At 33.3% G+C, this 72,089-nt stretch overlaps 7 protein-coding genes and 1 long non-coding RNA gene across 8 annotated transcripts; 6 read left to right on the forward strand and 2 right to left on the reverse strand.

Annotated features, from left to right (window-relative positions):
• The first annotated feature begins 10,413 nt into the window (after positions 1-10,413).
• On the forward strand, positions 10,414-17,757 carry LOC139904504 (nucleotide pyrophosphatase/phosphodiesterase-like). The gene is made up of 12 exons (XM_071886422.1): positions 10,414-10,804; positions 12,048-12,139; positions 12,247-12,316; positions 13,072-13,194; positions 13,290-13,382; positions 13,514-13,643; positions 13,724-13,805; positions 13,910-14,045; positions 14,156-14,361; positions 14,944-15,069; positions 15,226-15,535; positions 17,322-17,757. The coding sequence occupies exons 1-12, from the start codon at positions 10,577-10,579 to the stop codon at positions 17,625-17,627; spliced, it is 1,902 nt and encodes a 633-aa protein (XP_071742523.1). The 5' UTR covers positions 10,414-10,576; the 3' UTR covers positions 17,628-17,757.
• A 707-nt stretch (positions 17,758-18,464) lies between these two features.
• On the forward strand, positions 18,465-23,001 carry LOC139843619 (protein LOWER TEMPERATURE 1-like). Its single transcript, XM_071833733.1, has 6 exons — positions 18,465-18,671; positions 20,686-20,731; positions 20,941-21,067; positions 21,424-21,497; positions 21,624-21,724; positions 22,701-23,001. Exons 1-6 carry the CDS (start codon positions 18,564-18,566, stop codon positions 22,764-22,766), a joined length of 522 nt encoding a protein of 173 aa, XP_071689834.1. The 5' UTR covers positions 18,465-18,563; the 3' UTR covers positions 22,767-23,001.
• Positions 23,002-34,271: 11,270 nt separating this feature from the next.
• On the reverse strand, positions 34,272-34,879 carry LOC139840430 (uncharacterized). The gene is made up of 2 exons (XM_071830697.1): positions 34,852-34,879; positions 34,272-34,738 (listed from the first exon to the last, which is right to left on the reverse strand). The coding sequence occupies exons 1-2, from the start codon at positions 34,877-34,879 to the stop codon at positions 34,272-34,274; spliced, it is 495 nt and encodes a 164-aa protein (XP_071686798.1).
• Positions 34,880-34,949: 70 nt separating this feature from the next.
• LOC139840431 (cytochrome P450 94B3-like) lies at positions 34,950-36,506 on the forward strand. The gene has a single exon (XM_071830698.1). The coding sequence runs from the start codon at positions 34,962-34,964 to the stop codon at positions 36,504-36,506; it is 1,545 nt and encodes a 514-aa protein (XP_071686799.1). The 5' UTR covers positions 34,950-34,961.
• Positions 36,507-44,748: 8,242 nt separating this feature from the next.
• LOC139845019 (uncharacterized) lies at positions 44,749-46,795 on the forward strand. The gene is made up of 2 exons (XR_011758167.1): positions 44,749-44,816; positions 46,360-46,795. It is a non-coding gene; the product is annotated as an uncharacterized lncRNA (long non-coding RNA).
• Positions 46,796-47,504: 709 nt separating this feature from the next.
• On the forward strand, positions 47,505-52,041 carry LOC139843616 (protein LOWER TEMPERATURE 1-like). The gene is made up of 6 exons (XM_071833728.1): positions 47,505-47,711; positions 49,726-49,771; positions 49,981-50,107; positions 50,464-50,537; positions 50,664-50,764; positions 51,741-52,041. Exons 1-6 carry the CDS (start codon positions 47,604-47,606, stop codon positions 51,804-51,806), a joined length of 522 nt encoding a protein of 173 aa, XP_071689829.1. The 5' UTR covers positions 47,505-47,603; the 3' UTR covers positions 51,807-52,041.
• An 11,271-nt stretch (positions 52,042-63,312) lies between these two features.
• On the reverse strand, positions 63,313-64,004 carry LOC139840432 (uncharacterized). The gene is made up of 2 exons (XM_071830699.1): positions 63,968-64,004; positions 63,313-63,779 (listed from the first exon to the last, which is right to left on the reverse strand). The coding sequence occupies exons 1-2, from the start codon at positions 64,002-64,004 to the stop codon at positions 63,313-63,315; spliced, it is 504 nt and encodes a 167-aa protein (XP_071686800.1).
• Positions 63,991-65,582, forward strand: LOC139843681 (cytochrome P450 94B3-like). The gene has a single exon (XM_071833808.1). The coding sequence runs from the start codon at positions 64,003-64,005 to the stop codon at positions 65,545-65,547; it is 1,545 nt and encodes a 514-aa protein (XP_071689909.1). The 5' UTR covers positions 63,991-64,002; the 3' UTR covers positions 65,548-65,582.
• Positions 65,583-72,089: the final 6,507 nt, after the last annotated feature.

Raw genomic sequence — 72,089 nt, forward strand, 5'->3', positions numbered from 1 at the left:
AAGATATAAGTTCACACGAGCCCGCCTCCATACAACAGGCATGTAGAATGGCTCACAAACTAGTGAACCAGATTGAAGAAAGAATTAAAGAACAGACTGCTGAAGAGGCCAATGTGAAGCAAGTCAAAAGAAAGTGGGAGGAAAACGGTGATAAGAATCACCAATACAACAACAACAGCAATTACAACAATAATCGCAACAATTATCCCAACAATCGCAACATCAATCGCAACTACAACAAACGGCCCAACAACAACAACAACAACAACAACAACAACAACTACAACAATCATCCCAACAACAATAATAACCGCAACAACAACAACAATCAGAAACAACTATGCCAAAGGTGTGAAAAGAATCACTCGGGGTTCTGCACCAAATTTTGCAACAAGTGTAAAAGAAATGGTCATAGCGCGGCGAAGTGTGAGGTCTACGGACCAGGGGTTAATAGAACGAAAGGAACAAATAGTGTCGGAACGAGTAATGGCGGAGCAAGTAGTGTCGGAGCAAGTTATGCCAATGTAGTTTGTTATAAATGTGGAAAACCAGGCCACATTATTAGAAATTGCCCGAACCAGGAGAACACGAATGGACAAGGCCGTGGAAGAGTTTTCAATATTAATGCGGTAGAGGCACAGGAAGACCCGGAGCTTGTTACGGGTACGTTTCTTATTGACAATAAATCTGCTTACATTTTATTTGATTCGGGTGCGGATAGAAGCTATATGAGTAGAGATTTTTGTGCTAAATTAAGTTGTCCATTGACGCCTTTGGATAGTAAATTTTTACTCGAATTAGCAAATGGTAAATTAATTTCAGCAGATAATATATGTCGGAATCGAGAAATTAAACTGGTTAGCAAAACATTTAAGATTGATTTGATACCAGTAGAGTTAGGGAGTTTTGATGTGATAATCGGTATGGACTGGTTGAAAGAAGTGAAAGCGGAGATCGTTTGTTACAAAAATGCAATTCGCATTATACGAGAAAAAGGAAAACCCTTAATGGTGTACGGAGAAAAGGGCAACACGAAGCTACATCTTATTAGTAATTTGAAGGCACAAAAACTAATAAGAAAAGGTTGCTATGCTGTTCTAGCACACGTCGAGAAAGTACAAACTGAAGAAAAGAGCATCAATGATGTTCCCATTGCAAAAGAATTTCCCGATGTATTTCCGAAAGAATTACCGGGATTACCCCCACATCGATCCGTTGAATTTCAAATAGATCTTGTACCAGGAGCTGCACCAATAGCTCGTGCTCCTTACAGACTCGCACCCAGCGAGATGAAAGAACTGCAAAGCCAATTACAAGAACTTTTAGAGCGTGGTTTCATTCGACCAAGCACATCACCGTGGGGAGCTCCTGTTTTGTTTGTCAAGAAGAAAGATGGTACATTCAGGTTGTGTATCGACTACCGAGAGTTGAACAAACTTACCATCAAGAACCGCTACCCACTACCGAGAATCGATGACTTATTTGATCAACTACAAGGCTCGTCTGTTTATTCAAAGATTGACTTACGTTCCGGGTATCATCAAATGCGGGTGAAAGAAGATGATATTCCAAAGACTGCTTTCAGAACACGTTACGGTCATTACGAGTTTATGGTCATGCCGTTTGGTTTAACTAATGCACCAGCTGTGTTCATGGACCTTATGAACCGAGTGTGTGGACCATACCTTGACAAGTTTGTCATTGTTTTCATTGATGACATACTTATTTACTCAAAGAATGACCAAGAACACGGTGAACATTTGAGAAAGGTGTTAGAAGTATTGAGGAAGGAAGAATTGTACGCTAAGTTTTCAAAGTGTGCATTTTGGTTGGAAGAAGTTCAATTCCTCGGTCACATAGTGAACAAAGAAGGTATTAAGGTGGATCCGGCAAAGATAGAAACTGTTGAAAAGTGGGAAACCCCGAAAACTCCGAAACACATACGCCAGTTTTTAGGACTAGCTGGTTACTACAGAAGGTTCATCCAAGACTTTTCCAGAATAGCAAAACCCTTGACTGCATTAACGCATAAAGGGAAGAAATTTGAATGGAATGATGAACAAGAGAAAGCGTTTCAGTTATTGAAGAAAAAGCTAACTACGGCACCTATATTGTCATTGCCTGAAGGGAATGATGATTTTGTGATTTATTGTGACGCATCAAAGCAAGGTCTCGGTTGTGTATTAATGCAACGAACGAAGGTGATTGCTTATGCGTCTAGACAATTGAAGATTCACGAACAAAATTATACGACGCATGATTTGGAATTAGGCGCGGTTGTTTTTGCATTAAAGACTTGGAGGCACTACTTATATGGGGTCAAAAGTATTATATATACCGACCACAAAAGTCTTCAACACATATTTAATCAGAAACAACTGAATATGAGGCAGCGTAGGTGGATTGAATTATTGAATGATTACGATTTTGAGATTCGTTACCACCCGGGGAAGGCAAATGTGGTAGCCGATGCCTTGAGCAGGAAGGATAGAGAACCCATTCGAGTAAAATCTATGAATATAAGGATTCATAATAACATTACTACTCGAATAAAGGAGGCGCAACAAGGAGTTTTAAAAGAGGGAAATTTAAAGGATGAAATACCTAAAGGATCGGAGAAGCATCTTAATATTCGGGAAGACGGAACCCGGTATAGGGCTGAAAGGATTTGGGTACCAAAATTTGGAGATATGAGAGAAATGGTACTTAGAGAAGCTCATAAAACCAGATACTCAATACATCCTGGAACGGGGAAGATGTACAAGGATCTCAAGAAACATTTTTGGTGGCCGGGTATGAAAGCCGATGTTGCTAAATACGTAGGAGAATGTTTGACGTGTTCTAAGGTCAAAGCTGAGCATCAGAAACCATCAGGTCTACTTCAACAACCCGAAATCCCGGAATGGAAATGGGAAAACATTACCATGGATTTCATCACTAAATTGCCAAGGACTGCAAGTGGTTTTGATACTATTTGGGTAATAGTTGATCGTCTCACCAAATCAGCACACTTCCTACCAATAAGAGAAGATGACAAGATGGAGAAGTTAGCACGACTGTATTTGAAGGAAGTCGTCTCCAGACATGGAATACCAATCTCTATTATCTCTGATAGGGATGGCAGATTTATTTCAAGATTCTGGCAGACATTACAGCAAGCATTAGGAACTCGTCTAGATATGAGTACTGCCTATCATCCACAAACTGATGGGCAGAGCGAAAGGACGATACAAACGCTTGAAGACATGCTACGAGCATGTGTTATTGATTTCGGAAACAGTTGGGATCGACATCTACCGTTAGCAGAATTTTCCTACAACAACAGCTACCATTCAAGCATTGAGATGGCGCCGTTTGAAGCACTTTATGGTAGAAAGTGCAGGTCTCCGATTTGTTGGAGTGAAGTGGGGGATAGACAGATTACGGGTCCGGAGATTATACAAGAAACTACCGAGAAGATCATCCAAATTCAACAACGGTTGAAAACCGCCCAAAGTCGACAAAAGAGCTACGCTGACATTAAAAGAAAAGATATAGAATTTGAAATTGGAGAGATGGTCATGCTTAAAGTTGCACCTTGGAAAGGCGTTGTTCGATTTGGTAAACGAGGGAAATTAAATCCAAGGTATATTGGACCATTCAAGATTATTGATCGTGTCGGACCAGTAGCTTACCGACTTGAGTTACCTCAACAACTCGCGGCTGTACATAACACTTTCCACGTCTCGAATTTGAAGAAATGTTTTGCTAAAGAAGATCTCACTATTCCGTTAGATGAAATCCAAATCAACGAAAAACTCCAATTCATCGAAGAACCCGTCGAAATAATGGATCGTGAGGTTAAAAGACTTAAGCAAAACAAGATACCAATTGTTAAGGTTCGATGGAATGCTCGTAGAGGACCCGAGTTCACCTGGGAGCGTGAAGATCAGATGAAGAAGAAATACCCGCATCTATTTCCAGAAGATTCGTCAACACCTTCAACAGCTTAAAATTTCGGGACGAAATTTATTTAACGGGTAGGTACTGTAGTGACCCGAACTTTTCCATGTTTATATATATTAATTGAGATTGATGTTTACATGATTAAATGTTTCCAACATGTTAAGCAATTAAACTTGTTAAGACTTGATTAATTGAAATAGGTTTCATATAGACAATTGACCACCCAAGTTGACCGGTGATTCACGAACGTTAAAACTTGTAAAAAAAACTATATGATGACATATATATGGTTATATATATAGTTAACATGATATTATGATAAGTAAACATATCATTAATTATATTAACAATGAACTACATATGTAAAAACAAGACTACTAACTTAATGATTTTGAAACGAGACATATATGTAATGTTTATCGTTGTAACGACATTTAATGTATATATATCATATTAAGAGATATTCGTACATCATAATATCATGATAATATAATAATTTAAAATCTCTTTTGTTATTATAAACATTGGGTTAACAACATTTAACAAGATCGTTAACCTAAAGGTTTCAAAACAACACTTACATGTAACGACTAACGATGACTTAACGACTCAGTTAAAATGTATATACATGTAGTGTTTTAATATGTATTTATACACTTTTGAAAGACTTCAATACAATTATCAAAATACTTCTACTTAACAAAAATGCTTACAATTACATTCTCGTTCAGTTTCATCAACAATTCTACTCGTATGCACCCGTATTCGTACTCGTACAATACACAGCTTTTAGATGTATGTACTATTGGTATATACACTCCAATGATCAGCTCTTAGCAGCCCATGTGAGTCACCTAACACATGTGGGAACCATCATTTGGCAACTAGCATGAAATATCTCATAAGATTACAAAAATATGAGTAATCATTCATGACTTATTTACATGAAAACAAAATTACATATCCTTTATATCTAATCCATACACCAACGACCAAAAACACCTACAAACACTTTCATTCTTCAATTTTCTTCATCTAATTGAACTCTCTCAAGTTCTATCTTCAAGTTCTAAGTGTTCTTCATAAATTCCAAAAGTTCTAGTTTCATAAAATCAAGAATACTTTCAAGTTTGCTAGCTCACTTCCAATCTTGTAAGGTGATCATCCAACCTCAAGAAATCTTTGTTTCTTACAGTAGGTTATCATTCTAATACAAGGTAATAATCATATTCAAACTTTGGTTCAATTTCTATAACTATAACAATCTTATTTCAAGTGATGATCTTACTTGAACTTGTTTTCGGGTCATGATTTTTGCTTCAAGAACTTTGAGCCATCCAAGGATCCATTGAAGCTAGATCCATTTTTCTCTTTTCCAGTAGGTTCATCCAAGGAACTTAAGGTAGTAATGATGTTCATAACATCATTCGATTCATACATATAAAGCTATCTTATTCGAAGGTTTAAACTTGTAATCACTAGAACATAGTTTAGTTAATTCTAAACTTGTTCGCAAACAAAAGTTAATCCTTCTAACTTGACTTTTAAAATCAACTAAACACATGTTCTATATCTATATGATATGCTAACTTAATGATTTAAAACCTGGAAACACGAAAAACACCGTAAAACCGGATTTACGCCGTCGTAGTAACACCGCGGGCTGTTTTGGGTTAGTTAATTAAAAACTATGATAAACTTTGATTTAAAAGTTGTTATTCTGAGAAAATGATTTTTATTATGAACATGAAACTATATCCAAAAATTATGGTTAAACTCAAAGTGGAAGTATGTTTTCTAAAATGGTCATCTAGACGTCGTTCTTTCGACTAAAATGACTACCTTTACAAAAACGACTTGTAACTTATTTTTCCGACTAGAAACCTATACTTTTTTTGTTTAGATTCATAAAATAGAGTTCAATATGAAACCATAGCAATTTGATTCACTCAAAACGGATTTAAAATGAAGAAGTTATGGGTAAAACAAGATTGGATAATTTTTCTCATTTTAGCTACGTGAAAATTGGTAACAAATCTATTCCAACCATAACTTAATCAACTTGTATTATATATTATGTAATCTTGAGATACCATAGACACGTATACAATGTTTCGACCTATCATGTCGACACATCTATATATATTTCGGAACAACCATAGACACTCTATATGTGAATGTTGGAGTTAGCTATACAGGGTTGAGGTTGATTCCAAAATATATATAGTTTGAGTTGTGATCAATACTGAGATACGTATACACTGGGTCGTGGATTGATTCAAGATAATATTTATCGATTTATTTCTGTACATCTAACTGTGGACAACTAGTTGTAGGTTACTAACGAGGACAGCTGACTTAATAAATTTAAAACATCAAAATATATTAAAAGTGTTGTAAATATATTTTGAACATACTTTGATATATATGTATATGTATATATTGTTATAGGTTCGTGAATCAACCAGTGGCCAAGTCTTACTTCCCGACGAAGTAAAAATCTGTGAAAGTGAGTTATAGTCCCACTTTTAAAATCTAATATTTTTGGGATGAGAATACATGCAGGTTTTATAAATGATTTACAAAATAGACACAAGTACGTGAAACTACATTCTATGGTTGAATTATCGAAATCGAATATGCCCCTTTTTATTAAGTCTGGTAATCTAAGAATTAGGGAACAGACACCCTAATTGACGCGAATCCTAAAGATAGATCTATTGGGCCTAACAAACCCCATCCAAAGTACCGGATGCTTTAGTACTTCGAAATTTATATCATATCCGAAGGGTGTCCCGGAATGATGGGGATATTCTTATATATGCATCTTGTTATTGTCGGTTACCAGGTGTTCACCATATGAATGATTTTTATCTCTATGTATGGGATGTGTATTGAAATATGAAATCTTGTGGTCTATTGTTACGATTTGATATATATAGGTTAAACCTATAACTCACCAGCATTTTTGTTGACGTTTTAAGCATGTTTATTCTCAGGTGATTATTAAGAGCTTCCGCTGTCGCATACTTAAATAAGGACAAGATTTGGAGTCCATGCTTGTATGATATTGTGTAAAAACTGCATTCAAGAAACTTATTTTGTTGTAACATATTTGTATTGTAAACCATTATGTAATGGTCGTGTGTAAACAGGATATTTTAGATTATCATTATTTGATAATCTACGTAAAGCTTTTTAAACCTTTATTGATGAAATAAAGGTTATGGTTTGTTTAAAAATGAATGCAGTCTTTGAAAAACGTCTCATATAGAGGTCAAAACCTCGCAACGAAATCAATTAATATGGAACGTTTTTAATCAATAAGAACGGGACATTTCAATTACTACCTTAAGTTCCTTGGATAAACCTACTGGAAAAGAGAAAAATGGATCTAGCTTCAATGGATCCTTGGATGGCTCGAAGTTCTTGAAGCAGAATCATGACACGAAAACAAGTTCAAGTAAGATCATCACTTGAAATAAGATTGTTATAGTTATAGAAATTGAACCAAAGTTTGAATATGATTATTACCTTGTATTAGAATGATAACCTACTGTAAGAAACAAAGATTTCTTGAGGTTGGATGATCACCTTACAAGATTGGAAGTGAGCTAGCAAACTTGAAAGTATTCTTGATTTTATGAAACTAGAACTTTTGGAATTTATGAAGAACACTTAGAACTTGAAGATAGAACTTGAGAGAGATCAATTAGATGAAGAAAATTGAAGAATGAAAGTGTTTGTAGGTGTTTTTGGTCGTTGGTGTATGGATTAGATATAAAGGATATGTAATTTTGTTTTCATGTAAATAAGTCATGAATGATTACTCATATTTTTGTAATTTTATGAGATATTTCATGCTAGTTGCCAAATGATGGTTCCCACATGTGTTAGGTGACTCACATGGGCTGTTAAGAGCTGATCATTGGAGTGTATATACCAATAGTACATACATCTAAAAACTGTGTATTGTACGAGTACGAATACGGGTGCATACGAGTAGAATTGTTGATGAAACTGAACGAGGATGTAATTGTAAGCATTTTTGTTAAGTAGAAGTATTTTGATAAGTGTATTGAAGTCTTTCAAAAGTGTATAAATACATATTAAAACACTACATGTATATACATTTTAACTGAGTCGTTAAGTCATCGTTAGTCGTTACATGTAAGTGTTGTTTTGAAACCTTTAGGTTAACGATCTTGTTAAATGTTGTTAACCCAATGTTTATAATATCAAATGAGATTTTAAATTATTATATTATCATGATATTATCATGTATGAATATCTCTTAATATGATATATATCCATTAAATGTCTTTACAACGATAATCGTTACATATATGTCTCGTTTAAAAATCATTAAGTTAGTAGTCTTATTTTTACATATGTAGTTCATTGTTAATATACTTAATGATATGTCTACTTATCATAGTATCATGTTAACTATATATATATCCATATATATGTCATCATATAGTTTTTACAAGTTTTAACGTTCGTGAATCACCGGTCAACTTGGGTGGTCAATTGTCTATATGAAACATATTTCAATTAATCAAGTCTTAAAAAGTTTGATTGCTTAACATGTTGGAAACATTTAATCATGTAAATATCAATCTCAATTAATATATATAAACATGGAAAAGTTCGGGTCACTACAGAGAATACATGCACTTTATTTTAAACGCAATGGATACAAGTACATACTAAATTCTACACTGAGTTTGAACCGAAAATCCCTTAGCTTTGGTAACTAGTAACTGCCAGTTATAAGAACAGGTGGGCGCGAGTAGTAGTATATGGATCCATAGGGCTTGATATCCCCGTCCAAGCTAGAGCACTAGCCTTTTAACGGACGTATGCTATTTGAGAAGCGTACACGTTGGTTTATGTGTATTATTAAGATGATTATACAAAGGGTACAAATTATATAAACGTTAAAGTTTAGTTACCAGGGTGCTCAATTTTGTAGAACCGATTGATAAACGTTTCAGATGAAACAACTGAAATCTTGTGATCCACCTTTTATGTAAAACCTATTGATAAACGTTTTGAATAAAACAACTGAACTTTTGTAATCCACATTGATATACGGATTATGTGTAATATTAAAACTATGAACTCACCAACCTTTGTGTTGACACTTGAAGCATGTTTATTCTCAGGATTCTAGAAGTCTTCCGCTGTTTGCTTATACGTGATACAAGATATGTGCTTGGAGTCATACATGCTATATACAAGAAACTTGCATTCACCAAACCATTACCATGTATCTTATTTTGACTGTATTGTCAACTGATGTATTATTGTAAATCATTTAAATGGTGATTGTCTATACGTAGGAATCATCAGATGTTAAAAACCTGGAATTTATATATTCATTTATGAAATACCTTTTCAAACGAATACAATGTTACAAAATGTATCACATAGAGGTCAAATACCTCGCAATGAAATCAATGAATGACGTGTTCGTCCATATGAATTTGGAGCGATCGTCACACATATATTAAGTATCTGTACCCATTACCCGCCGGTGCCATCCCTAATATGCACGATGCATGTCGCTTGTATTCCAGCTTGTATTCTAGTGCCTGTTGCATTAATAATAAAATGTGTCTAATAAATGATCGACAACATTCACCACACATCGTCTAGCACGTTTTGTGTGTGGGGCATGGTCAGATAGCATATTGACAATTCGAGCATATCGTTTTACTCTATAGGATTTAGGGGCATTTCGCCCATTTCTCATATTTTGATGCTATCTTTACAGCTTGATAAGACCATTTCTTATGGTGGACAACAATGGACAACATTCACAACAGCCCAATGCTATTGTGTCGACTTCATTGTGGTGTAATTGTGGGGCAAACCATGATACCACACGATGAGGAGAGCCAATCACTTTTATTTACTTTTCTAAATATAATATTATTAATTAATTCAATACCAATTATATTTTACCATAACATCACAACAATACATTTATCATAACACCCCTCATCCCATAACAATTTAACAAAAAACACTTCCACCACACCACAACATTTACCTCTACCATACAGAATCTTCTAACAAATGGAGGGAGTATATATATATATCAATAGTTCTCATTTGATCCCTTCAATATATATATATATATATATATATATATATATATATATATATATATATATATATATATATATATATATATATAACTTAAAAATTGCTCGCCCGTCCCATTTTTTTGTTCGATTTTCAAGTTCTCAAAGTTCTCTCGAATCAATAGTTCTCATTTGATCCCTTCAATATATATATATATATATATATATATATATATATATATATATATATAGACCCATTTACGGTTTTTTTTTCTTTTCTTTTTTATAATAAAATAAATTTTTATTTATTTATTTATACGATATAAAAAAAATTAGTTATATACAAATTGCATCAATCAACTAGATAGAGTAATTAGGTAGGGATCTGTGTGTCATTTGTGTGTCTTTAATATACGTTCTTGATTCTTGATATGATGTATCAGTAACTGGTGATCCGTATCCATAGCTGAACCCGGCCATTATTATTTGCTTATTTCAAACATGTGCACTCCAACTGCTTGATTAAACGTCTAACGATGAACACTTTCTTCTTCACTGTATTGCTGTTGCTGTTTTCTAAGGGCTTTTTATGGAGGCTATGCTATGGCTCTTATTACTCTTCTATTATTATACGCAGCGATCTTGGTGGGAAAGTGGGTCCTACTGATGAACAACCACTATCAAAGATTGCAATTCACAAAGCTTTTATTGCTTTACACGAATCAGCTTCGATTAAGCCAAATCCACTTCTTCTTGGTTTGAAGGTAAAACTTGTTTCTTTTGTTAATTTTGATTATTATCCGATGAGCAAACTGACAATTGACAATAAATGTAACATTTAAAGATATTAATTTTTGTCAATACTGGATATTTTCTAATTTCTTGAATTTTTAATCTTTGTTAATATATAAGTACAAGTTTAATGTGTATTATTAATACTCCGTATTATATAGTAATAGTGAAAGTTTAAAAATTGTATATATTGAAGGACTCAAATATTGCTCAATTTTTTACTCTAGTTCTCAAACATTGCTTATTAGTTTCTTGAATGTTTGTTTGACAAATAGGCTTTAACTTATACTCCTTAGTATGATTGAAGGACTCAAATATTGTTCATATTTTTGAGAAAAAATGTTTGTTCTTTGAAGTTGGATATTCGCTCATGTATATGCAAAAATTGAACTCGTACGCTCCTTTTGATAATGGACAATTTAGTAGATACCCTACGCAGACAAATATTATATGGAATCAGTGGCGGAAGCAGGAAACTTTTTCACCGAGGGCGGAATTTTTTTTTAAAAGCGTAGCAACTTTCTTTGGGCAAAATATGAAAGTTTCTGGGCAAAAACTTTGGAGGTTTTTGGACAAAATTTGAAGGTTTTTGGGTAAAATATGAAGGTTTTGGGGCAAAAAATGGAGGTTTTGGGCAAAATATGGAGGTTTTGGAGCAAAAAAAATCCACTTGGGGCAAAATAAAAAAAATCCCAAATTTTTTGCACTAAAAATTGCAAATCCACTGGGGGTGGGTGCCCCCCTATGCCCCCTTCTAATTTTCGCCCCTGTATGGAATGCCAACTTATTTGACAATTTGATCTTGTATGAAACACATTAGCACCCTTGGATAGTTGGGTATAGACTGATGTGTCTATGTTTATGGAACCATATGTGATGCACATGAAAACTCATTAATATATGACACATTTTGTAAGAGTGAAATATTGTATTTCAGCTGTTGATTTTGCCTATTGGCCAGATTTCTTGATTGTATAAAAAGAAACTAAACATTTCTACCTAAGATAGCTTGTGTTTGACGTAAATATCCTTATAAACACTATCATATTGAAATGAAAGTGAAGGAATTTTGAATTTAGATACTAAAATAACGGAATTGTGGACCAGTGGTTGGGTCAAAGTTATGTTTGTTTGAAGTTTGTCATATTTTCTTACACCTGTCCCCAATCATTGCATTTTCCTAAGTTAGTGTACTATAAATTTTTATGATTATAGGGAGAAGGTACTGAATGGGTCAATGTGGAGCTCAAGTACCCAAATCCATCCGAGAACGATTGGGTTGGAGTTTTTTCTCCAGCAAAGTTTGAGTAATGTTCATATATTAGATACACTTGAATTATGTTGGAACATATGCATTTGGCTATATGTAAAACATTCTATTCTGAAATTTTAATCAATTAAATGATTATGGCAGTGCATCGGATTGCTACTACGAATCTGGCAAATCACACGAGGCTCCTTGCATATGCACTGCCCCGATAAAGGTATGTTCAATATATATGTAACGCTGATCTTGAGGATTAATAACATTTCGTTATATGGATGTTTGAAGAATTAAACATCTGAAATGTAACAAACTGTATTCTGTTGTTATAAGCTGGTAATGCGGCATCAGTTTTGATTATGTGGACTTTCATTTGACAAATTATATGGTTGCTACATCAGAAATAGATACCTGCTACATGATAAAGAAGTCATATGATATTGAGGGTGTGTTTGTTTACCTCTTAATTGAATGGTTCAGCGCTGAATCAACATTCAACGCATTTGTTTCTTACCTCTGAATGACATATGATGTTGAATGGTTTAACATTCAATGTTGAATCATTCTGAGCTATCACACACTCTTAACCATTAAACACCTAAATTTTCTGTTATATCCTCCTCAAATCATATCCAGAAACACTTAATAAACATATATATTGAATTTTTTATTCATGTAACATGTTAATAAGGTAATTTTACCCAATTCATATCGTTCATTCAAAATGATTATCAAACAGCTATTTTCATTCAGAACAAAGAGACTGTGAATCATTCATATTATGAATCATTTAGCACTAAATCATTCAGTTTTATCAAACGCGACCGACCTTAGAGTAAAGATAATTGAATGATACATATAATAATACATATTTGATAGTTTAATACAGACAATACTGACTTTGAAAGTTTGATGCTACGGATACCTTACCCTTGTTTTAACCAGACTTTTTTACGTGAAATAAATCTTATGCAGTACATGTTTGCGAACCAATCTAGTTCAAATTATGTAGCAACTGGACGAGCTACATTGAGTTTCCAGATCATCAATCAGCGAGCAGACTTTTCCTTTGCGTTATTTTCAGGCGGTTTAGAAAACGTGAGGAGTTACTTTTTTCCACTGTGTTTTACATTTATGTTGACATAACATAATTTGGGAATTGCTGAAAAATACCCTCCTTATGACTTGTACAGCCAAAATTGGTGGCTGTTTCGGATCCTATTTCATTTGCAAACCCTAAGGCTCCTGTTTATCCACGCCTCGCTCAAGGGAAGGCTTGGGACGAGGTACGTTTCTTGTACGTGAAAATGTATGCGTAGGTTGGGTGGAGTAATAACTTGTCAACACGGGTTCAAGTTGAAACATGACCCATTTGACCTATTTGGCGTATGGCTTGTCTTACTTTTGCTGTGTCCAGATGACAGTTACCTGGACAAGTGGCTACAACATTGATGAAGCTGTTCCGTTTGTTGAGTGGGGTTCGAAGGGCGATATTCTTAAGCGTTCTCCAGCTGGAACATTGACGTTTACTCGTGGTAGCATGTGCGGTAAGTTCTTATATTTGTGCGTGATTTTACATTTTTACCCTTGGAACGTTGACTGTAGTGATTACTTTCTTGCACTGCAGGTCCACCTGCACGTACGGTCGGATGGCGTGATCCTGGTTTTATTCACACTAGTTTTTTAAAAGAATTGTGGCCAAACACTATGTATGTGTTCGTAATATTACTATAATTTTGACAAGAGTTCATGATTTTTTTCCGTTTACCGTCTTATCTTTTAACCCGAATTTGCTGCAACAACAATTATCCAGGTATGATTATAGGATTGGGCACAGGTTGTTGAATGGGTCAGTTGTTTGGAGTAGTAAAATGTACTCGTTTAAATCATCCCCATATCCAGGACAGGATTCGCTGCAGCGTGTGATTATTTTTGGAGATATGGGAAAGGTAATAATGGTTAAAACATTTCTCTTATTTCTTTTCATTATAATAATATTTTTTATATCATGTTAATATTACTGTATATTATTACTCACCAAATAAATCATTTTATTCAGGCAGAACGAGATGGGTCAAATGAGTATGCTTGTTATCAGCCAGGGTCACTCATTACTACGGACCAACTAATCAGTGATCTTGATAACTATGACATAGTTTTCCATATCGGAGATATGCCATATGCTAATGGATATCTCTCACAGTGGGACCAGTTCACAGCACAAGTTGAACCCATTGCGTCGATTAAGCCTTACATGGTTGCAAGGTTTGAATTTATCATGTACTAATTATGGTGGCAAAGTGGCTGGTATGGGTCAACGTGGCCGGTTGGTTTAATACTTTAATCTGAAATTCTTTTAGTCCATGTTCGTTTCTTCTATGATTAATCGTTGTGTCAAATATGATTAAAAAATGATTTAATTTCAATATCAATCTACTGTCTAGAACCAAGTGGTTGGGGCCCTGAGATCCTTGCAAGAGGTCTCAGGTTCAATTCTTGGGGTGGCCAGGGAAGGGTTGGAAACAGCCAGGGAGTATTCCTGATGGGCTGCGTACACTAGAGTATGGGGTCGGATTACTCGCCCTTCCCGGGTAACCCGAACAGGGAACACCTTACAACTAACTATAATCTACTGTCTAGAACAACAATATTGTCGCCATTCTATACATTAGATGTACACTTTGGGCGACTTTTGACTCATTTGTTAATAAGTACTTCGTGTTTTACCCGTTTGAACTGATAGAGAGAAATTATTACCTGAATGTACTCATTAATTATAAGTATCAGTGTTAAGAGTACAAATATTTCACTTGGATAGTAACTTTTGTATACGTTACTTTTGTGCAGTGGCAATCATGAACGATCTTGGCCCAATTCTGGAGGCTTCTATAATACAAAAGATTCAGGTGGGGAGTGCGGTGTGCCTGCTGAGACCATGTACTATGTTCCTGCCGAAAATAGAGCTAAATTTTGGTGAGAAAGATTGATTTTTAGAAAATGTAGTGAGCATTCAAAATATCTTATTCTTAAGGATTTTGTAGCCTAAATAGGTGGCAAAATGGGTGGCCTGATTGTTGCTTTGTTAAAAGTATGATCAAGAAAACGTTATATATTGTGTACCGTTAACAGGTACTCAACGGATTATGGGATGTTTCACTTTTGCATTGCGGATTCAGAACACGATTGGAGAGAGGGTTCGGAACAGTACGCATGGATAGAGAAGTGTCTAGCATCAGTTGACCGAAACAAACAGCCGTGGTTGATCTTTTCAACTCATCGTGTGCTTGGATATTCATCAAACAGTTGGTATGCAATGGAAGGTTCGTTCGAAGAGCCCATGGGAAGAGAACACTTGCAGAAGCTATGGCAGAAATACAAAGTAGACATTGCATTCTATGGACATGTCCATAACTATGAAAGAACCTGCCCTATATACCAGGTATTTTTGCTATTTCTCTTGTTTGTTACATAATTTCTGCATTATATATATATATATATATATATATATATATATATATATATATATATATATATATAGGGGCAGGATCAATGGGGAAGTAACCAATCGGGGGGAAGCGGGGGGAAGCAAAATTATTTTTTTTTTTTTTCGTTTTTTTTGGAATTTTTTTTTCCGGCATCAAGATCACACGAAAATATGAACATTTAGAAGAGACACTTCGTGATGAATGTTATTATTTAGGCCAGAAAACGATCGACAAAAATAACATTCAAGATAATATTGTTCGTGAAGAATATGAACGTTTTTTTTTCATGTTTTGTGAAGTAAAATTTAGCCCGATTTAGAGTTTAGGGTTTAGGGTTTAGGGTTTAGGGTTTGGTGTTTTGGGTTTATTCCATAAACCCAAAACACCAAACCCTAAACCCTAAACCCTAAACTCTAAACCGTTCGTGTTAAAAACTCAATCTAAATCCTAAATCTAAACCCTAAATCTAAACCCTAAACCCTAAATTTCTAAACCCTAATATCTAAACCCTATAAACCCTAATATCTAAACCCTAATATCTGAACCCCAATAGCTAAAACCTCAACATACGCTCGAAAAACACGATAATTGTTATATATTACTTCTTCGAGCGTTTTCCCGCCAAAATAAAAACATTTATCACAAAGTGTCTACTAAATGTTCATATTTTCATCCCATCTATAATGTTCGTGAACAAAGTTTTTTCAAAAAACGAAAAAAAAAAAAGTTTTTGCTTCCCCCGATTGGTTACTTCCCTCTTGATCCTACCACTATATATATATATATATATATATATATATATATATATATATATATATATATATATATATATATTGGTCGGGACACATTCATCGATTTCTTTGAATTCTTCCTGGGCTTGCAAGTGACTTACTTCTTTTGGCCGTTCTTGCTGTCTTAAGTCGTCCTCTTTTCTTTAGAAGTTGTTAATTGATTTCGTGCCTGCCATATATATATATATATATATATATATATATATATATGGGCACGATCCATGGATAAGCTTAAAAGGAGTACAAACGGGATAAGCAAAATAAATTTTTTTTTTTTTTTGAATTTTTTTTTACATTCATAAATCTGCATTAAAATGCACCTCTAATCAATTTTTTTCATAAAAAAAAAAGTTCAAAAAATCGATGATGAATGGTAAAATTAACCATTCATCGGGTTAATTTATCATTCATCTTGTTTACGATGAATGATAAAATTAATCAATGCTAAAAAAAACCAGATGAATGGTTAAATTAACCATTCATCTGTTTTTTTTATCATTCATCATAAACAGATGAATGGTTAAATTAACCATTCATCTGCTTTTTTTAGCATTGATTAATTTTATCATTCATCGCGAACAAAAATGAATGATAATTAACCAGATGAATGGTTAATTTTACCATTCATCATCAATTTTTACCATTCATCATCGATGTTTACCATTCATCATCGATTTTCGAACGATGTTGTTAAAAAACTTTTTAAAATTTTTTCGTTTTCTTCTATTTGCATATTAAAGGATCGTTTTTTTAAAAAAAAAAAATTTTGAAATTTTACTTATCCAGTTTGTGCCCTATTTAGTGCTTATCCATGGATTGGTCCAATATATATATATATATATATATATATATATATATATATATATATATATATATATATATATATATATATATATATATATATATATATATATGCTGATTTATGATTATGGTTGTAATGTTAATGTAGAACCAATGTGTCAACCCCGAAAGGTATAGTTATTCTGGTACTGTAAATGGGACGATTCATGTTGTTGTTGGTGGAGGAGGAAGTCATTTGTCAGATTTTACGGAGATCGATACAGTTTGGAGTTTGTATAAAGATCACGATTGGGGGTTTGTTAAACTTACGGCATTTAACCACTCTTCACTTCTTTTTGAGTACAAGAAGAGTCGAGATGGATTAGTGTATGATAACTTTACGATATCTAGAGACTATAGGGATGTGTTGGCATGTGTACGTGATGGATGTGAACCTACAACATTAGCGAGTTAAACCGATATGCAAAATGTTTGAACTATTATTTGGGTTGTAACTAATCGGACCCTTTAATGGAAGCTTGTATACATTTTGCTTTGTATTCTTGTAACGTGAAACCTAATTTAATGAAGATATGTAATATGTATACTAGTGTTTTGGAAGTCGGCGGACTAGTGAATTTGTGAGGTGATCCAACCCGACTAGACGCAAATCGTCCATATTAGTCGATGTCGATAAACGGGTCAAAATTCTTCAAATTGAATTTTAGTCGATCAAACATTTTTTTATTAAAGTCGGTAAGTTTCTAGTATAATTTTAAGATAGGGTTTGGAACACATTATTGAGCCAATACTCTTTTGACTCTTTGGTGAAATTTGTGCACACATGTATACCACCCTTTTCTCAAAATCTCAAGTAAGATAAAATTAAAGTTGATTAAGTGGTTCGATTAGTCTTCAAGTCGACCGATTTAGCATTTGAATGTTTTAATAGATTAGTTTTTTTTTTTTTTTTTTTTTTTTTTTTTCTTTTTTTCTTCCGCAGAGGACACCTCTTAGCAATATTTACATTGGATCCCACTAGCGAGTAAAATTTCTGGATGACAACATTGACATCGATGATAGCATTAAGATATTGTCATCTCCGCCTCTACACACAATCAATTTATTTATGTATCAAAATTATTATAATATTGTTAACGATAGTTCTAAAAGCTATTATTAATGGACTTAGAAATTGGTTTAGGGTGGTACAAATGTTTTATTATTATTATACATAAATAAATCTGAAAATTAAAATCTTTTTTCCAGCATAAATCCGAAAACTACCCGGGGAAACCTCATATGCGAAATCCTAAGAATTATTAAAACCTAATTCCAAAATTAACCAATTTCCCGGGCAGTGTATTCTCATTTCCTCACAACTCAAATTCAACCGTCGTCCATCGCCACCATGGACGGCGCTTCAACACCGTCAAAAAACCCTAACGGCGCTTCAAAGCTCCTTCTCAATCTTCCATCTAAAGGCCTCTTCTCATCTCCTACCATATCTTCAAATTTGGTACTTCCATTTAAACCTAATTTTCTCAATTAAATTATATACATGCTTGTTTTGAGAAATTACTTCAGATTAGGTTCTGTGTCTTCTAGTTAGGTTTGTTACTTCCAACTTGTGTGAGTAACATCATAATTTTAGAATCTGTAAAATTGTGCTTTAAAATGCTGAATATTTATATTTTTTAATATGCGATTGTGATTTTATCTTATTTTTAAGTAACAAGCTGAAATTGAATAATCCCGGTTGAGTTAGTGTTTGTTACTTGTATTTTATACGGTTGCTAGATTATAAAATTTTATACGAAGTATGTATAAAGTCATAAAGATAAAATTGATTGTGTGCAGATCATATTATGTAAACTAATGTTTAAAAAAAATAAAAAATGAAAGGTATTAGTGACATGAAAAGTTTTGCCTCCTCAAATTTATTGAAGGAAAAAAATAACTTTTTTGCCCTCATAATTAAAATTTTTGTAGCTCCTCCCTGATTGTGTGTATGTATATTGTGTATCAAATTTAAGGAACAAAAGTAAAAATGAAGATTTGTAACTTACTTGAAATGCAAAAGGGAGTTGTCACAAGAATCACTTGAGAACCTGTTTTACATGTTACGTATAATAGCGGAATAAACACTTTGTTGATGTTTATAAAATAATCGTATAGTTTAAGTTTATGTACATTGAACAATTCTATTTAAACCATGAATGTGAATACTTGAATCTAGTGTCCGCTAAGGCTGTAAAAGTCGCTAGTTGGGGGCCAGTCGGCTAGAACCTTTAGAGGACTACAAGGTTGCAAAACTTGTTACTCAGCTAGTACTTGCTTGGGGGGTTGAGACTTTAGAGGGAGTAATCGACAACTAGAGGATTAATCGTATTGGACTTTTTATACATTTATATAGATTTAAAATTATATGTGTAAATATAGAAGAAAACGACAAAACATAAACTTTAGCATAACTGTCTAGAAACATAAAATAATTGTTCATTTGTTCAAAAACACTTAAATTGTAGTTTAAATTCATACTAGAATGTTGACCTATTCTGACTTCGGCCGATTTTGACCGATTGAATCCTACTTTGAATAGCTAACCTGATTTTGATCCATTAACTGACATTGACCGATTAATTAATTGGGTTTTGGAAAACCGGATCGGTCTGTTCTTAGAAAGGAAAAAAAGAGTAATTGGGGATTAATCGAGAGTAATCGGGGAGTTTTACAACAGTGGAGGACTCGTTAGCAAAATCAGCCAAGTCGCGGACTATGCGGATGATGACCAACCTTGACTTTGACCGACTTTACGAAGAAAAGGCTTGTCTGCGCGATTATTTTCGAAGAGTCGGAGGATAATAACGGCCCAAAAATGTGTTCCAAACCCTAATTTCAAATGGTATTAACAACTTGACCAACTTTGACCGACTTTAAGAAGAAAAGGCTTGTCTGTGCGATTATCTCAGAAGAGTCGGAGGATAATAACGGCCCAAAAATGTGTTTTAAACCCTAATTTTAAATGGTATTAACAACTTGACCAACTTTGACCGACTTTAAGAAGAAAAGTTTGTCAGCGCGTTTATCTCAGAAGAGTCGGAGGATAATAACGGCCCAAAAATGTGTTTTAAACCCTAATTTTAAATGGTATTAACAACTTGACTAACTTTGACCGACTAAATCCGAATATGACCCGTTGACCGACTTGGGCCTACTCGGGTCGGACCACCTCACGCAGCCGACTAGTCGGCTGACTTTTGAATCTGCAGAGTCTACTGTTTAATTGTTCTGATTATGAAAAGCTTTTCGAACTACTTGCTGATGTTTTTGGTGATTAACCATATGGTATCGTAAAGTCAGTAACCTACAGAACCAACATGTTATGCATTTCAAAGCATTTGATTGTATTCAGATTATATTCATGAACTTCAATCATTCATATTTTTGTGGAAGTTGGAGTGCATGCCTATTTAAGCTTTTTTTTGTTTTTCTTATCTTGTAATTTTTTCTGTCTTTTATCAATTACACAGGGTGGAATGCGAGTGTACGTAACTGACCATGAGACATCACCACCAGGTATTCTGCCACTGTTTATTACGGAGTATTACAATATGTAAATGAGGTGACGTAAATTCTCATTACAATATTAAATTCGCTAAACAAGTATATATGACTGTTGATGATGATCATTTGTAAATGTGATGATTTCAATAAATAAATCTTAATGGTGGCTAATATGATAACAATAATGAATAATGAATTGACTGGATTGTTCTTGTTATCAGAAAATCAGCTTATAAAGACAGATCAGGTTAACATACTGATTAGATCTCTTCTGCTTAAGCAACATAAGGGTGGATCAACTTCTAAGAGTGTGAAGGGAGTAACCACACTTGACCTCTCACGAAAGAGGTATTTTATTATATTTTAATTCTTATACGTTTCCAATGGTTTGCAGTTACTCACTTATAAATGTAAGGGAAAAAAAAAAAAATCTTCAAATGATATGTCTTGCTAGAGGTCGAAAATGTCCTGATATAGCATGCTTATGTAAGGAGTCAAATTGGGTTGGGGGCTGTGCTGTGCTGTGCTGTGCTGACCCACAAACACATTATTAATCTTTTATCATCCATGTTTAATCTATGTTTAATCCTTCAGCTAACCTATATTAACCATTTATAAGTAAATTGATATTTCCACCTCCAATTCTTGTGTAGTATTTATTTATATGTTTATGTTTATACATCGTGTTATTGGTGTATTTTCAGAGCCCCTGAAAGAGCTGATGGCAGAGCTTCTGCCAAACGGGCAGCATCCACCACCCAAAATGGTTCCCGCCAAGGTTTGATTTGTTGTTGATGATATGATATCCCTCTAGATATGCTGAATCGGTCAATTTATTGTTTTTTATGGTAGTCAACATGTTTTTATGTGATATGTTAATTGACGTATCTTGTTAATTATGTAGATGCATCGAAATCACAATTACCTGAAAATCTTCAAAGTTTGACCGTGGAGAGACTTCGTGCACTTTTGAAAGAGAGAGGTCTATCCGTAAGAGGGAAGAAGGTACGTAACTTAAAACTGTAAGGCAAAAGTAGCCTCCATTAAATTTTTTAAGTTTTAATTGTATGTGTATTTGCCAAAAAGTTGGGAATTTTAAGATTAATTTGTGCTTAGAATGACAGAAGTTACCTAATCAGATGTGAAACAAAACAAATTGGTATGATAATAGGTAATTTTGTTCTAGGTCTGAATGGTGACCTTTGATATATTAAGAGGTTAGAGGTCACTGTTTGTTATACTAGATTATTATTTGATGATTAAAATAGGTTTGAATGATTCAGTCGTTATTATAACATCAAAATAATGTTTTCACGTTTTAGAGTTGTTTGAACCCCATGTATTCATTTCCCACTAACGGTAGTTGAAAGTTTTCAACTAGAACACTAATCGAACATGTTGCTTAGTTCAACGGCTACTTTAGACCGAGCCTTTACATCAATTACACCTTTAAACCGTTATATATCGTCAATATTAATATCTTAAATCTCTATTTATTGTTCATAAAATTACATTAGTAGGTATACCGCGTACCTTGGAGCTTTTAAAAAAAAAAAAAAAAAATACAGTGTACCTTGGTAAAGGCGTGCTAAAAACACTATGGTTGGCAAATTGACGAGAAGTATTATTGTAGTATAATTGTGCAAGAGTATAAGTATACATGGCTCTTAGTATTTTAATTACATTATAGGGCAATAACCTGGTACATAACTATTAGTATATGTTACACTTTAGGCTCATAATCATATGATAAAGTTAAGAGATAAATTCAGCTTTCTATAAAACGTTAGTATGCTAGTTGGTTAACCTGATGCATAGTTATCAATTTGTTATGCATGGATTAAGCTGTCTATTTAGTCAGTTTATGAACTTTAATCTCACGTGATTATTTCAGGTACACATTATTTGGTTCTCGGTTCTCTATACTTTCTGAAGAATTTCATGGTTATATAGGGATTTATGTCTGTGTTTGTGGTGACAGGATGAATTGATTGGACGGTTGAGAGCTACGACCAGTTCAGCCAGCTCATCGGCAGCCAACTCATGAGGCCCTGGTATCAATATGGTAAATGTACTCTCTCATCGCAGGACTCTTTTTTTGGGGTCTAAATATCTAAATTTACATATGTTTTGGCCGCATTATTGTTATGATGTGGTAATCATTGTAATTTAATTATACTTTTATGTATCTGTATTTTGAATTTGTGACATATAACTACTAGGAATCCAAAAAGTTGACTACTATAAGTCAAGTAATCCCATGGGTCTTTTGTTTGTGTACAACTGAGTAATTCTGTTTTTGTCATTCTTATTCAAATATACTTGTTTGCAATCCATCAAATATGGTTAGGATTAAAGTTTCTTCTTAATCTTCAAAATCAATGGGGATTTATCGTTGGCTGGCTAAGATCCGATGATGTTGTTGAATACTTGCATATGCGAATCAATTTCGTTATGTTGGTTACAAATGATTGAAAGTGGTAAAGTGATTTTTAATTTAGAGAGCAGTTCATAGTAACTGATTATCTATTCTTTAAACAGATGATTATAACATTAGCCCAGATTAAGTAAAGCTTTTTGATATCGCATCCTAAACACAGCTTTAGGTTCATGAGTTAGTCGTGGCTGATGTGGAGGATGAGTTTTGTTCTAGAGATGACGTTTAGGTATCTGAAATCTTGGATACGTCTAGTGTGAGTCATTTCATTTTAAGGCGTTTGATCCCAATTTGTTGGTTTCCACCAACTGTTTTTGTGGTATCAAGTGATCCATCGGTTGAAGACGGGTTTTGTTGTGGTGCTGGGAATACGTTTCGTGAACAGCCTCGGAACGGCGTATGATCATCATTTTGACGAGGTTAACAAGGGGCTGAGGAGATCTTGGATGCTGTTGTACATGGTCGTCTTTCGTTTCCTCTTTCGTTTCAGGAAACTCAAAAGACACCTTCATCTTCTGGCTTAATTTTCGGCTATGTTGACGAGTTTGTTTTTAAAGGTAATGGCTCGTTTACACCTCCTGTTATTTCAGTTGATAAGTTGAACTGTACAGGAGCTGTTAGGGTTGATGAGATTAAGATGAAAATGGACAACAAAGGTGATGATATTGAGCATAAAATGGTACTAGAACTAGAGGTTTTGAAAAGATTGTTTTAGAGCCAATCCAGGAGGTAATTTAAATTAATGATTGGTCACTGGCTGAACCACCACATTTAATTAATGTGGGTGGTAATTGTTTAGATAATTTGGATACATAACTTTTGCAGAAAAGATTGGCTCGATTGAAGAAGAAGAAGAAGAAAAACAAAAACAAAAAAATAATTATTGGCAAAACGTAAGGTAGAATTAAAAGATGGGACTTTACCGGTGTTGATTGGTCGTAGTGGGAAAAGATATTGCGATTGAGAGGCCCCCACGTGTAAAAGTTTTTTTTAAATTGTGGTACGTTTTGAATGTAGATGTTAAGCTAATCCGAGGTCAAAAAAGATGGTGAATGAGGCTTCCACTTCGGGTACTTGTAAGCTTAAAGATCACATTGATGACTTAGACTACATGGACGCAATTCAAAACTTGTTTTTGGGGTCTGAAGATGGTAGAGATGGCAGTTCATCGGCATACGAGAATGGAAAAATGTTCGTTGAGGATTTTGCATCATTCGATGAAATGATGAGACGTTTGGCCGAGGAGAGCGGACCGGGTGATGAAACGGCCAATGTGTTATCATCGGTGGCAGAACCAGAAATATTTTTCCACCGGGGGCGTAATTTTTTTTAAAAGCGCTTACATGCACTATAAATTTTTTTCTTTCATTCTTCCATGAAAATACTACTTTTTAGGTCATGGGCTTTTGGGTTAGGGGGCATAATATGGAGGCTTTGAGGCTAAATACAACATTTTTCTTCAAAGTAAAAGTCTAACAATTAAAAAGATGGAGGCTTTTGGGTCATGGACTTTGGGTTGGGGTAAAAAAAAAAAAATCCAAAAATTTAACCTTAAATATTTCAAATCCAGTGGGGGCCCCTGCCTCACTCTAGTTTTGCCCATGGTTATCATACAAATAGAGAATTGGTCCGGGAAGAATATTTTGAAAGAGACGGTTAATGGTAAGTTGAAAATGGCGGGAACCTACAAATTAATTGGTTGAGTTCTTCTATCGTTTATTTTTTTTTTCAGCTTGTTGATTTCACTTAGTTCGTTTGGTTTGGTTCCTGTTATTATCGTGTAGTATTCGGTATAGTATTGGTTAAGTTGTTTTAATATTTATCGGGTTGTTAGGGAGACTCATTTATAGATATTTTTCGTTTAGTCGGTTGCTTTCTAGGTGCGAGCTTCTCCATTTCAATCGTTGATTTGTATTCTTTGTTGAGGGTGTTCTACTTTGGAAAACGACCTCGTTTTTATAAATTTTTATTATTTTCGGGGAAAAAAAACACACACACTGTAGCAACACTTTTGCTACGTTTAATTGCTTATTGCATGGCTGTCATATCTACAACACATCCTACTTAACATCCACACAATCACCAAATCTATATCATAATTTATTTACAAACATTGCAACTTGAAGTAGCATATCTAACCCGTTTATATTGACCAAAATTCGCCTAATACTTTGTACATCTTGAGCGCATTCCGTGATTGTCATAAAGTGTCATCATCTCTGCAATTAACTTTTGGATGAGCATGGTCCAATTGGTATGGACCTAAAGTTGGGACCTCGAACGACTACTTGTTATGGACGGTGTATGCCCAATTCAGGACCAAAGTGTTCCTTTCATGATCAGTTACACTCACGTCACATTCTTATTGAAGTGGCAGCAAAAAATCGCTTAGGGCTCGAAACCACGCATAGAAGTTTTATCTTCTTTAGGAGAAGTTGTCTAAGATAAAAGGCACGTGATAAATGAGAACAAGTAAATAGGGTTTCAAACAATATCATGCATACAACTTTAAAATAACGTGGAAACACCAAGTACACTCATTTAATTCCTCACTTATTTCTCATCTGAGCACAACCTCTACCATAACAATTAAATAGTTAATTAATAATTATTTGCCTTTAAGATCATTATCATTAAGCATAATAATTTGGCCTTCAACATATAAGATGAATAATGGTATATAAGATGAACAATGGTAGATACCAATCTACGTTAGTAAAGTTTTACTATTATGATTACTATTATTACTATTATTGTTGAAACTACCTTATATTATCATTTATTCATTTTATGTGTGTAACAATATTCAATCCCGCACATGTGAGGTATGTGAGAGGTGAGATGTAGGTGCTGTTTGTTTTTTAAGATGTTTTTGTCTGAAGATCTGCGGACCATGTCTGTTAAGAAGATGTGGTCTGAAGGTCTTTATGCTGAATAATGAAGACTGTTTGTTTTTATGTCTGCAACATAACTTAATTCTGTCTGCAGCACTTAGAAGCACATTTCTAAGTCTGCGAGGCTGCAGACATAATAAGACATTATTTTATCTTATGTCTTCAGAAAAACAAACTGTCTGCATTAAAAACGTCTGCCGGCGCGCAGACATAAGAGATAATAAGGTCTGCAGACAGGAAAACAAACAACACCGTAGACAATTCTTCCTCTACCCTAGACTAGAAGAGAAATCGTCTCTCTAACCACGAGTTGAGAAAAATTCTCCACCTACCGGAAGAGAAAGTCATCCACCTCTCTACAGAGTAGAGAGATTGCTTCCGTAAGGACCTCCAGCAAAAAAAAAAAAAAATTTATATGAAGGGTAGAACAAATATCATTTTATTTGTGTAGATCACTCATAATTGAAAAGAATTTTATATATCATCATAAGTCACATATTGTTTCATTTAGTATGAAGGGTAGAACATACGGAAAAAAAATGACATACAAAATCGTTATTTAATATCTTATTTATTGTCTCCTACGAAAAAATTTGGGCGACTTTTTTCTGCGTCGTAAAAAATAATTGTTTCTGGTCGCTTACATCTTCGGTTCTTTTTCACGTCAAATTTGTCTTTTTGGTTTATTGACTTCGATTGCTGGTTATGGGTAAGAGTTCGGGGGGAGGGAAAAAGAAAAACGTCCAAGAAACTCAACCTAGCGTTTTGAGGAGTCGCACTATTTTTGGAGAAGATAAGGGTGTATCGACTGAAATTCTTGGTTCGGTTACAAGGCCAGATGTTGTGGATGTTGCAGCCGGGTGTATTGTACAATTTTTTATGTACATGTGAATGATTCACATGTACGTGTACATGTGAACGTACGGGGTTTAGAAGACAAAGTTGATTCTTTGTCGATGAAGGGTGCTTATGATGATCATGATGAGCATGTAGTGTACACTCTATTTCTCTATCATCAAATGACGAGAAAAACCAGGGTGCGCAAAAGGGAGGTGACTCAGTTAACAATGGAGGTGGTAATGCTCATAGTCAGGGGGAAGCATATTTTATACATCTCTGTACTGAATGGTAATACTGATGGCAATATCGACGTTAATCGCAAGATTAACTTCCGTTATTATGAATTAAGAGATAAGCCTGAAGAGGGTATCGATGGGGAGATTCTGTTATCATCGATTAAGGGAGCGAATGAAAGGTATCACCATACTTTGTACGAAGATTTTAATGGTAAAAGACTTGCTTTTCCGGTAGTCCAGAACTACGTTCCGAATGCATGAAAGAAGTTTGGTAGAAAACTATGATGAATGCAAAGGATTTTTTCTTATTTAAATTTGAAACGGAGGAAGGTGTGCATGAAGTACTGGAAAAGGGACCATGAATGCAGTGGCGGAACTTGAACTCGAATACAGACGGGGCGGTGTAAAAATTTAATAAATTTTTCATTGTCAGCAGGGGTAAACACTAAAAAAAACCTAATTTTTTTCAATTTTTTTTTTTAGTGTAAAATTTTTTGTTCCGTAAAATCCAGGTGGGGCGGATACCCCCTTTGGGTTCCACTAAGTACCGCCACTGCATGGATGATTCACACTATTTCAATTATCTTAAAGACATGGTCTTTGCATCTAAAATAGGTAAGCTCATATTGTTGGATTCGTTCACAAGTAAGATGTGTTTAGAGTCATGGGGTCGTCCAAACTATGCTCGGGCTACGTTGAAAATTTCTGCGACTACTAACCTTAAGGGAAGTTTTAAATGTTTCAACCCCAAGTTTGGTGGGCGTTGAAAAAAATGTGGATGAGGCTCAAATAGAGTATGAATGTAGGCCACCGAGGTGATCTTGTTGTTTGGTTTTTGCACATATAAACTCAAAGTGTTCAAAAGTTACTGAGAATAAGGATAAACAAGCAACTAATGGTCTTCTGGATGTGATGAAGAAGAAAGGAAAAGGTGTTGCACATATGAATCATAATAAGGGTACCATGGGGGGTTTTAGTGAAATGTCCCGTTCATATCGATTATAAACATTTCATATTAATTGATTTCGTTGCGAAGTTTTGACCTCTATATGAGACGTTTATCAAAGACTGCATTCATTTTTAAAACAAACCATAACCTTTATTTTATCGATAAAGGTTTAAAACCATAACGTAGATTATCAAATAATGATAATCTAAAAGATAACGTTTTACACACGACCATTACATAATGGTTTACAATAATATTACACATCGATTTAAATCTCCGAATGCAGTTTTTAAACAATATATTACAAGCATGCTGACTCTAATTCTTGTCCTTAAATTAGCATGCAACAGCGGAAGCTCTTAATAATCACCTGAGAATAAACATGCTTTAAACGTCAACAAAAATGTTGGTGAGTTATAGGTTTAGCCTATATATTTATCAAATCGTAATAATAGATCACAAGATTTCATATTTCCATTTCTCATAAACATCATGCATGCATATAGTCATCTGCATAAAAATCATTCATATGGATTGAACACCTGGTAACCGACATTAACCATAATGCATAGAATATTCCCACAGACATCGTCATCTGTATAATAATAATCTCGAAGTACTAAAGCCATCCATAGACATGAATGGGGGTTGTTAGGCCCAATAGATCTATCTTTAGGATTCACGTCAATTAGGGGTCATTTCCTTAATTCTTAGGTTACCAGACTTGAAGGGCGATATTCGATTTCGATAATCCAACCATAGAATGTAGTTTCGCGTACTTGTGTCTATTTTGTAAAACATTTATAAAACTGCATGTATTCTCATCCCAAAAATATTAGATTTCAAAAGTGAGACTATAACTCACTTTCACAGATTTTCAAATCGTCGGAAATAAGACTTGGCCACGGGTCGATTCACGAACCTATAACAAATATATACATATATATTAAAGTATGATCGAAATATATTCACAACATATTTTATTTACGTTTTTTAACGATTTAAGTTGTTAAGTTAGCAGTCCAACGTTAGTAGTTCACAATTAATTGTCAACAGTTAGTAGTATAGAAATAAATCAATATAATTTCTCGAATCAATCCACGACCCAGTGCATACAAGTCTCAGACTAGATCACAACTCAAAGTATATATATTATTTTGGAATCAACCTCAACTCTGTATAGCTAACTCGATCATTACCGCATATAGAGTGTCTATGGTTAGGGATGGCAATGGCCATACGATGCGGTGGATATCCACCCGATCCACCCGCTTCGTGATGGATATTGATGAACTTAAATGGATATGGATACGGATATGGATGAACCTTAATGGATATGGATATGGACATGGATGAATAGTTTCATCCATGAATATATCCATTACCACCCGAAATATATATACAAATACATAAATATAGATAAATGCTTACATATTAACTATTACAAGTTCATTTACCGTCAAATTTACATTTTACTTATAACCCTATAATGAGATAACTATAATATATTACAATACAACATGTATATCTAACAAAATAAACTTACAAATTTCATATTTAATTTTTCATAATCTATGTTTTATAGTAAATTTAATAAATTTTGTTATATCTTCGACAAAATTATACATTCTTATGAATAGATTTTAAAATTATGTTATGTTTTATTTATTTTTATTATACTACGTTTTTATTTTAATAGCATATTAGAAAATATTATAACTTTTTTTAATATCCATTGAATATTCATTAATCCGCTTAATCCACTGGATATGGATATGGATGGATGATGTGAAACTAAATGGATATGGATATGGATGAACAAAAAATAAATGGATATGGATATGGATACGGCATCACCCGATCCATATCCGATCCATTGCCATTACTATCTATGGTTGTTCCAAATAATATATATAGATGACGTCAATATGATATGTCAAAATATTGTATACGTGTCTATGGTCTATCAAGATTACATAATATATGTTAGAATACATGTATAATACAATATAAGTTAGTTAAGTTATGGTTAGTATGGATTTGTTATAAAATTTACGTACCTACAACAAGTAAAATTTTCCAATTTTGTTTTATCCATAACTTCTTCGTTTTAAATCCGTTTTGAGTGAATCAACTTGCTATGGTTTCATATTGAACTGTACTTTATGAAAATAAACATAAAAAATATAGGTTTATAGTCGGAAATATAAGTTACAAGTCATTTTTGTAAGAGGTAGTCATTTCAGTCGAAAGAACGACGTCTTGATGACCATTTTGAAAAACATACTTCCACTTTGAGTTTAAAAATGATTTTTTGATATAGTTTCATGTTCATAAGAAAAATCATTTTCCCAGAAGAACAACTTTTAAATCAAAGTTTATCATAGTTTTTAATTATCTAACCCAAAACAGCCCCCGATTTTACTACGACGGCGTATGTCCGGTTTTACGGCGTTCTTTGTGTTTCCAGGTTTTAAATCATTAAGTTAACATGTGTTTAGTTGATTTTAAAGTTAAGTTAGAAGGATTAACTTTGTTTGCGAACAAGTTTAGAATTAACTAAACTATGTTCTTGTGATTACAAGTTTAAATCTTCGAATAAGATAGTTATATATATATGAATCGAATGATGTTATGAATATCATTACTACCTCAAATATAGTAGGTAAACCTACTGGAAATAACAAGAAATGATCTAGAGCTTCAAAGGATCTTGGATGGCTTGGAAGTTCTTGAAGTAGAATCATGACACAAAAACAAGTTCAAGTAAGATTTTCTACTCGAATTAAGATAGTTATAGTTATATAAATTGAATCAAAATATGAATATGAGTATTACCTTGAATTAGAATGATAACCTACTGTAAGTAACAAAGGTTTCTTGATCTTAGATGATTACTTGGAATGGATTAGAAAGCTTGGAAGTATACTTGCAAACTTGAAAGTATTCTTGATTTTATGAAACTAGAACTTATAGAATTTATGAAGAACACTTAGAATCTCAAGTTAGAACTTGAGAGAGTTCAATTAGATGAAAAAATTTGAAGAATGAAGGTGTTTGTATGTGTTTTAGGTCGTGATATATGGATTAGATATAAAGGATATGTAAGTTTATTTTCTTGTAAATAAGTCATGAATGATTAATAATATTTTTGTAATCTTGCTAAATAATTCATACTAGATTACAAAGAATAGTTCCCACTTGTTTGATGACTCATTAAAGGCTGCTAAGAGCTGATCATTGAAGTGTATATACCAATAGTATGTACATCTAGGAGCTGTGTATTGTATGAGTACGAATACGGGTGCATACGAGTAGAATTGTTGATGAAAATGAATGAGAATGTAATTGTAAGCATTTTTGTTAAGTAGAAGTACTTTGATATGTGTCATGAAGTCTTTCAAAAGTATACTAATACATCTTAATACACTATATGTATATGCATTTTAACTGAGTCGTTAAGTCATCGTTAGTTGTTACATGTAAATGTTGTTTTGAAACCTTTAAGTTAACGATTTCGTTAAATGTAATTAATCCCATTGTTATTATATTTAATGAGATGTTAAATTATTACATTATAATGATAACATGATGTTCTAATATATCTTAATATGATATATAAATATTAAGACGTTATTACAACGATAATCGTTACGTATAGATATCGTTTTGAATTTCTTAAGTTAGTAGTCTTGTTTTATGTATAAGGTTCATTGTTAATATACATAATGAGATACTTTAATTACCATTTCATCATGTTAAACATATATATATGTTCATATATATAATATCATATCATATACAAGTTATAACGTTCGTGAATCATCGGACAAACTGGGTGGTCAAACGTTAACACAAAAACCGTTTCAAATAATCAAGTCTTAACAAGTTTGATTGCTTAACATGTTGGAAACATTTATTCATGTAAATATTAATCTCATATAATATATAATCATGAAAAAGTTCGGGTCACTACATTTAGTGTTGGTAAACCAAAATATAAAGTGGTCTCGTCTAAAGAAGAGTCGAGATGAGAATAAAAAAAGGTTTGTAGGTGGGACGAGTAAGGAAAAACATGTAGAGGTTCATAAATCATAATTCGCTTGGTACTCTTGTGGATCAGTTAGCGATATAGAACATGATGAACAGGAAACTGCAACATTTATGGCTGAGAAGAGTGCGTCTAAGGCCTCGCCCCCCTTTGGTATGGTGTAATTGGAACTAGTATCATGTCATCTAATTAAGTGTGTGGTAGGTGTTCTTTGTTTTGCTAGTTCAATTTTGATGGTAGGTTCTAGCTAGGTCTTGTGGTTGTTTGAGAGGCTGCAAGGTGTGTTTGTGGACTTTGCGCTTGTGGTCGATATTACTATTTGTATATGTATTATTTTTATTAATAATATTTACTGAATAAAAAACCTTTATCAAAGTCGTTTTTAAATATTACTGCATCCGTCTCATATTAATAGTCCAGTTTTGATTTTAAAGGGTTTTTTTTCAACTTTACTTTAAATTATTTTGTCCATATTATATAATACTTGATGAACGTTATACCGGTAAAACATATTTAAAAACTAATCCATTGATACGATTTTTATCAAATAATATTTAATACAAATAAATATATTTAAATTTAAACTCAAAATTATAAGAAAAGACTTGAAAAGTTAAAACAGGTTATTAATATGGGAAATGATATTTCCAACATTTATTTTACTTCTTCCACCACAATTTCATGTTTTGTTCCCTAAATATCCTTCAATAAATTATAAGAAAAAGTTTTAAATAATTTGTGCAAATCTTTCATTGAGGGTAATTTAGACATTATAGGTGGAAGAAGTAAAATGAATGTTGGATATATCATCTCCCAATTAATATGAGATGGAGGGTGTAATGAAATAAAAAACAAAATGAAAACTCGAGTACGTGACCTCCAAATGTACAACATGAGTAAATTTGAAGCTGACTTATATGCTATATGTTTTTTTTCTTCAATATATTCAAAGTCAAATCTAAATATCTAATTATATAGATAGATATATATACGGGATATATAATCATATCGTAGAAAATAAAAAGTGTATATATCAAAAAGGATTTGTATTGACAAAGACAAATGACAATAGACAGATATAAAGAATTGTAGTCTAGTGGCCGGTGAATGCTTGACTCTTTTTAGCGCCGAAATCAAGTCGGCATCCATTTAGGTCGATCGTTACTCAAATTACCTTATTACCTTCCTTTAATTAGATTATGATTTATTACTTTAATTTCATTCATTTCTCATTTCTAATTTTATCATCGTACATTATTACAGTATTATTTTTGTCTCAAAAATTTTTATAACTTTCAAAAGGATACATGAGTATGTCAAATATTCTATTTTACCTTTGTTTGTTACACTCATTTATATGTTATTCATGAAAGATGTTAAATTGTTAATCAAACATTATCTTTATCTTATTTATAAGGCAAAACTGTCATTATTAAAAAAAATTTAAAAAAACTTAAAAAGAATTAAGACAATAAAGTTGGGATGATCGAAGTTACTCATTACTTTATACGTAGGTTTGTCTATTTTCTACATATTTAAATAATATAAAAATAATATAGAGCTTGCCTACATATATTTGCTCTTTAATTTTTAACGGTTCAAGTTAAAGACATATATCATGTATTGTTCACTCTATTAGGTGAGATCTATATATAATTTTTATATCCATGTATCGTTTTTCTTTTTTAACAATGACTTACATAGGTTTCAAGGTTTGGTCAGTGAGACTTAATAGTAGAAGGATAATAATTAGTATACAAAGTTAATTTAATTTCAAGGATTAGCACGAAAAATTGTAATGCGGATGATCTTTTGCGCAGTAGCTTATCTAACCTTAATTTAAGTGACATGCGTAGTAATTAAAAAAAAAAAATGCGTTGAAAATGCATATATTATACAATTAGCCGTACGTAGAAATAAATAACTAAATACGTAGAAATAAATAGTAACTAAAGAACGAGGTATGGTACATCTTCATATGTTTTTTTTTTTTGAAAAGCAAGAAGGACTTATATTAAACAATCACGAATAGTACATGGTTGACTGAGCAACCTTAACAACACAATACATCACGAAAGAAATAGAGAAAACAAATTACACCGCCCTAAGCTAATTGCAAAGATTGCAACTAACAAAAGAGAGAAACTAAGGTTGTGAGAACCATTGAAGCCAATCCATAATATGACCCTTGCAACGTCGTGAAATCCAATCGTATGAAAGAACTTGAACCTCGCTAAATAAAGATGGGACCGTCTCGAGCTTATTCTTGAACACCTTTGCATTTCGATTCTTCCATATAATGTAACAAACCACCCAACAAACCGCTTGCCATTGGTTCCTTTTGTGATCATGTGCTACGCTGTCGAAGGTACCATTAAAAATATCCTCATACCCGAATAAAGCCGAATTATACCCCCACCATTTAAGGACTTTCGCCCATATGTCTTTGGCCATTTGACAAGAAAAAAGTATATGTTCCACCGTCTCAATGTCACCATCACAAATCGGGCATCTCACGCTGTTCAAATTGATGCCCCGTTTATCTAACTCGAACTTTACCGGTATACGTGAAAAAGATAAAAGGTCCCATGTTTTCTTAAAAGCACGTGTTTCTGATGACAAAAAGAAATTGAACTACAATACCATATATTGCGGCTCGCGTGAAAAACGTGACTTAAATCACATGTTTTTACAAAATGTTTTATCACGAATTAGTCACATGTACTACAGTCTACAAAGTAAGTTTTAGCCATCTATATATACTTCACTTCACTTCACCACCTTTAATTTTGTAACCAACCACCAGCACCATCAATTAACCACCACTTTACAACCATGTTTTTTCATTGTTTCCATTTTCTTTCTCTACTATTTGTACTTTTTTACTTGTTTTCTTTACTTAGAATCTTAATAGCATCAACTTCTTCCACCATCACCGCCACCAGGACCACCACGAGTACCAATAATAATGGTAATAAGTCATATCCTTTCATTGGATGCCTAATTTCGTTTCACCGAAATAGCCATCGGTTGATCCATTGGTTCACGGACCTTCTCAAAGTATCGCCATCACAAACGATTGTTTTACATCGCTTTGGGCGAAAAAGTCAAATGATAGTCACAGCAAACCCTAATAACGTCGAACACATTCTCAAAACAAACTTTGAAAACTACCCTAAAGGGAAACCCTTTACGGATCTCCTTGGGGACTTTCTTGGAATGGGAATATTTAATGTCGACGGCGATCTATGGAGTACGCAAAGAAAGTTAGCTAGCCATGAGTTTAGCACAAAATCGCTACGTGAATTTGAGGTTAGTGTTCTTGAAGAAGAAGTATCGAAAAGACTTATTCCATTGCTAGAGAAGTCGGTTCAAAATAATGATGTTTTGGACATGCAAGATGTTTTTAGAAGGTTAGCTTTTGATACCATATGTAAAATTTCACTTGGGTGGGACCCTTGTTTTTTGGATTATACTAAGCCTGTTCCGCTGCTAGCGTCAGCTTTTGACTTAGCAGCAGGAGCCAGTGCAATGCGTGGCGTTGCACTGGCCAATTGGGTGTGGAAAGCAAAGAGATTATTGACCATTGGAAGTGAAAGAAAGTTAAAAGAAGCGGTGGGGATTGTACATCGTGAAGTAGATGACATAATTCGCGAGCGAAGACAACAAATGGCGGGAAATGAAAGTCGAAGAGATTTGTTATCGATGTTTATATCCGCTGGTCATGATGACGAGCTTGTAAGAGACATGGTGATAAGTTTTCTCATGGCTGGAAGAGACACTACCTCAGCCGCGATGACGTGGCTCCTTTGGTTGCTGACGTGGCACCCTACCATTGAAAAAAATGTTATTAAAGATGTCACGTATATGACAAATGATGAAAATAAGTCGTCACTAAACTTTGACGACTTGAAAAAAATGGACTATTTGAAAGCATGCTTATTTGAATCAATGAGGCTATATCCGCCCGTTGTATGGGATTCGAAGCATGCCAAGCATGATGACGTGTTACCGGACGGGACACGTGTGTACAAAGGAAATAGGGTGATGTATTTCCCATATGGTATGGGAAGGATGGAAACATTGTGGGGAAAAGATTGTTTGGAGTTTAGACCGGACCGGTGGTTTAGTGAGTTGGGGGATTTTAAAATGGAAAGTCCTTACAAGTTTCCGGTTTTTCAAGGTGGTCCAAGGGTTTGTTTGGGGAAAGAAATGGCGATTATGCAAATGAAGTATGTGATGGCTTCAATTCTAACAAGGTTTGACTTTGTACCGGTTTGTTCTGACCAACCGGTTTTTGTTCCTATGTTAACGGCTCACATGGATGGTGGTTTAAAAGTTAGGGTACGTAGAAGAATTGACGTTTGTGATCAGCTATGAATTAGTACTCCGTATAACTTAAGCTTACATGTACTTTTTAATCAATACTCATTACGTATATATCTGTATATTTTATATTTTATATATTACTCCGTATGTATGAAATGAAATGGTATCGAGTATTGACCATAAGCTTTATATTTTTAGGGTTGCAACGTGATTTTTCATATGAGTGGCCGGGTTTACTAATTATCTCCCTTTTTCCGAAACTGTTCAATAGATACTTATGTTCGAGTCTACCATCACATAAACTCGAATCAAACAGATAGTTCACTTATGATCACCAAACGATCAGGGCCGGCTAAGGCTATGGGCGAAGCGGGCGACGGCCCGGGGCATCACACGGTTAGGGGCATCATTTCGAAATTTTTTTTATTAATATCCATAGTTTAAACCTTATAAAGATATATGTTTACGTAACTGTTGAGGGCATTTTATAATCATTTCGCCCGGGGCATGCAAAAACTTTGACCAATGTTTGACCGGCCCTGCAAACGATCAATTAATTTGACCAATTCGCAACAGTTAGCTCATTGCTTGGCCAGCAAGTGCATATTTAAAACGTACTTATGAATTCTCAAAAAGAGTCGGTGTATACATTATAATTTATACATCGACTCCCAATTATGGACAATCTTTAGTTTTAAGACATTTCGTTGAACAATATGGTATATATGTCGTTTATGTGATATCGAGAAGGAAACTATAAATAGATTATTTTCTTAATTACTAGATGCTCAAAAGTGATCCGGGTCTTGGAGGAAAGTTTGGAGCTAGAAGGGAACTCATTACTCAATCTTCTTTTTGTCAAATCAATAAATTATTCATCGTAAACTTTTTTTTTAGAGTAGTCCGGGATTACTCAGGGGACTAAACCATCCACGCATTCATCTCCCGCATTGCATATTCCGTCCCCAACTACTGCCAGGAGGAAACCGGCCCAATCCGAGGACATAGGCGGTAAAAAAAACAAAAAAACCCTCCCCCACTACCCCGCAACACGATGCGCGAAATGCACCTTTATGTGAAAGGGAAATGGGCCAAAATACACTTTTTAAAGTTTTCAAAGAAAACACACTTTTAAAAAAATTTTTTTTGCCAATATACACCATTGGGTAGATTAAAGTGTTGGTCGACCACCATATACCTTGGTCGACCACCTCATTTTTCAAGATGGTCGACCAATCTTCATTGACTTTCCGGTCGACTACAGTGTAAACATGGTCGACTACCTCTCATTTTTTCATGGTCGATTACCTCAACAAAAAACAACACGGGCAACCCAATACATGGTCGTCTATCAAAAATTGGTCATAAAGATTTGCGGTGTTTTCAATCCTTATTATTTACGGAGTAATTCAATTTAATTGGATGAAAAAAATTGAGACACCATGTTCATGAAGGCAACGGAGTAATTCAATTTAATTGGATGAAAAAAAATGAGACACCATGTTCATGAAGGCATGCATCTTCTAAGCAGTGTTGTAAACGGCGTTCGTTGCTTCCGTTGCAACGCCCGTTGCGGCATTTTGGTGACTAAACCGTTTCGACCCCGTCTCGTTTTCTTATAAGCCGGTCAACGGTCAAAAGTCAGGTCAATTGAAGGAATAATTGGGTCAACGCCGGTCAAAAGTCAGAAATTCTGTTAAAATCGGTCATAAGTCGGTCAAATCAATCAAAATAACTTAGTTTAGTATTCCATTTTGTATTATATTAATGCTAATAACAATTATAGGTACCAACTTGTCAACAAAGGTTTTTTAGCTCTAAAATATGTGTAAATATATATTTACATATATAAAAGTCAACATCCGTTTCGAACAGGGTCTCGACCCCGTTTTTTCCGTTGCGACGTTTTGAGGTCGCTACCGTTTCGACCCCGTCTCGCATCTTTTTCAACCTTGCTTCTAAGGCCTTGACCAAATCCTCTCGTGACATCCACGTGATCAAGTCCTCTCGTGAAGGCATGTATCTTAAAGGTTTAAAATTGTTCTTAATTGAACTATGAAGTTTTAAATGGTTGCTACTCGAGTTACTCAAATTCTCTTCATGACATCCATGAAAAGCTGTTCTTAATTAAACTATGAAGTTTTATGACAATTTTTTTTGTAGTCGACCATGTATTGGGTCGCCCGCATTGTTTCTGGTTGGAGTAGTCGATCATGAAAAAATTAGAGGTAGTCGACCATGTTTACACGGCAGTCGACCGGGAACTCAATGAAGATTGGTCGACCACCTTGAAAAATGAGGTGGTCGACCAAGGTATATGATGCTCGACCAACACTTTGGTCTACCCAATGGTGTATATTGGCAATATATTTTTTTTTAAAAAAAATGTGTTTTCTTTGAAAACTTTAAAATGTGTATTTTGGCGAATTTTCCTATGTGAAATTCAAGGGTTGAGGGGCAACCATGTGTGCAATAGTGCACCCAACGGGAGTCGAACTCCTGATCACTCGTTGAGAGAGGCAACCCACTAACACATGAACTACAATACAAAGTTTTGTTGATGCATATTTGTAATCCCTAGTTTATAGAACGTTTATGTTTAACTCAGTCATGTAATAACTATCTACTAATTGTGAATATTGAACTTGTGTGTGTGTGTGCATTGGCGTTTTATTTCAATAGTTAAACTGTCCACACAGTCGAACGATCGAGTCTACTCAGTCGACCGACTGAATTCACACAGCCGACCGACTGTGTCTGATGACAGTAAATATACGGGTTTAGGCCTCCTTTGTGAGGTTACTCATTTCCTTAACCCTAAGCCGTATACTTTCGTTTTAGTCGTTCCCCACACCCAATATCACCGAATAACACTGTTAGGAGCCGTTCTAATCTAGTTCTTGGCCTAGGTTTGACTCATTTGACCCCGATACGACCCGTTTTTCGATTGATCCTCGTTTTAGTGTTTTTCGCCATTAGATCGAGTTACAAATGATTCTAACATCCTTAATAATTCGTCTACAAGTTTCATTCTAAATTAAATTCCATGAGTAGAAATAAAATCTTCATCAAATTGTTTCTTGGTCCTTACTTTATTAGTCAATGAAGAATGAGATATTTAGCCTTTGTATGAATACAAGAATTGCTTATGATGACTATGGTAACCGGGATTTGAGGTTGTCATACCGTAGTTCCTACCGAACTTCCGATCTGTAGATAGTCCTCTGAATATGAGAGCTTAAATCAAGAACAAAGACGAAGCTTCTTTCTTCAAAAGCCTCCAATACACCTAGGACAAGACTATAGGATATTGTTGTGGTTTGTTCAAAATTAGTAGTCACGTTTCTAATATTTTTTAAGTGTATTATCATTGTGCTTTGTAAATGTTATCTATATCGTCCTTTCATCAAACGCTCGTTAGTTCTTTACATTAAAGGATCAATATATAAGTTTCGTCTAAGTTTAAGTATTATTTATTTATTTATTCATTTTAATTACATTTAACTAGTGTACCCAAGATTTTGTGAAATTGATTATTAATAATTAATAATTATAATTAAATATTAATAATTAAGAATAATATTTTAATAATGATAATAATTTTTGTTTTGTTATAGTTTATAATCACGATTTCGCAGAATTAATAATTAATACTCCCTCCGTCCCAAAATAATTGTCATGTTGGACTTTTCAAAGTCAATACATTAAGTTTTAACTGTAAATATTTGTTGGTTTTTGCTATAGAATATTTAATAAAATTTATATGAATAAATTGATTTTTTAATGTGTTTTCATTTAGTATAACTTTCATTCGATATTATATAACACAAAGAAAGATGTTTAGAGTCAAAGTTGAAGAAAAAAATTTAAAAAGTTAAAACATGAAAATTATTTTGGAACGGAGGGAGTAATTAATAATAAAAATGAAAATCCTTTTTGTTTAATATATGTAAGTGATCAAGCATAAAATGGTCCAAGAGGTTCCGTAATAACCCGACTTTTTCCGTTAACTTTCTATTAAAAACTTAACAACCGTTACTTAAAATCTACAATTTTATATGTAAATATTTTTTGATTAAAAATATTACCATTAATATTGGCTACATATTTTTTTTAAAAAAAACACTACGATTAGTGAAAACGAGGAAAATATATTTTAAGACAACAAAATGTACGATTATTAATTTAAATAAATTATGTTATATAACAATTGAGTTTTAAAAATCATTTTAATTAAGTAGGATGATAATACTTATATTTTTATTCAACAAGTATTTATAAGCGTATTATACGATCGTTTCTAGATATATATAGTTTTATACACAAATAATTCAAACTAATAATTGAGTTAATAATTCAAATTAATAATTTGGTTTAATAATTCAAACTAATAATTCAGTTTATTATTATATTATTATATATTAGATAATAGATACAAAATTCGTGACTCATTTGACAACTACTCCCATAAAGTACGTAACACATGATTTATAAATATTATAATTACTTTATTATATAATTTAAATATAAAAATGATATTTAAATATAATCTTAATAATTTATTGGAATTAAATATAAAAGGTTTCGAGCAATATATATAGATGTATTTTTTTAGTGAAACATGATAAGATAAAATACATCGAGTTTTAGCTAACGGATAAAAAAAAATTTATTTATCACATGTGACTATATATTATATGTATATTTCTTACTATTAAACCCATGACTACTAAAAATTATAACCCGTGTTTATGTAATTATTACACATGTGATATATCTATACCCGTGGCTACACACTAATACCCGTGTTTACCTAACTTGAACCCGTGACTCTATCTTATTTATATTATATCCTGATCCAATTCATTTCATTTCATTTCATTTTTCATCACACACACCGACACTTCAAACCACAAGAACACCCATATACTATTCATCATCATCATCATCGATCTTCAAACCTCAAGAACACCTTCAATAATCACTTGATCATAAAATCGTTTACATATTCGGACTCCTCTCGAAGAGCTCTACACATCTATACCAACAATTTCTTGATTATGGTAAGTTTCAAAAACTCTAATTTTTGGGTTTTCATATTTTTGTTACATTTTATGGTAGATATAGTGTCCAGTGCTCAAGTCCTTGTATGTATGCATGATATTATTCGTTAATTTGATCGTTTGATGACTTTTTGATGAATCACGAATTTGTTTTGTGTGAGGTCAGAAACTTGAACTTGTTGAATGTATAATATTATGAGATAATCAAAATCCTCTTGAGTAACTAATAAGTTTGGGCTTTGGAATTTCGAATTTTCGTTACCGTATGCTCATGTTATGCTTAATTGAAGTTTTAACTCATTTTTATGAATGATCACGTTTTTGATTAATATGCTACTGATATGAACATGATATTTTCAGTTTATGAAATGTTTATAAATAAAATCCTTGTGAAAAATTAATAAGTTTGCTCTTTTGAATGGCATGTTTTCGTTATGTATAGCTCAAGTTATGATCAATTAAATTATCGTTGTGTTTTATGCATTAATCTGAAAACTGGTATTGATTGGTGATGAATTGGTTTATATATGTTACATGATTGGAAAGATAAGTGAAAAACACTCAAGATAGACTCAGATATCATGTTAATTGGATTTTTAAAACTCCCGTTATGCTTAATTGATTATTAGACCTGACTTTTGTGATCAACGTTTTAAACAGATGAAAAACGCCATTTAAATTGATTTCTGGATTATGAGCTGAGGATTTTTGAAAAGTATATGATTAGTACTTCACTTTTCATGTAGATTATGCATTATGCATGCTAATTATTCCTATATGTCCGGTTATATGCGTTCGAATATGACCTCCTGAAACGAATTGAATCTGTCCAAAAATTTGCACCGAATGACATAATTTGATTTGTAGATGGACTTAGGACTTGTGCTTCTGGTATGTTGTTATTTACATGTTGGTTCACATATGTCATTTGTATGTTAGCTTCTGAAACCATTGTTTGCTATGCGTTATATGTGTTACAAAACAACATGTCTAGATTATGTCCAAATCAGAAAGTCCGTAGTATTTTGTAAACTGTAAGAATTGGATATATAAATTTCTTAGCTTTATTTACCAGTGATTATTTGAGATGTTTGTGGCCATCTCCAATTGGCTGTTCATCTTTTTCATTTTTCTAGAATAAATGGTAGAATTTACAAAACTGGCGCGTGCTGAAAATTTTCTGAAAAACTGTCGGGCGCATTTGAGATTGCTGCGATTTTTCTTTTAGGACTTAGAGTCTGACCTCCGGATATGTTTTAGGACTTTGAGTTACGGAGATTTTGGCGTGTATTTAAAATCAAATAGACCTGTACTTATTTTTATAAAAATTCTACAAGTTGACTGCGTTGCTTAAATCAAATATTATGTGCAGTTGACTTTGTTTGACCAAATGGGTTTAAAGTGTCAAAATGGGTAACGGGCACCGTGGACACGTCCAATATATCAATTTAAGTAAGTTTGAAGATTTTAATATTTTAAAAATGAGTTTTCCCATGTTTTGGTCAAAATGGGTATTTATAACCCATTTGGGTCATACGCTCCTACATTAACCCATATGTGAAATTTTGAAAATCAAATGTACATAACACGTCTAAAATATCATTTTGGACTTGTGACACGATTTTTACATGCTCAATTATTATGGTTTAGAATTTGAGTTGTCAATGGAAAATTTTAGTATTTTAGCAAAAACGTCAAAATGACTCTCGGGCCTACTTTGCGGACTCGTAATTTGAACTCGGTTAAGTTTGGATAAAAACTATTAATTGGTATTGAAAGTATTTACGACAAGCTTTAAAACCATATATTATATGTATGATTTTGTCGATCCTAAACTAGTCTAAAACGTGTACGAAAAGGAGGTGTTGCTGCTGATTTTGTGCTCTGTTAACAGCAACAATTTCAGCAATTTATGTTTTGAGGGGCAGTTTTCGCAAGGCCATAACTTTCAAACCGTAACTCCTTTTTTGTCAAATAAACTGGCTATAGAAATGTGGGATGACATACTTTCCAATGATCACGACCTAAGGTATGATATAGAATTTGGTGGGACCCGGAATCAGCTACAAAATACCTAAAAATACATATATGTAAATAATATTTTTTTCTAAATAAAAATGAATAACTTAAGTTTGGCCTATGTTTGACTATTTGACCAACTTGTGTAATATTATGAGATTGTTGACTTGTGTTAACCATGTTGACTGTGTTTGACTTACATTTGACTTTCTTTGACTTTTGTTGACTTTTGTTGACTTTTGTTGAATTTATGAGTCGGACTTGAGCAATAGGACTATACTTACCCTATGGACCGACCTAGATTATTAGACACTTATTGACCAACATATGTTCTCTAGGTTGAGATCTACGGTTACTTGCATTCCGATATTCGGTCACATCTCCGTGATTTATTTCTGAAGTTTTCAGGTGAGTTTATAGATCCATTTTTAATTGCTTTTGCAATCTATATTTTTGGGCTGAGAATACATGCAATTTATTTTAAACGCAATTGACACAAGTACATACTAAATTCTACACTGAGTTTGAAACGAAAATCCCTTAGCTTTGGTAACTAGTAACTGCCGGTTATAAGAACTGGTGGGCGCGAGTAGTTGTATATGGATCCATAGGGCTTGACATCCCCGTTTGTTCCAGGTATAGAAACCCTAGCCTGAACTTTAAAGCGGACGTATGCTATTTGAGTTTAGTACACGTTGGTTTGCGTGTATTGTACATGTTGGTTGCATGTATGTTAAAATAGGGGTACTTATTATATATACGTTAAGTTTGGTTACCAGGGTGCTCAATTTCATAGAATATTTTGATAAACGTTTTGGATGAAACAACTGAAATCTTGTGGTCCACCTTTATATACAGATTATGCGCAATATTAAAACTATGAACTCACCAACCTTTGTGTTGACACTTTTAGCATGTTTATTCTCAGGTCTCTAGAAGTCTTTCACTGTTTACTTATACATTATAAAAGCTATGTGCATGGAGTCATACATGCTTTATTCGAGAAAACTTTGCATTCACAAAATCATCACCATGTATCTTATTTTGATTGCATTGTCAACGGATGTATTATTAAAAACTATTATTTACGGTGATTGCTTATAAATAGAAATCATCAGATGTCAAAAACCGTAGATATATATATTCAATTGATAGTGTACCTTTTCAAAAGAATGCAATGTTTACAAAACGTGTCATATAGAGGTCAATACCTCAAAAAGTAGACATTGCATTCTATGGACATGTCCATAACTATGAAAGAACCTGCCCTATATACCAGGTATTTTTGCTATTTCTCTTGTTTGTTACATAATTTCTGCATTATATATATATATATATATATATATATATATATATATATATATATATATATATATATATATAGGGGCAGGATCAATGGGGAAGTAACCAATCGGGGGGAAGCGGGGGGAAGCAAAATTATTTTTTTTTTTTTTCGTTTTTTTTGGAATTTTTTTTTCCGGCATCAAGATCACACGAAAATATGAACATTTAGAAGAGACACTTCGTGATGAATGTTATTATTTAGGCCAGAAAACGATCGACAAAAATAACATTCAAGATAATATTGTTCGTGAAGAATATGAACGTTTTTTTTTCATGTTTTGTGAAGTAAAATTTAGCCCGATTTAGAGTTTAGGGTTTAGGGTTTAGGGTTTAGGGTTTGGTGTTTTGGGTTTATTCCATAAACCCAAAACACCAAACCCTAAACCCTAAACCCTAAACTCTAAACCGTTCGTGTTAAAAACTCAATCTAAATCCTAAATCTAAACCCTAAATCTAAACCCTAAACCCTAAATTTCTAAACCCTAATATCTAAACCCTATAAACCCTAATATCTAAACCCTAATATCTGAACCCCAATAGCTAAAACCTCAACATACGCTCGAAAAACACGATAATTGTTATATATTACTTCTTCGAGCGTTTTCCCGCCAAAATAAAAACATTTATCACAAAGTGTCTACTAAATGTTCATATTTTCATCCCATCTATAATGTTCGTGAACAAAGTTTTTTCAAAAAACGAAAAAAAAAAAAGTTTTTGCTTCCCCCGATTGGTTACTTCCCTCTTGATCCTACCATGGATAAGCTTAAAAGGAGTACAAACGGGATAAGCAAAATAAATTTTTTTTTTTTTTTGAATTTTTTTTTACATTCATAAATCTGCATTAAAATGCACCTCTAATCAATTTTTTTCATAAAAAAAAAAGTTCAAAAAATCGATGATGAATGGTAAAATTAACCATTCATCGGGTTAATTTATCATTCATCTTGTTTACGATGAATGATAAAATTAATCAATGCTAAAAAAAACCAGATGAATGGTTAAATTAACCATTCATCTGTTTTTTTTATCATTCATCATAAACAGATGAATGGTTAAATTAACCATTCATCTGCTTTTTTTAGCATTGATTAATTTTATCATTCATCGCGAACAAAAATGAATGATAATTAACCAGATGAATGGTTAATTTTACCATTCATCATCAATTTTTACCATTCATCATCGATGTTTACCATTCATCATCGATTTTCGAACGATGTTGTTAAAAAACTTTTTAAAATTTTTTCGTTTTCTTCTATTTGCATATTAAAGGATCGTTTTTTTAAAAAAAAAAAATTTTGAAATTTTACTTATCCAGTTTGTGCCCTATTTAGTGCTTATCCATGGATTGGTCCAATATATATATATATATATATATATATATATATATATATATATATATATATATATATATATATATATATATATATATATATATATGCTGATTTATGATTATGGTTGTAATGTTAATGTAGAACCAATGTGTCAACCCCGAAAGGTATAGTTATTCTGGTACTGTAAATGGGACGATTCATGTTGTTGTTGGTGGAGGAGGAAGTCATTTGTCAGATTTTACGGAGATCGATACAGTTTGGAGTTTGTATAAAGATCACGATTGGGGGTTTGTTAAACTTACGGCATTTAACCACTCTTCACTTCTTTTTGAGTACAAGAAGAGTCGAGATGGATTAGTGTATGATAACTTTACGATATCTAGAGACTATAGGGATGTGTTGGCATGTGTACGTGATGGATGTGAACCTACAACATTAGCGAGTTAAACCGATATGCAAAATGTTTGAACTATTATTTGGGTTGTAACTAATCGGACCCTTTAATGGAAGCTTGTATACATTTTGCTTTGTATTCTTGTAACGTGAAACCTAATTTAATGAAGATATGTAATATGTATACTAGTGTTTTGGAAGTCGGCGGACTAGTGAATTTGTGAGGTGATCCAACCCGACTAGACGCAAATCGTCCATATTAGTCGATGTCGATAAACGGGTCAAAATTCTTCAAATTGAATTTTAGTCGATCAAACATTTTTTTATTAAAGTCGGTAAGTTTCTAGTATAATTTTAAGATAGGGTTTGGAACACATTATTGAGCCAATACTCTTTTGACTCTTTGGTGAAATTTGTGCACACATGTATACCACCCTTTTCTCAAAATCTCAAGTAAGATAAAATTAAAGTTGATTAAGTGGTTCGATTAGTCTTCAAGTCGACCGATTTAGCATTTGAATGTTTTAATAGATTAGTTTTTTTTTTTTTTTTTTTTTTTTTTTTTTTCTTTTTTTCTTCCGCAGAGGACACCTCTTAGCAATATTTACATTGGATCCCACTAGCGAGTAAAATTTCTGGATGACAACATTGACATCGATGATAGCATTAAGATATTGTCATCTCCGCCTCTACACACAATCAATTTATTTATGTATCAAAATTATTATAATATTGTTAACGATAGTTCTAAAAGCTATTATTAATGGACTTAGAAATTGGTTTAGGGTGGTACAAATGTTTTATTATTATTATACATAAATAAATCTGAAAATTAAAATCTTTTTTCCAGCATAAATCCGAAAACTACCCGGGGAAACCTCATATGCGAAATCCTAAGAATTATTAAAACCTAATTCCAAAATTAACCAATTTCCCGGGCAGTGTATTCTCATTTCCTCACAACTCAAATTCAACCGTCGTCCATCGCCACCATGGACGGCGCTTCAACACCGTCAAAAAACCCTAACGGCGCTTCAAAGCTCCTTCTCAATCTTCCATCTAAAGGCCTCTTCTCATCTCCTACCATATCTTCAAATTTGGTACTTCCATTTAAACCTAATTTTCTCAATTAAATTATATACATGCTTGTTTTGAGAAATTACTTCAGATTAGGTTCTGTGTCTTCTAGTTAGGTTTGTTACTTCCAACTTGTGTGAGTAACATCATAATTTTAGAATCTGTAAAATTGTGCTTTAAAATGCTGAATATTTATATTTTTTAATATGCGATTGTGATTTTATCTTATTTTTAAGTAACAAGCTGAAATTGAATAATCCCGGTTGAGTTAGTGTTTGTTACTTGTATTTTATACGGTTGCTAGATTATAAAATTTTATACGAAGTATGTATAAAGTCATAAAGATAAAATTGATTGTGTGCAGATCATATTATGTAAACTAATGTTTAAAAAAAATAAAAAATGAAAGGTATTAGTGACATGAAAAGTTTTGCCTCCTCAAATTTATTGAAGGAAAAAAATAACTTTTTTGCCCTCATAATTAAAATTTTTGTAGCTCCTCCCTGATTGTGTGTATGTATATTGTGTATCAAATTTAAGGAACAAAAGTAAAAATGAAGATTTGTAACTTACTTGAAATGCAAAAGGGAGTTGTCACAAGAATCACTTGAGAACCTGTTTTACATGTTACGTATAATAGCGGAATAAACACTTTGTTGATGTTTATAAAATAATCGTATAGTTTAAGTTTATGTACATTGAACAATTCTATTTAAACCATGAATGTGAATACTTGAATCTAGTGTCCGCTAAGGCTGTAAAAGTCGCTAGTTGGGGGCCAGTCGGCTAGAACCTTTAGAGGACTACAAGGTTGCAAAACTTGTTACTCAGCTAGTACTTGCTTGGGGGGTTGAGACTTTAGAGGGAGTAATCGACAACTAGAGGATTAATCGTATTGGACTTTTTATACATTTATATAGATTTAAAATTATATGTGTAAATATAGAAGAAAACGACAAAACATAAACTTTAGCATAACTGTCTAGAAACATAAAATAATTGTTCATTTGTTCAAAAACACTTAAATTGTAGTTTAAATTCATACTAGAATGTTGACCTATTCTGACTTCGGCCGATTTTGACCGATTGAATCCTACTTTGAATAGCTAACCTGATTTTGATCCATTAACTGACATTGACCGATTAATTAATTGGGTTTTGGAAAACCGGATCGGTCTGTTCTTAGAAAGGAAAAAAAGAGTAATTGGGGATTAATCGAGAGTAATCGGGGAGTTTTACAACAGTGGAGGACTCGTTAGCAAAATCAGCCAAGTCGCGGACTATGCGGATGATGACCAACCTTGACTTTGACCGACTTTACGAAGAAAAGGCTTGTCTGCGCGATTATTTTCGAAGAGTCGGAGGATAATAACGGCCCAAAAATGTGTTCCAAACCCTAATTTCAAATGGTATTAACAACTTGACCAACTTTGACCGACTTTAAGAAGAAAAGGCTTGTCTGTGCGATTATCTCAGAAGAGTCGGAGGATAATAACGGCCCAAAAATGTGTTTTAAACCCTAATTTTAAATGGTATTAACAACTTGACCAACTTTGACCGACTTTAAGAAGAAAAGTTTGTCAGCGCGTTTATCTCAGAAGAGTCGGAGGATAATAACGGCCCAAAAATGTGTTTTAAACCCTAATTTTAAATGGTATTAACAACTTGACTAACTTTGACCGACTAAATCCGAATATGACCCGTTGACCGACTTGGGCCTACTCGGGTCGGACCACCTCACGCAGCCGACTAGTCGGCTGACTTTTGAATCTGCAGAGTCTACTGTTTAATTGTTCTGATTATGAAAAGCTTTTCGAACTACTTGCTGATGTTTTTGGTGATTAACCATATGGTATCGTAAAGTCAGTAACCTACAGAACCAACATGTTATGCATTTCAAAGCATTTGATTGTATTCAGATTATATTCATGAACTTCAATCATTCATATTTTTGTGGAAGTTGGAGTGCATGCCTATTTAAGCTTTTTTTTGTTTTTCTTATCTTGTAATTTTTTCTGTCTTTTATCAATTACACAGGGTGGAATGCGAGTGTACGTAACTGACCATGAGACATCACCACCAGGTATTCTGCCACTGTTTATTACGGAGTATTACAATATGTAAATGAGGTGACGTAAATTCTCATTACAATATTAAATTCGCTAAACAAGTATATATGACTGTTGATGATGATCATTTGTAAATGTGATGATTTCAATAAATAAATCTTAATGGTGGCTAATATGATAACAATAATGAATAATGAATTGACTGGATTGTTCTTGTTATCAGAAAATCAGCTTATAAAGACAGATCAGGTTAACATACTGATTAGATCTCTTCTGCTTAAGCAACATAAGGGTGGATCAACTTCTAAGAGTGTGAAGGGAGTAACCACACTTGACCTCTCACGAAAGAGGTATTTTATTATATTTTAATTCTTATACGTTTCCAATGGTTTGCAGTTACTCACTTATAAATGTAAGGGAAAAAAAAAAAAATCTTCAAATGATATGTCTTGCTAGAGGTCGAAAATGTCCTGATATAGCATGCTTATGTAAGGAGTCAAATTGGGTTGGGGGCTGTGCTGTGCTGTGCTGTGCTGACCCACAAACACATTATTAATCTTTTATCATCCATGTTTAATCTATGTTTAATCCTTCAGCTAACCTATATTAACCATTTATAAGTAAATTGATATTTCCACCTCCAATTCTTGTGTAGTATTTATTTATATGTTTATGTTTATACATCGTGTTATTGGTGTATTTTCAGAGCCCCTGAAAGAGCTGATGGCAGAGCTTCTGCCAAACGGGCAGCATCCACCACCCAAAATGGTTCCCGCCAAGGTTTGATTTGTTGTTGATGATATGATATCCCTCTAGATATGCTGAATCGGTCAATTTATTGTTTTTTATGGTAGTCAACATGTTTTTATGTGATATGTTAATTGACGTATCTTGTTAATTATGTAGATGCATCGAAATCACAATTACCTGAAAATCTTCAAAGTTTGACCGTGGAGAGACTTCGTGCACTTTTGAAAGAGAGAGGTCTATCCGTAAGAGGGAAGAAGGTACGTAACTTAAAACTGTAAGGCAAAAGTAGCCTCCATTAAATTTTTTAAGTTTTAATTGTATGTGTATTTGCCAAAAAGTTGGGAATTTTAAGATTAATTTGTGCTTAGAATGACAGAAGTTACCTAATCAGATGTGAAACAAAACAAATTGGTATGATAATAGGTAATTTTGTTCTAGGTCTGAATGGTGACCTTTGATATATTAAGAGGTTAGAGGTCACTGTTTGTTATACTAGATTATTATTTGATGATTAAAATAGGTTTGAATGATTCAGTCGTTATTATAACATCAAAATAATGTTTTCACGTTTTAGAGTTGTTTGAACCCCATGTATTCATTTCCCACTAACGGTAGTTGAAAGTTTTCAACTAGAACACTAATCGAACATGTTGCTTAGTTCAACGGCTACTTTAGACCGAGCCTTTACATCAATTACACCTTTAAACCGTTATATATCGTCAATATTAATATCTTAAATCTCTATTTATTGTTCATAAAATTACATTAGTAGGTATACCGCGTACCTTGGAGCTTTTAAAAAAAAAAAAAAAAAATACAGTGTACCTTGGTAAAGGCGTGCTAAAAACACTATGGTTGGCAAATTGACGAGAAGTATTATTGTAGTATAATTGTGCAAGAGTACAAGTATACATGGCTCTTAGTATTTTAATTACATTATAGGGCAATAACCTGGTACATAACTATTAGTATATGTTACACTTTAGGCTCATAATCATATGATAAAGTTAAGAGATAAATTCAGCTTTCTATAAAACGTTAGTATGCTAGTTGGTTAACCTGATGCATAGTTATCAATTTGTTATGCATGGATTAAGCTGTCTATTTAGTCAGTTTATGAACTTTAATCTCACGTGATTATTTCAGGTACACATTATTTGGTTCTCGGTTCTCTATACTTTCTGAAGAATTTCATGGTTATATAGGGATTTATGTCTGTGTTTGTGGTGACAGGATGAATTGATTGGACGGTTGAGAGCTACGACCAGTTCAGCCAGCTCATCGGCAGCCAACTCATGAGGCCCTGGTATCAATATGGTAAATGTACTCTCTCATCGCAGGACTCTTTTTTTGGGGTCTAAATATCTAAATTTACATATGTTTTGGCCGCATTATTGTTATGATGTGGTAATCATTGTAATTTAATTATACTTTTATGTATCTGTATTTTGAATTTGTGACATATAACTACTAGGAATCCAAAAAGTTGACTACTATAAGTCAAGTAATCCCATGGGTCTTTTGTTTGTGTACAACTGAGTAATTCTGTTTTTGTCATTCTTATTCAAATATACTTGTTTGCAATCCATCAAATATGGTTAGGATTAAAGTTTCTTCTTAATCTTCAAAATCAATGGGGATTTATCGTTGGCTGGCTAAGATCCGATGATGTTGTTGAATACTTGCATATGCGAATCAATTTCGTTATGTTGGTTACAAATGATTGAAAGTGGTAAAGTGATTTTTAATTTAGAGAGCAGTTCATAGTAACTGATTATCTATTCTTTAAACAGATGATTATAACATTAGCCCAGATTAAGTAAAGCTTTTTGATATCGCATCCTAAACACAGCTTTAGGTTCATGAGTTAGTCGTGGCTGATGTGGAGGATGAGTTTTGTTCTAGAGATGACGTTTAGGTATCTGAAATCTTGGATACGTCTAGTGTGAGTCATTTCATTTTAAGGCGTTTGATCCCAATTTGTTGGTTTCCACCAACTGTTTTTGTGGTATCAAGTGATCCATCGGTTGAAGACGGGTTTTGTTGTGGTGCTGGGAATACGTTTCGTGAACAGCCTCGGAACGGCGTATGATCATCATTTTGACGAGGTTAACAAGGGGCTGAGGAGATCTTGGATGCTGTTGTACATGGTCGTCTTTCGTTTCCTCTTTCGTTTCAGGAAACTCAAAAGACACCTTCATCTTCTGGCTTAATTTTCGGCTATGTTGACGAGTTTGTTTTTAAAGGTAATGGCTCGTTTACACCTCCTGTTATTTCAGTTGATAAGTTGAACTGTACAGGAGCTGTTAGGGTTGATGAGATTAAGATGAAAATGGACAACAAAGGTGATGATATTGAGCATAAAATGGTACTAGAACTAGAGGTTTTGAAAAGATTGTTTTAGAGCCAATCCAGGAGGTAATTTAAATTAATGATTGGTCACTGGCTGAACCACCACATTTAATTAATGTGGGTGGTAATTGTTTAGATAATTTGGATACATAACTTTTGCAGAAAAGATTGGCTCGATTGAAGAAGAAGAAGAAGAAAAACAAAAACAAAAAAATAATTATTGGCAAAACGTAAGGTAGAATTAAAAGATGGGACTTTACCGGTGTTGATTGGTCGTAGTGGGAAAAGATATTGCGATTGAGAGGCCCCCACGTGTAAAAGTTTTTTTTAAATTGTGGTACGTTTTGAATGTAGATGTTAAGCTAATCCGAGGTCAAAAAAGATGGTGAATGAGGCTTCCACTTCGGGTACTTGTAAGCTTAAAGATCACATTGATGACTTAGACTACATGGACGCAATTCAAAACTTGTTTTTGGGGTCTGAAGATGGTAGAGATGGCAGTTCATCGGCATACGAGAATGGAAAAATGTTCGTTGAGGATTTTGCATCATTCGATGAAATGATGAGACGTTTGGCCGAGGAGAGCGGACCGGGTGATGAAACGGCCAATGTGTTATCATCGGTGGCAGAACCAGAAATATTTTTCCACCGGGGGCGTAATTTTTTTTAAAAGCGCTTACATGCACTATAAATTTTTTTCTTTCATTCTTCCATGAAAATACTACTTTTTAGGTCATGGGCTTTTGGGTTAGGGGGCATAATATGGAGGCTTTGAGGCTAAATACAACATTTTTCTTCAAAGTAAAAGTCTAACAATTAAAAAGATGGAGGTTTTTGGGTCATGGACTTTGGGTTGGGGTAAAAAAAAAAAATCCAAAAATTTAACCTTAAATATTTCAAATCCAGTGGGGGCCCCTGCCTCACTCTAGTTTTGCCCATGGTTATCATACAAATAGAGAATTGGTCCGGGAAAAATATTTTGAAAGAGACGGTTAATGGTAAGTTGAAAATGGCGGGAACCTACAAATTAATTGGTTGAGTTCTTCTATCGTTTATTTTTTTTTTCAGCTTGTTGATTTCACTTAGTTCGTTTGGTTTGGTTCCTGTTATTATCGTGTAGTATTCGGTATAGTATTGGTTAAGTTGTTTTAATATTTATCGGGTTGTTAGGGAGACTCATTTATAGATATTTTTCGTTTAGTCGGTTGCTTTCTAGGTGCGAGCTTCTCCATTTCAATCGTTGATTTGTATTCTTTGTTGAGGGTGTTCTACTTTGGAAAACGACCTCGTTTTTATAAATTTTTATTATTTTCGGGGAAAAAAAACACACACACTGTAGCAACACTTTTGCTACGTTTAATTGCTTATTGCATGGCTGTCATATCTACAACACATCCTACTTAACATCCACACAATCACCAAATCTATATCATAATTTATTTACAAACATTGCAACTTGAAGTAGCATATCTAACCCGTTTATATTGACCAAAATTCGCCTAATACTTTGTACATCTTGAGCGCATTCCGTGATTGTCATAAAGTGTCATCATCTCTGCAATTAACTTTTGGATGAGCATGGTCCAATTGGTATGGACCTAAAGTTGGGACCTCGAACGACTACTTGTTATGGACGGTGTATGCCCAATTCAGGACCAAAGTGTTCCTTTCATGATCAGTTACACTCACGTCACATTCTTATTGAAGTGGCAGCAAAAAATCGCTTAGGGCTCGAAACCACGCATAGAAGTTTTATCTTCTTTAGGAGAAGTTGTCTAAGATAAAAGGCACGTGATAAATGAGAACAAGTAAATAGGGTTTCAAACAATATCATGCATACAACTTTAAAATAACGTGGAAACACCAAGTACACTCATTTAATTCCTCACTTATTTCTCATCTGAGCACAACCTCTACCATAACAATTAAATAGTTAATTAATAATTATTTGCCTTTAAGATCATTATCATTAAGCATAATAATTTGGCCTTCAACATATAAGATGAATAATGGTATATAAGATGAACAATGGTAGATACCAATCTACGTTAGTAAAGTTTTACTATTATGATTACTATTATTACTATTATTGTTGAAACTACCTTATATTATCATTTATTCATTTTATGTGTGTAACAATATTCAATCCCGCACATGTGAGGTATGTGAGAGGTGAGATGTAGGTGCTGTTTGTTTTTTAAGATGTTTTTGTCTGAAGATCTGCGGACCATGTCTGTTAAGAAGATGTGGTCTGAAGGTCTTTATGCTGAATAATGAAGACTGTTTGTTTTTATGTCTGCAACATAACTTAATTCTGTCTGCAGCACTTAGAAGCACATTTCTAAGTCTGCGAGGCTGCAGACATAATAAGACATTATTTTATCTTATGTCTTCAGAAAAACAAACTGTCTGCATTAAAAACGTCTGCCGGCGCGCAGACATAAGAGATAATAAGGTCTGCAGACAGGAAAACAAACAACACCGTAGACAATTCTTCCTCTACCCTAGACTAGAAGAGAAATCGTCTCTCTAACCACGAGTTGAGAAAAATTCTCCACCTACCGGAAGAGAAAGTCATCCACCTCTCTACAGAGTAGAGAGATTGCTTCCGTAAGGACCTCCAGCAAAAAAAAAAAAAAAAATTTATATGAAGGGTAGAACAAATATCATTTTATTTGTGTAGATCACTCATAATTGAAAAGAATTTTATATATCATCATAAGTCACATATTGTTTCATTTAGTATGAAGGGTAGAACATACGGAAAAAAAATGACATACAAAATCGTTATTTAATATCTTATTTATTGTCTCCTACGAAAAAATTTGGGCGACTTTTTTCTGCGTCGTAAAAAATAATTGTTTCTGGTCGCTTACATCTTCGGTTCTTTTTCACGTCAAATTTGTCTTTTTGGTTTATTGACTTCGATTGCTGGTTATGGGTAAGAGTTCGGGGGGAGGGAAAAAGAAAAACGTCCAAGAAACTCAACCTAGCGTTTTGAGGAGTCGCACTATTTTTGGAGAAGATAAGGGTGTATCGACTGAAATTCTTGGTTCGGTTACAAGGCCAGATGTTGTGGATGTTGCAGCCGGGTGTATTGTACAATTTTTTATGTACATGTGAATGATTCACATGTACGTGTACATGTGAACGTACGGGGTTTAGAAGACAAAGTTGATTCTTTGTCGATGAAGGGTGCTTATGATGATCATGATGAGCATGTAGTGTACACTCTATTTCTCTATCATCAAATGACGAGAAAAACCAGGGTGCGCAAAAGGGAGGTGACTCAGTTAACATTGGAGGTGGTAATGCTCATAGTCAGGGGGAAGCATATTTTATACATCTCTGTACTGAATGGTAATACTGATGGCAATATCGACGTTAATCGCAAGATTAACTTCCGTTATTATGAATTAAGAGATAAGCCTGAAGAGGGTATCGATGGGGAGATTCTGTTATCATCGATTAAGGGAGCGAATGAAAGGTATCACCATACTTTGTACGAAGATTTTAATGGTAAAAGACTTGCTTTTCCGGTAGTCCAGAACTACGTTCCGAATGCATGAAAGAAGTTTGGTAGAAAACTATGATGAATGCAAAGGATTTTTTCTTATTTAAATTTGAAACGGAGGAAGGTGTGCATGAAGTACTGGAAAAGGGACCATGAATGCAGTGGCGGAACTTGAACTCGAATACAGACGGGGCGGTGTAAAAATTTAATAAATTTTTCATTGTCAGCAGGGGTAAACACTAAAAAAAACCTAATTTTTTTCAATTTTTTTTTTTAGTGTAAAATTTTTTGTTCCGTAAAATCCAGGTGGGGCGGATACCCCCTTTGGGTTCCACTAAGTACCGCCACTGCATGGATGATTCACACTATTTCAATTATCTTAAAGACATGGTCTTTGCATCTAAAATAGGTAAGCTCATATTGTTGGATTCGTTCACAAGTAAGATGTGTTTAGAGTCATGGGGTCGTCCAAACTATGCTCGGGCTACGTTGAAAATTTCTGCGACTACTAACCTTAAGGGAAGTTTTAAATGTTTCAACCCCAAGTTTGGTGGGCGTTGAAAAAACTGTGGATGAGGCTCAAATAGAGTATGAATGTAGGCCACCGAGGTGATCTTGTTGTTTGGTTTTTGCACATATAAACTCAAAGTGTTCAAAAGTTACTGAGAATAAGGATAAACAAGCAACTAATGGTCTTCTGGATGTGATGAAGAAGAAAGGAAAAGGTGTTGCACATATGAATCATAATAAGGGTACCATGGGGGGTTTTAGTGAAATGTCCCGTTCATATCGATTATAAACATTTCATATTAATTGATTTCGTTGCGAAGTTTTGACCTCTATATGAGACGTTTATCAAAGACTGCATTCATTTTTAAAACAAACCATAACCTTTATTTTATCGATAAAGGTTTAAAACCATAACGTAGATTATCAAATAATGATAATCTAAAAGATAACGTTTTACACACGACCATTACATAATGGTTTACAATAATATTACACATCGATTTAAATCTCCGAATGCAGTTTTTAAACAATATATTACAAGCATGCTGACTCTAATTCTTGTCCTTAAATTAGCATGCAACAGCGGAAGCTCTTAATAATCACCTGAGAATAAACATGCTTTAAACGTCAACAAAAATGTTGGTGAGTTATAGGTTTAGCCTATATATTTATCAAATCGTAATAATAGATCACAAGATTTCATATTTCCATTTCTCATAAACATCATGCATGCATATAGCCATCTGCATAAAAATCATTCATATGGATTGAACACCTGGTAACCGACATTAACCATAATGCATAGAATATTCCCACAGACATCGTCATCTGTATAATAATAATCTCGAAGTACTAAAGCCATCCATAGACATGAATGGGGGTTGTTAGGCCCAATAGATCTATCTTTAGGATTCACGTCAATTAGGGGTCATTTCCTTAATTCTTAGGTTACCAGACTTGAAGGGCGATATTCGATTTCGATAATCCAACCATAGAATGTAGTTTCGCGTACTTGTGTCTATTTTGTAAAACATTTATAAAACTGCATGTATTCTCATCCCAAAAATATTAGATTTCAAAAGTGAGACTATAACTCACTTTCACAGATTTTCAAATCGTCGGAAATAAGACTTGGCCACGGGTCGATTCACGAACCTATAACAAATATATACATATATATTAAAGTATGATCGAAATATATTCACAACATATTTTATTTACGTTTTTTAACGATTTAAGTTGTTAAGTTAGCAGTCCAACGTTAGTAGTTCACAATTAATTGTCAACAGTTAGTAGTATAGAAATAAATCAATATAATTTCTCGAATCAATCCACGACCCAGTGCATACAAGTCTCAGACTAGATCACAACTCAAAGTATATATATTATTTTGGAATCAACCTCAACTCTGTATAGCTAACTCGATCATTACCGCATATAGAGTGTCTATGGTTAGGGATGGCAATGGCCATACGATGCGGTGGATATCCACCCGATCCACCCGCTTCGTGATGGATATTGATGAACTTAAATGGATATGGATACGGATATGGATGAACCTTAATGGATATGGATATGGACATGGATGAATAGTTTCATCCATGAATATATCCATTACCACCCGAAATATATATACAAATACATAAATATAGATAAATGCTTACATATTAACTATTACAAGTTCATTTACCGTCAAATTTACATTTTACTTATAACCCTATAATGAGATAACTATAATATATTACAATACAACATGTATATCTAACAAAATAAACTTACAAATTTCATATTTAATTTTTCATAATCTATGTTTTATAGTAAATTTAATAAATTTTGTTATATCTTCGACAAAATTATACATTCTTATGAATAGATTTTAAAATTATGTTATGTTTTATTTATTTTTATTATACTACGTTTTTATTTTAATAGCATATTAGAAAATATTATAACTTTTTTTAATATCCATTGAATATTCATTAATCCGCTTAATCCACTGGATATGGATATGGATGGATGATGTGAAACTAAATGGATATGGATATGGATGAACAAAAAATAAATGGATATGGATATGGATACGGCATCACCCGATCCATATCCGATCCATTGCCATTACTATCTATGGTTGTTCCAAATAATATATATAGATGACGTCAATATGATATGTCAAAATATTGTATACGCGTCTATGGTCTATCAAGATTACATAATATATGTTAGAATACATGTATAATACAATATAAGTTAGTTAAGTTATGGTTAGTATGGATTTGTTATAAAATTTACGTACCTACAACAAGTAAAATTTTCCAATTTTGTTTTATCCATAACTTCTTCGTTTTAAATCCGTTTTGAGTGAATCAACTTGTTATGGTTTCATATTGAACTGTACTTTATGAAAATAAACATAAAAAATATAGGTTTATAGTCGGAAATATAAGTTACAAGTCATTTTTGTAAGAGGTAGTCATTTCAGTCGAAAGAACGACGTCTTGATGACCATTTTGAAAAACATACTTCCACTTTGAGTTTAAAAATGATTTTTTGATATAGTTTCATGTTCATAAGAAAAATCATTTTCCCAGAAGAACAACTTTTAAATCAAAGTTTATCATAGTTTTTAATTATCTAACCCAAAACAGCCCCCGATTTTACTACGACGGCGTATGTCCGGTTTTACGGCGTTCTTTGTGTTTCCAGGTTTTAAATCATTAAGTTAACATGTGTTTAGTTGATTTTAAAGTTAAGTTAGAAGGATTAACTTTGTTTGCGAACAAGTTTAGAATTAACTAAACTATGTTCTTGTGATTACAAGTTTAAATCTTCGAATAAGATAGTTATATATATATGAATCGAATGATGTTATGAATATCATTACTACCTCAAATATAGTAGGTAAACCTACTGGAAATAACAAGAAATGATCTAGAGCTTCAAAGGATCTTGGATGGCTTGGAAGTTCTTGAAGTAGAATCATGACACAAAAACAAGTTCAAGTAAGATTTTCTACTCGAATTAAGATAGTTATAGTTATATAAATTGAATCAAAATATGAATATGAGTATTACCTTGAATTAGAATGATAACCTACTGTAAGTAACAAAGGTTTCTTGATCTTAGATGATTACTTGGAATGGATTAGAAAGCTTGGAAGTATACTTGCAAACTTGAAAGTATTCTTGATTTTATGAAACTAGAACTTATAGAATTTATGAAGAACACTTAGAATCTCAAGTTAGAACTTGAGAGAGTTCAATTAGATGAAAAAATTTGAAGAATGAAGGTGTTTGTATGTGTTTTAGGTCGTGATATATGGATTAGATATAAAGGATATGTAAGTTTATTTTCTTGTAAATAAGTCATGAATGATTAATAATATTTTTGTAATCTTGCTAAATAATTCATACTAGATTACAAAGAATAGTTCCCACTTGTTTGATGACTCATTAAAGGCTGCTAAGAGCTGATCATTGAAGTGTATATACCAATAGTATGTACATCTAGGAGCTGTGTATTGTATGAGTACGAATACGGGTGCATACGAGTAGAATTGTTGATGAAAATGAATGAGAATGTAATTGTAAGCATTTTTGTTAAGTAGAAGTACTTTGATATGTGTCATGAAGTCTTTCAAAAGTATACTAATACATCTTAATACACTATATGTATATGCATTTTAACTGAGTCGTTAAGTCATCGTTAGTTGTTACATGTAAATGTTGTTTTGAAACCTTTAAGTTAACGATTTCGTTAAATGTAATTAATCCCATTGTTATTATATTTAATGAGATGTTAAATTATTACATTATAATGATAACATGATGTTCTAATATATCTTAATATGATATATAAATATTAAGACGTTATTACAACGATAATCGTTACGTATAGATATCGTTTTGAATTTCTTAAGTTAGTAGTCTTGTTTTATGTATAAGGTTCATTGTTAATATACATAATGAGATACTTTAATTACCATTTCATCATGTTAAACATATATATATGTTCATATATATAATATCATATCATATACAAGTTATAACGTTCGTGAATCATCGGACAAACTGGGTGGTCAAACGTTAACACAAAAACCGTTTCAAATAATCAAGTCTTAACAAGTTTGATTGCTTAACATGTTGGAAACATTTATTCATGTAAATATTAATCTCATATAATATATAATCATGAAAAAGTTCGGGTCACTACATTTAGTGTTGGTAAACCAAAATATAAAGTGGTCTCGTCTAAAGAAGAGTCGAGATGAGAATAAAAAAAGGTTTGTAGGTGGGACGAGTAAGGAAAAACATGTAGAGGTTCATAAATCATAATTCGCTTGGTACTCTTGTGGATCAGTTAGCGATATAGAACATGATGAACAGGAAACTGCAACATTTATGGCTGAGAAGAGTGCGTCTAAGGCCTCGCCCCCCTTTGGTATGGTGTAATTGGAACTAGTATCATGTCATCTAATTAAGTGTGTGGTAGGTGTTCTTTGTTTTGCTAGTTCAATTTTGATGGTAGGTTCTAGCTAGGTCTTGTGGTTGTTTGAGAGGCTGCAAGGTGTGTTTGTGGACTTTGCGCTTGTGGTCGATATTACTATTTGTATATGTATTATTTTTATTAATAATATTTACTGAATAAAAAACCTTTATCAAAGTCGTTTTTAAATATTACTGCATCCGTCTCATATTAATAGTCCAGTTTTGATTTTAAAGGGTTTTTTTTCAACTTTACTTTAAATTATTTTGTCCATATTATATAATACTTGATGAACGTTATACCGGTAAAACATATTTAAAAACTAATCCATTGATACGATTTTTATCAAATAATATTTAATACAAATAAATATATTTAAATTTAAACTCAAAATTATAAGAAAAGACTTGAAAAGTTAAAACAGGTTATTAATATGGGAAATGATATTTCCAACATTTATTTTACTTCTTCCACCACAATTTCATGTTTTGTTCCCTAAATATCCTTCAATAAATTATAAGAAAAAGTTTTAAATAATTTGTGCAAATCTTTCATTGAGGGTAATTTAGACATTATAGGTGGAAGAAGTAAAATGAATGTTGGATATATCATCTCCCAATTAATATGAGATGGAGGGTGTAATGAAATAAAAAACAAAATGAAAACTCGAGTACGTGACCTCCAAATGTACAACATGAGTAAATTTGAAGCTGACTTATATGCTATATGTTTTTTTTCTTCAATATATTCAAAGTCAAATCTAAATATCTAATTATATAGATAGATATATATACGGGATATATAATCATATCGTAGAAAATAAAAAGTGTATATATCAAAAAGGATTTGTATTGACAAAGACAAATGACAATAGACAGATATAAAGAATTGTAGTCTAGTGGCCGGTGAATGCTTGACTCTTTTTAGCGCCGAAATCAAGTCGGCATCCATTTAGGTCGATCGTTACTCAAATTACCTTATTACCTTCCTTTAATTAGATTATGATTTATTACTTTAATTTCATTCATTTCTCATTTCTAATTTTATCATCGTACATTATTACAGTATTATTTTTGTCTCAAAAATTTTTATAACTTTCAAAAGGATACATGAGTATGTCAAATATTCTATTTTACCTTTGTTTGTTACACTCATTTATATGTTATTCATGAAAGATGTTAAATTGTTAATCAAACATTATCTTTATCTTATTTATAAGGCAAAACTGTCATTATTAAAAAAAATTTAAAAAAACTTAAAAAGAATTAAGACAATAAAGTTGGGATGATCGAAGTTACTCATTACTTTATACGTAGGTTTGTCTATTTTCTACATATTTAAATAATATAAAAATAATATAGAGCTTGCCTACATATATTTGCTCTTTAATTTTTAACGGTTCAAGTTAAAGACATATATCATGTATTGTTCACTCTATTAGGTGAGATCTATATATAATTTTTATATCCATGTATCGTTTTTCTTTTTTAACAATGACTTACATAGGTTTCAAGGTTTGGTCAGTGAGACTTAATAGTAGAAGGATAATAATTAGTATACAAAGTTAATTTAATTTCAAGGATTAGCACGAAAAATTGTAATGCGGATGATCTTTTGCGCAGTAGCTTATCTAACCTTAATTTAAGTGACATGCGTAGTAATTAAAAAAAAAAAATGCGTTGAAAATGCATATATTATACAATTAGCCGTACGTAGAAATAAATAACTAAATACGTAGAAATAAATAGTAACTAAAGAACGAGGTATGGTACATCTTCATATGTTTTTTTTTTTTGAAAAGCAAGAAGGACTTATATTAAACAATCACGAATAGTACATGGTTGACTGAGCAACCTTAACAACACAATATATCACGAAAGAAATAGAGAAAACAAATTACACCGCCCTAAGCTAATTGCAAAGATTGCAACTAACAAAAGAGAGAAACTAAGGTTGTGAGAACCATTGAAGCCAATCCATAATATGACCCTTGCAACGTCGTGAAATCCAATCGTATGAAAGAACTTGAACCTCGCTAAATAAAGATGGGACCGTCTCGAGCTTATTCTTGAACACCTTTGCATTTCGATTCTTCCATATAATGTAACAAACCACCCAACAAACCGCTTGCCATTGGTTCCTTTTGTGATCATGTGCTACGCTGTCGAAGGTACCATTAAAAATATTCTCATACCCGAATAAAGCCGAATTATACCCCCACCATTTAAGGACTTTCGCCCATATGTCTTTGGCCATTTGACAAGAAAAAAGTATATGTTCCACCGTCTCAATGTCACCATCACAAATCGGACATCTCACGCTGTTCAAATTGATGCCCCGTTTATCTAACTCGAACTTTACCGGTATACGTGCAAAAGATAAAAGGTCCCATGTTTTCTTAAAAGCACGTGTTTCTGATGACAAAAAGAAATTGAACTACAATACCATATATTGCGGCTCGCGTGAAAAACGTGACTTAAATCACATGTTTTTACAAAATGTTTTATCACGAATTAGTCACATGTACTACAGTCTACAAAGTAAGTTTTAGCCATCTATATATACTTCACTTCACTTCACCACCTTTAATTTTGTAACCAACCACCAGCACCATCAATTAACCACCACTTTACAACCATGTTTTTTCATTGTTTCCATTTTCTTTCTCTACTATTTGTACTTTTTTACTTGTTTTCTTTACTTAGAATCTTAATAGCATCAACTTCTTCCACCATCACCGCCACCAGGACCACCACGAGTACCAATAATAATGGTAATAAGTCATATCCTTTCATTGGATGCCTAATTTCGTTTCACCGAAATAGCCATCGGTTGATCCATTGGTTCACGGACCTTCTCAAAGTATCGCCATCACAAACGATTGTTTTACATCGCTTTGGGCGAAAAAGTCAAATGATAGTCACAGCAAACCCTAATAACGTCGAACACATTCTCAAAACAAACTTTGAAAACTACCCTAAAGGGAAACCCTTTACGGATCTCCTTGGGGACTTTCTTGGAATGGGAATATTTAATGTCGACGGCGATCTATGGAGTACGCAAAGAAAGTTAGCTAGCCATGAGTTTAGCACAAAATCGCTACGTGAATTTGAGGTTAGTGTTCTTGAAGAAGAAGTATCGAAAAGACTTATTCCATTGCTAGAGAAGTCGGTTCAAAATAATGATGTTTTGGACATGCAAGATGTTTTTAGAAGGTTAGCTTTTGATACCATATGTAAAATTTCACTTGGGTGGGACCCTTGTTTTTTGGATTATACTAAGCCTGTTCCGCTGCTAGCGTCAGCTTTTGACTTAGCAGCAGGAGCCAGTGCAATGCGTGGCGTTGCACTGGCCAATTGGGTGTGGAAAGCAAAGAGATTATTGACCATTGGAAGTGAAAGAAAGTTAAAAGAAGCGGTGGGGATTGTACATCGTGAAGTAGATGACATAATTCGCGAGCGAAGACAACAAATGGCGGGAAATGAAAGTCGAAGAGATTTGTTATCGATGTTTATATCCGCTGGTCATGATGACGAGCTTGTAAGAGACATGGTGATAAGTTTTCTCATGGCTGGAAGAGACACTACCTCAGCCGCGATGACGTGGCTCCTTTGGTTGCTGACGTGGCACCCTACCATTGAAAAAAATGTTATTAAAGATGTCACGTATATGACAAATGATGAAAATAAGTCGTCACTAAACTTTGACGACTTGAAAAAAATGGACTATTTGAAAGCATGCTTATTTGAATCAATGAGGCTATATCCGCCCGTTGTATGGGATTCGAAGCATGCCAAGCATGATGACGTGTTACCGGACGGGACACGTGTGTACAAAGGAAATAGGGTGATGTATTTCCCATATGGTATGGGAAGGATGGAAACATTGTGGGGAAAAGATTGTTTGGAGTTTAGACCGGACCGGTGGTTTAGTGAGTTGGGGGATTTTAAAATGGAAAGTCCTTACAAGTTTCCGGTTTTTCAAGGTGGTCCAAGGGTTTGTTTGGGGAAAGAAATGGCGATTATGCAAATGAAGTATGTGATGGCTTCAATTCTAACAAGGTTTGACTTTGTACCGGTTTGTTCTGACCAACCGGTTTTTGTTCCTATGTTAACGGCTCACATGGATGGTGGTTTAAAAGTTAGGGTACGTAGAAGAAGTGACGTTTGTGATCAGCTATGAATTAGTACTCCGTATAACTTAAGCTTACATGTACTTTTTAATCAATACTCATTACGTATATATCTGTATATTTTATATTTTATATATTACTCCGTATGTATGAAATGAAATGGTATCGAGTATTGACCATAAGCTTTATATTTTTAGGGTTGCAACGTGATTTTTCATATGAGTGGCCGGGTTTACTAATTATCTCCCTTTTTCCGAAACTGTTCAATAGATACTTATGTTCGAGTCTACCATCACATAAACTCGAATCAAACAGATAGTTCACTTATGATCACCAAACGATCAGGGCCGGCTAAGGCTATGGGCGAAGCGGGCGACGGCCCGGGGCATCACACGGTTAGGGGCATCATTTCGAAATTTTTTTTATTAATATCCATAGTTTAAACCTTATAAAGATATATGTTTACGTAACTGTTGAGGGCATTTTATAATCATTTCGCCCGGGGCATGCAAAAACTTTGACCAATGTTTGACCGGCCCTGCAAACGATCAATTAATTTGACCAATTCGCAACAGTTAGCTCATTGCTTGGCCAGCAAGTGCATATTTAAAACGTACTTATGAATTCTCAAAAAGAGTCGGTGTATACATTATAATTTATACATCGACTCCCAATTATGGACAATCTTTAGTTTTAAGACATTTCGTTGAACAATATGGTATATATGTCGTTTATGTGATATCGAGAAGGAAACTATAAATATATTATTTTCTTAATTACTAGATGCTCAAAAGTGATCCGGGTCTTGGAGGAAAGTTTGGAGCTAGAAGGGAACTCATTACTCAATCTTCTTTTTGTCAAATCAATAAATTATTCATCGTAAACTTTTTTTTTAGAGTAGTCCGGGATTACTCAGGGGACTAAACCATCCACGCATTCATCTCCCGCATTGCATATTCCGTCCCCAACTACTGCCAGGAGGAAACCGGCCCAATCCGAGGACATAGGCGGTAAAAAAAACAAAAAAACCCTCCCCCACTACCCCGCAACACGATGCGCGAAATGCACCTTTATGTGAAAGGGAAATGGGCCAAAATACACTTTTTAAAGTTTTCAAAGAAAACACACTTTTAAAAAAAATTTTTTTGCCAATATACACCATTGGGTAGATTAAAGTGTTGGTCGACCACCATATACCTTGGTCGACCACCTCATTTTTCAAGATGGTCGACCAATCTTCATTGACTTTCCGGTCGACTACAGTGTAAACATGGTCGACTACCTCTCATTTTTTCATGGTCGATTACCTCAACAAAAAACAACACGGGCAACCCAATACATGGTCGTCTATCAAAAATTGGTCATAAAGATTTGCGGTGTTTTCAATCCTTATTATTTACGGAGTAATTCAATTTAATTGGATGAAAAAAATTGAGACACCATGTTCATGAAGGCAACGGAGTAATTCAATTTAATTGGATGAAAAAAAATGAGACACCATGTTCATGAAGGCATGCATCTTCTAAGCAGTGTTGTAAACGGCGTTCGTTGCTTCCGTTGCAACGCCCGTTGCGGCATTTTGGTGACTAAACCGTTTCGACCCCGTCTCGTTTTCTTATAAGCCGGTCAACGGTCAAAAGTCAGGTCAATTGAAGGAATAATTGGGTCAACGCCGGTCAAAAGTCAGAAATTCTGTTAAAATCGGTCATAAGTCGGTCAAATCAATCAAAATAACTTAGTTTAGTATTCCATTTTGTATTATATTAATGCTAATAACAATTATAGGTACCAACTTGTCAACAAAGGTTTTTTAGCTCTAAAATATGTGTAAATATATATTTACATATATAAAAGTCAACATCCGTTTCGAACAGGGTCTCGACCCCGTTTTTTCCGTTGCGACGTTTTGAGGTCGCTACCGTTTCGACCCCGTCTCGCATCTTTTTCAACCTTGCTTCTAAGGCCTTGACCAAATCCTCTCGTGACATCCACGTGATCAAGTCCTCTCGTGAAGGCATGTATCTTAAAGGTTTAAAATTGTTCTTAATTGAACTATGAAGTTTTAAATGGTTGCTACTCGAGTTACTCAAATTCTCTTCATGACATCCATGAAAAGCTGTTCTTAATTAAACTATGAAGTTTTATGACAATTTTTTTTGTAGTCGACCATGTATTGGGTCGCCCGCATTGTTTCTGGTTGGAGTAGTCGATCATGAAAAAATTAGAGGTAGTCGACCATGTTTACACGGCAGTCGACCGGGAACTCAATGAAGATTGGTCGACCACCTTGAAAAATGAGGTGGTCGACCAAGGTATATGATGCTCGACCAACACTTTGGTCTACCCAATGGTGTATATTGGCAATATATTTTTTTTTTAAAAAAATGTGTTTTCTTTGAAAACTTTAAAATGTGTATTTTGGCGAATTTTCCTATGTGAAATTCAAGGGTTGAGGGGCAACCATGTGTGCAATAGTGCACCCAACGGGAGTCGAACTCCTGATCACTCGTTGAGAGAGGCAACCCACTAACACATGAACTACAATACAAAGTTTTGTTGATGCATATTTGTAATCCCTAGTTTATAGAACGTTTATGTTTAACTCAGTCATGTAATAACTATCTACTAATTGTGAATATTGAACTTGTGTGTGTGTGTGCATTGGCGTTTTATTTCAATAGTTAAACTGTCCACACAGTCGAACGATCGAGTCTACTCAGTCGACCGACTGAATTCACACAGCCGACCGACTGTGTCTGATGACAGTAAATATACGGGTTTATGCCTCCTTTGTGAGGTTACTCATTTCCTTAACCCTAAGCCGTATACTTTCGTTTTAGTCGTTCCCCACACCCAATATCACCGAATAACACTGTTAGGAGCCGTTCTAATCTAGTTCTTGGCCTAGGTTTGACTCATTTGACCCCGATACGACCCGTTTTTCGATTGATCCTCGTTTTAGTGTTTTTCGCCATTAGATCGAGTTACAAACGATTCTAACATCCTTAATAATTCGTCTACAAGTTTCATTCTAAATTAAATTCCATGAGTAGAAATAAAATCTTCATCAAATTGTTTCTTGGTCCTTACTTTATTAGTCAATGAAGAATGAGATATTTAGCCTTTGTATGAATACAAGAATTGCTTATGATGACTATGGTAACCGGGATTTGAGGTTGTCATACCGTAGTTCCTACCGAACTTCCGATCTGTAGATAGTCCTCTGAATATGAGAGCTTAAATCAAGAACAAAGACGAAGCTTCTTTCTTCAAAAGCCTCCAATACACCTAGGACAAGACTATAGGATATTGTTGTGGTTTGTTCAAAATTAGTAGTCACGTTTCTAATATTTTTTAAGTGTATTATCATTGTGCTTTGTAAATGTTATCTATATCGTCCTTTCATCAAACGCTCGTTAGTTCTTTACATTAAAGGATCAATATATAAGTTTCGTCTAAGTTTAAGTATTATTTATTTATTTATTCATTTTAATTACATTTAACTAGTGTACCCAAGATTTTGTGAAATTGATTATTAATAATTAATAATTATAATTAAATATTAATAATTAAGAATAATATTTTAATAATGATAATAATTTTTGTTTTGTTATAGTTTATAATCACGATTTCGCAGAATTAATAATTAATACTCCCTCCGTCCCAAAATAATTGTCATGTTGGACTTTTCAAAGTCAATACATTAAGTTTTAACTGTAAATATTTGTTGGTTTTTGCTATAGAATATTTAATAAAATTTATATGAATAAATTGATTTTTTAATGTGTTTTCATTTAGTATAACTTTCATTCGATATTATATAACACAAAGAAAGATGTTTAGAGTCAAAGTTGAAGAAAAAAATTTAAAAAGTTAAAACATGAAAATTATTTTGGAACGGAGGGAGTAATTAATAATAAAAATGAAAATCCTTTTTGTTTAATATATGTAAGTGATCAAGCATAAAATGGTCCAAGAGGTTCCGTAATAACCCGACTTTTTCCGTTAACTTTCTATTAAAAACTTAACAACCGTTACTTAAAATCTACAATTTTATATGTAAATATTTTTTGATTAAAAATATTACCATTAATATTGGCTACATATTTTTTTTAAAAAAAACACTACGATTAGTGAAAACGAGGAAAATATATTTTAAGACAACAAAATGTACGATTATTAATTTAAATAAATTATGTTATATAACAATTGAGTTTTAAAAATCATTTTAATTAAGTAGGATGATAATACTTATATTTTTATTCAACAAGTATTTATAAGCGTATTATACGATCGTTTCTAGATATATATAGTTTTATACACAAATAATTCAAACTAATAATTGAGTTAATAATTCAAATTAATAATTTGGTTTAATAATTCAAACTAATAATTCAGTTTATTATTATATTATTATATATTAGATAATAGATACAAAATTCGTGACTCATTTGACAACTACTCCCATAAAGTACGTAACACATGATTTATAAATATTATAATTACTTTATTATATAATTTAAATATAAAAATGATATTTAAATATAATCTTAATAATTTATTGGAATTAAATATAAAAGGTTTCGAGCAATATATATAGATGTATTTTTTTTAGTGAAACATGATAAGATAAAATACATCGAGTTTTAGCTAACGGATAAAAAAAAATTTATTTATCACATGTGACTATATATTATATGTATATTTCTTACTATTAAACCCATGACTACTAAAAATTATAACCCGTGTTTATGTAATTATTACACATGTGATATATCTATACCCGTGGCTACACACTAATACCCGTGTTTACCTAACTTGAACCCGTGACTCTATCTTATTTATATTATATCCTGATCCAATTCATTTCATTTCATTTCATTTTTCATCACACACACCGACACTTCAAACCACAAGAACACCCATATACTATTCATCATCATCATCATCGATCTTCAAACCTCAAGAACACCTTCAATAATCACTTGATCATAAAATCGTTTACATATTCGGACTCCTCTCGAAGAGCTCTACACATCTATACCAACAATTTCTTGATTATGGTAAGTTTCAAAAACTCTAATTTTTGGGTTTTCATATTTTTGTTACATTTTATGGTAGATATAGTGTCCAGTGCTCAAGTCCTTGTATGTATGCATGATATTATTCGTTAATTTGATCGTTTGATGACTTTTTGATGAATCACGAATTTGTTTTGTGTGAGGTCAGAAACTTGAACTTGTTGAATGTATAATATTATGAGATAATCAAAATCCTCTTGAGTAACTAATAAGTTTGGGCTTTGGAATTTCGAATTTTCGTTACCGTATGCTCATGTTATGCTTAATTGAAGTTTTAACTCATTTTTATGAATGATCACGTTTTTGATTAATATGCTACTGATATGAACATGATATTTTCAGTTTATGAAATGTTTATAAATAAAATCCTTGTGAAAAATTAATAAGTTTGCTCTTTTGAATGGCATGTTTTCGTTATGTATAGCTCAAGTTATGATCAATTAAATTATCGTTGTGTTTTATGCATTAATCTGAAAACTGGTATTGATTGGTGATGAATTGGTTTATATATGTTACATGATTGGAAAGATAAGTGAAAAACACTCAAGATAGACTCAGATATCATGTTAATTGGATTTTTAAAACTCCCGTTATGTTTAATTGATTATTAGACCTGACTTTTGTGATCAACGTTTTAAACAGATGAAAAACGCCATTTAAATTGATTTCTGGATTATGAGCTGAGGATTTTTGAAAAGTATATGATTAGTACTTCACTTTTCATGTAGATTATGCATTATGCATGCTAATTATTCCTATATGTCCGGTTATATGCGTTCGAATATGACCTCCTGAAACGAATTGAATCTGTCCAAAAATTTGCACCGAATGACATAATTTGATTTGTAGATGGACTTAGGACTTGTGCTTCTGGTATGTTGTTATTTACATGTTGGTTCACATATGTCATTTGTATGTTAGCTTCTGAAACCATTGTTTGCTATGCGTTATATGTGTTACAAAACAACATGTCTAGATTATGTCCAAATCAGAAAGTCCGTAGTATTTTGTAAACTGTAAGAATTGGATATATAAATTTCTTAGCTTTATTTACCAGTGATTATTTGAGATGTTTGTGGCCATCTCCAATTGGCTGTTCATCTTTTTCATTTTTCTAGAATAAATGGTAGAATTTACAAAACTGGCGCGTGCTGAAAATTTTCTGAAAAACTGTCGGGCGCATTTGAGATTGCTGCGATTTTTCTTTTAGGACTTAGAGTCTGACCTCCGGATATGTTTTAGGACTTTGAGTTACGGAGATTTTGGCGTGTATTTAAAATCAAATAGACCTGTACTTATTTTTATAAAAATTCTACAAGTTGACTGCGTTGCTTAAATCAAATATTATGTGCAGTTGACTTTGTTTGACCAAATGGGTTTAAAGTGTCAAAATGGGTAACGGGCACCGTGGACACGTCCAATATATCAATTTAAGTAAGTTTGAAGATTTTAATATTTTAAAAATGAGTTTTCCCATGTTTTGGTCAAAATGGGTATTTATAACCCATTTG

Source organism: Rutidosis leptorrhynchoides, chromosome 4, assembly GCF_046630445.1.
Source record: "Rutidosis leptorrhynchoides isolate AG116_Rl617_1_P2 chromosome 4, CSIRO_AGI_Rlap_v1, whole genome shotgun sequence".
Lineage (NCBI taxonomy): Eukaryota > Viridiplantae > Streptophyta > Magnoliopsida > Asterales > Asteraceae > Rutidosis > Rutidosis leptorrhynchoides.

Excerpts from the sequence above, each read along its gene's own strand:
- LOC139840432 (XM_071830699.1), bottom strand. The coding sequence starts at position 64,004 with ATGGTTGTAAAGTGGTGGTTAATTGATGGTGCTGGTG. Across the intron at positions 63,780-63,967 it reads GTTAATTGATGGTGCTGGTG|AAACACGTGCTTTTAAGAAA; the intron begins GTTGGTTACAAA and ends TTTTGTCATCAG.
- LOC139843681 (XM_071833808.1), top strand. The coding sequence starts at position 64,003 with ATGTTTTTTCATTGTTTCCATTTTCTTTCTCTACTATTTGTACTTTTT.
- LOC139840430 (XM_071830697.1), bottom strand. The coding sequence starts at position 34,879 with ATGGCTAAAACTTACTTTGTAGACTGTA. Across the intron at positions 34,739-34,851 it reads AACTTACTTTGTAGACTGTA|AAACACGTGCTTTTAAGAAA; the intron begins GTACATGTGACT and ends TTTTGTCATCAG.
- LOC139843619 (XM_071833733.1), top strand. The coding sequence starts at position 18,564 with ATGGACGGCGCTTCAACACCGTCAAAAAACCCTAACGGCGCTTCAAAG. Across the intron at positions 18,672-20,685 it reads CTACCATATCTTCAAATTTG|GGTGGAATGCGAGTGTACGT; the intron begins GTACTTCCATTT and ends TCAATTACACAG. Across the intron at positions 21,725-22,700 it reads TATCCGTAAGAGGGAAGAAG|GATGAATTGATTGGACGGTT; the intron begins GTACGTAACTTA and ends TTGTGGTGACAG.
- LOC139840431 (XM_071830698.1), top strand. The coding sequence starts at position 34,962 with ATGTTTTTTCATTGTTTCCATTTTCTTTCTCTACTATTTGTACTTTTT.
- LOC139843616 (XM_071833728.1), top strand. The coding sequence starts at position 47,604 with ATGGACGGCGCTTCAACACCGTCAAAAAACCCTAACGGCGCTTCAAAG. Across the intron at positions 47,712-49,725 it reads CTACCATATCTTCAAATTTG|GGTGGAATGCGAGTGTACGT; the intron begins GTACTTCCATTT and ends TCAATTACACAG. Across the intron at positions 50,538-50,663 it reads CCAAAATGGTTCCCGCCAAG|ATGCATCGAAATCACAATTA; the intron begins GTTTGATTTGTT and ends TTAATTATGTAG.
- LOC139904504 (XM_071886422.1), top strand. The coding sequence starts at position 10,577 with ATGAACACTTTCTTCTTCACTGTATTGCTGTTGCTGTTTTCTAAGGGC. Across the intron at positions 13,806-13,909 it reads GAATTGTGGCCAAACACTAT|GTATGATTATAGGATTGGGC; the intron begins GTATGTGTTCGT and ends ACAATTATCCAG. Across the intron at positions 14,362-14,943 it reads AAGCCTTACATGGTTGCAAG|TGGCAATCATGAACGATCTT; the intron begins GTTTGAATTTAT and ends ACTTTTGTGCAG.